Source organism: Mustela nigripes, chromosome 12 (genome assembly GCF_022355385.1).
Source record: "Mustela nigripes isolate SB6536 chromosome 12, MUSNIG.SB6536, whole genome shotgun sequence".
Taxonomy (NCBI): domain Eukaryota; kingdom Metazoa; phylum Chordata; class Mammalia; order Carnivora; family Mustelidae; genus Mustela; species Mustela nigripes.
In genome coordinates this window covers 110,301,386-110,373,474 of record NC_081568.1, presented here as the reverse complement: position 1 = coordinate 110,373,474, position 72,089 = coordinate 110,301,386, and positions in this window count along the sequence as shown.

Sequence of the window (72,089 nt, the reverse complement as noted above, 5' to 3'; positions counted from 1 at the left end):
ACATGCCATGTCATTATAGCTTTCATGGTGGTTATGCTTCCTGGTAAAAAAGATACGGGAATAGGTTTTTTTTAACATGTCCCCAAAGTATACAAAATATCACATTAAAAATTCTTGATCAGATATGTTAACATTTTAGATATCAGAAAACATCTATCCCCAGAACTCAGTGGGAGTTCACTCCCGCTTCATTACCTATCTGTTACTTTAGTTAATCAGGGAGGCAAGAGCTCTGCAGTGGTAGGAAGGATAGAGTCTCTCGTGGTAGGAAGGATGGATGCTAGAGGGAGAGGTCGCAAGGTGATTGGCTTATTGGAGATAGGGGATCAGAGGCACATGAAAAAGTTTATACTCTGTCTCCTAGCCTTCTTTGGTGTTTCTTTCTGCTGATCGAATAAAGACTCAAATGCCTGGAGAAAATCCCAGCCCTTTTCCTCATCAAAACCAAGAGAGAAGTGGTGGTGGCAGAAAGTAATGGAAAAAACAGTGGAGAAGGAGTAGTATTAAACATGATGAAATCAGGGCACCTGGGTGGCTCAGTTGTTAAGTGTCTGTCTTCAGCTTGGGTCATGATCCCAGGGTCTTGGGATCAAGCCCCACATTAGGCTTTCTGCTCAGCGGGAAGCCTGCTTCTCCCTCTCCCACTCTCCCTGCTTGTGTTCCCTTTCTCGCTATGCTTCTCTCTGTGAAATAAATAAAATCTTTTTAAAAAAATTATGAAATCAATTTGGAAAGGTATGTTCTGAGAAATCTCACAATAAAAGCATTCCTGATACTCCCTGAAAACTAAATAGAGCTAAGTATCCCATTTGACCAGACTTTCATGCCTGCTGTTCTCTGTGAAATTTTTAGTCACATGAGCTTCTTTCCTCAAAAAGAGGACATGCAGATTCTACATTTTGAAGTTCTAAGAGTAAGGTAAGATTAATTTGCTATGCACAGACCCAACCAGATCCCTGAACAACTTTTTTTTTTTTTTTTTTTTTTTAACTGAAAGGAGAGGGAAAGAATCTCAAGCAGACTCCCCACTGAGCCCAGAGCCTGATGCAGGGCTTGATCTCATGAAGCATGAGATAATGACCTGAGCTGAAATCAAGAGTCAGAGGCTCACTTGACTGAGCCAGCCAGGTGCCCCTGAAATTCTTTTTTTCCATTCTTTTATCCTCACATGAGGAAGTACCTGGAAGACGTTTCACGTCTGCGGGGTCTGTCAGAAGAGCATGGTTATGAGCATGGTTTTGGAGGCACAAGACCTGCTTCCCACCAGGAATGTGAATCATCCTAAGCAAACTTTCATAAGCCTCGTCCTCCTCATCTGCACTACTTCATAAAGTCATTGTGAAAATGAAGTGTGATAACATATGGAAAGAGCCAAGGGGAGAACCTAGTATAAGATAAAAGCTTAATGTGTAGATCAATACATTGTCTTTACTAGGATCTTCCCCTTCCTTTCCCCTTTTCAGCACCTCTTCTTCCCTCTTCCTCTTTCTTCGACACCACTACTGGTCCTGCAGTCAACACAGACTTTGCTGGTGATGAGCCAGGCTGTGGGGTGAGGAAAGTCTATACATGGGTGATATACCAGGTTTCATAGCAGGGTTTGTGACAATGAATTCCATTCACGAAAACCAGAGCTGCCTTGTGTGTCCAAATAAACAGCCATTAGCAAAGGATGGGTAGGTCCCCTTGCAGCTGTGTTTTTCCATTTCAGCTTTTGATCAACTTCCACTCCAAGTGGACGATTTACCAGAGTGGTTTGTAGTTATAAATAGGAGAGAACTCTTCTAACACTTTTCCTTTTATGAAACTGACTATGGCTTGAATTTGCCTAAAAGAATGAACTGAGCTTGTCAAATAACACATTTTTGTTTTAAATATTTAATTCAAACCCATGTATAGTGGAATGCCTTATTTTCAGGAACTATAGAGCAGCTGTCCCTTTTATTTTTGTGGCTTGTAATATGTAGTTTTTTCCGTCTTGAGGTATAATGGACAAAATGAGAAGATTTTAAAAGAGTACAAAATGATTTATATATGTATACACTGTGAAAGGATTCCTGCCATTATTAACACATCCATTACTTCACATAGCTACCCTTTGTGTGTGTGTGTGTGTGTGTGTGTGTGTGTGAGAGAGAGAGAGAGAGAGAGAGAGAGAGGCAGAGAGAGATGGAGGAAGGGAGTAGAGAGAGAACATTTAAGTTCCATTATCTTATTAAATTTCACTTACACAATCCAGAATTATCAATGATAGTCCCCACATCATATATTAGATCCTCAGACTTTTTTCATTGTATAACTGAATTTTGTATCTTTTAACCAGTTTCTTCCTATTTCTACTACCTCCTAGCCCGTGGCAACCACTTCTCCCTTCCTAGTTTTTTTTAAATTCCACATATCATGATACCATACAGTATTTGCCTTCCTCTGTCTTATTTCATCTAGCGTAATGCCCTTGAGTTCCATCCATGTTGTCATGAATGACAAGATTCCCCCCCCCCCAATTTTTAAGGCCAAATAATATTCCAACGTGTGTGTGTGTGTGTGTGTGTGTGTGTGTACCACATTTCCTCATTCATTCATTTGTTGACAGACAGTTACGTTGTTTCCATACGCTGGCTATTGTGAACAGTGCTACAGTGAACCTGGGACTACAGATAACTCTTCAAGAAATTGGTTTTGTGGGATTGCTGGATCCTATGGTAGTTCTACTATCACCATCTTGAGGAATCTCTCTACTGTAGCTGCACCAATTTACATTCCCCCCAAGATGTGTGAAGGTTCTCCTTTTTCCACATCCACATCCACACCAGCACCTGTCATCTCTTATCTTTTTGATAATGGCCATCCTAAAAGTGGGGAGGTGATGTCTCACTGTGATTTTGAATTGTATTTCCCTTATGATTAGTTTATATATCCATTGCCATCTGTATGTCTTCTTTGGAAAAATGACTATTCAGGTCTTTGCCCACTCATTTTTCGGTGGGGAACTGTTTTGCTTTGTTGTTTTTGCTTCTCAGTTGTAGTTCCTTTTATATGTCTTGTATATTTTGGATGTTAATCCTGGATGTAGCTATCTCTTTTGAGATAAGAAAAGGATTTAAAATTAAATTTAAATTTTTAAATAAAAATGAAAGTTTTGAATTTGTGTTACCTGATAGCTTAAATTTGTGTTACCTGATAGCTTAAACTCAAAATGGAATGCTATTTTGATTCAAAGAATAATTGTTTGGGCTCCTGGGTGGCTCAGTTGGTTAAGCAAATGCCTTTGGCTGAGGTCATGATCCTGGAGTCCCAGGATGGAGTCCCACATCTGGCACCCTGCTCAGCGGGGGGTCTGCTTTTCCCTCTGACCTCTCCCCTCTCTCTCTCTCATTTTCTCTCTCTCTCTCTCTCTCAAATAAATACATAAAATCTTAAAACAAAACCAAAACAAAACATTCTCAGTGGAGCTTAATATTCCCCTATATGGATGTACAATAATTTACCCATTTCTGTAAATGGGGGCACTTACCCTCTTGTTAGTTGGACATTTACTTTGCTTCTAGTCTTACAATAATATAAAGTGATGTTGAAACTTCTTATACCTAAATATTTATCCTTATATGGAAAGGATGACGCCAATGATTTTTAAAGTAATTTTGATTGTATTCTTCAATTTTAATTGTGGGATTCAAAGAAAAAACATGTGTGTTCTGAAATAAAAATGGAAGGATCTGCAGAAGAAAAGATGGCTAATACTGTAGCAACCTCACCATAACTTTAATAAAAATTGGACCAGAGATTTAGCTAGGGCAGAAAGTGAAACAAAGATATAGGAAGAAATGACAGTATTACTATTTGAAAGATGGAAAAGACAAGTAGGAATCAGGCTGTCTTTAAGGTTCTAAGTCAGGATTTCAGAAGCAACGATGTTAAAGGTTTTTACAAGAAGGAAAAACAAGAAACAGTTTTCTTGTAGTTTAAAGAAATGATTAGATATTCAGATACATAGAGTTGTATGAGTGATACCAAATTCTAGTAAGAACTTCTAAGAAAATTAGTGAAAAACCATCATTATGTAAGTGACCGTTAAAATAGTGAGACAAAGAAAGATGCCTTTTAACTTCGTCCACACGGCGCCTACTATATAGAAAGGGATGCTAGGTGCTCAAGGGAATATAAGAAGGAACCCCAAGAGCAAGTGATGAGATGACAGGTCAATGTAAACAGCTCTGCCAGAGAAATGACTATACTTAAACTATACTTTAGACATGGTTATAAAGTAAAATAAACCAGAACAGAAAATCCGGTATTGTCAGTCATCCCTTGTAATAATTAAAGAAACAGAATTACCACGAGGTGGTGCTGTTCAACAAGGAATCAGATGCCACTGAGCTGGAAGAACTTTCCTGTTTCTTTTGGCATGCTGATTCTCTGAAAAGGCACACTGAAACTGTTAAATCGTAAGGAAACAAACGCGAGGCATTTAAAGGGACAAATTACTAACTGCTCCATCTACCTCATTTTCTAAGGCCATTTTATTTTTGAAACATACTACAAATAAATGAATTTGTGGTTTTCTAGAATGGGGGACGCTAGCAAAGCTTGAAGACCCTCATCAGAAGTTTGGGTCAGGGACTGTGGAGCGTCCCTGTGGGCAGGCTGAAAGGCCAGAGCCCTGGGAACTGAAGGACAGGGGCCCTTCTGTTTTCCTGGTTCGACCTGTGTCAGTTTCTCCAGAGGGCAAGGCGCCTCCATGTGTTTGGCAGAGAATGGTTTTGAGCTGAGCAGTATGGAATATTCTGTGAAACAGGCATTGGCTGATTTATAGTAATGTAAAAGCAAGTGTTTCAAAAACCATAAAGTGTGACAGTGACACGGGGGAAAAAAAGAATAGTTCTGCTCTGGTAACTCAAACTCCTTTCAGTTCCTTTGAACCATTTGAAAATAAACACTGAATAGTTATATATTAAAACGCAGACGTTTACATTTTTTCCCGTAAACCACAGTTATAAATAGGATTAATTTTATATCTTTCAGGAGACTTCTAAGACTGTGTGCTAACCTAGTGTTTAAATTCTACCTTCTTTCTCCTCGATAATTCTTACTTTTTTCCCCCCAAATCCATGTAGTCTGTAGAGTTAAACTACCTGGTCCTTTAAAAGGAGATACATTCGGAAAAGGGGATCAGATGAGGAAAGACCAACAAGAAGTTTCTCATCTCAATAAAAAAATGTTTATAACATCATTTGGGATTTTCAAAACATTTAGGAAATACCTCAAAGAAGAAAGAGACAAAGAAAAAGAAAGGCTGAGAAAACCAGTTGACAATAAAGATATCCACAGGCAAAAATAAGTCAAAATAAGAAAAATAAAAGTAGTTTAGATTTTCTGTGTATTTGAGTGAAGGATTCTATAACATGCAGTGGCTCTCTTGAATCAAAGAGGGATACTGGTATTTGGGTGTAATGGGGCAAAAGCACATAATTTCCTTGGCAGCTAGTACATCTATTTCCTCTCCGTCCTTAAACTTACAAATCTGTCCCAACTCCTGGGTATGGCCATTGCTGGTGGCATCTCAATCTTTCTTTTTCTTTCTTTCTTTTTTAAAATTTTAATTTAATTTCTTTTCAGTGTTCCAGAATTCATTGTTTATGCACCACACCGAGTGTTCCATGCAATACGTGCCCTCCATAATACCCACCACCAGGCTCATCCAACCCCCCCCCCCCCCGCTTGTTTTCCAGAGTCCACAGACTCTCATGTTTCGAACCCCCCCCCCACAAGATCTCAATCTTTCTTATCTAGACCAGATGGGAAAGTAAAGGAGCAGGAGATGAAGAACTCTCACAAGCAGGGGTTGAATCTGAAAACCTATAAGGCAGTCAAGAAAGAGGAAAAATGAAAAAGGGAGTTAGCATCAGGGGAGATTTAGGCCCTCTCTGGTCCCTGAGTTGGGACAGAAAACTGAATTTACCCAGAGAGAGAATATTTTCTTCATTTTGTCATCTTCTCAAACACCAAACCCCATCTTGAACTTTCTTTTCACTGTTAAGTGCCAGGAATGCACCAATGTTCTTTTACCATTTTCCCCCCATATTCTATAATCTGTTTTCTCAGTTTGAAACACTATATGATATCACCATATTCTTCCAGATTGTCTAGTGGAATGGATTTTTTTTTTTTTTTTCAGTCATCTTATTTGATACCTGACTTAATTCCCCATTGACATTTGGCTTCCTTTGGCTTCTGTTAGGAGACGTCCTATTGTCTCCCCACCCGATTCCCTAGATACAGTTCTCTCTTTCCTCTTCAACTCTTGTTCCTCAGATATTGACATTCCTGGCATACACTCCAGGCTTCTTTCCTCCAGTGCTATCCACTTGCATGGGGGATCTTCTTCCCCCTGCCTCATCTTCTAATTCTTGGCTGATAAATTGTGAATCCATGCTCGGTACCAGCAACTCCCAGAGCTGAAAGTCTCCTTATTTCACTGTCCAAAGAGTATCTCCATAAAATGTCTACAGGGACCTCAAACTCAGCAGGCCCCTGAACTGATGGCCAGTCTTCCCTGCTGAATCGTTCCTCTCTTGTTTTTCTCCATAAAGACAGCACTCTCTATTCCCTTGCCAGAAACCTTAGAGTCATCCCTGAGACTTCTCTGTCCTATGTCCTCCCCTTATATTCAGCAGTAAGTCATTGTTATGTGTTTTATAGATTTTAATACATTATGTCATATATATGTGGGGTATTTTTGCTTTACATGTTTAAACACAAACATTTGTATCTATTATCCATTTCTTTGTCCAGATTTTTAGGGTTTTTTTTCCCCGATTGTTCCGGTAACTCATAACCTAATTCTCTTGTTTCTTTATTCAAACTAGTGCCAGATCTAACTTTTCCAGAAGATGAATCTGGTCTAACATATTTCCATTCTTACAAACTTTTTCTGGCTTCCCAGGACCCACTGATTAAAATCCAAACTTCCTAACACAACATTCAAAAGTATTCATGATCAGCCCTAACGTATCTTTCCGGCCTCACCTCATCCCTTTTATATTTCAGTCACTCCAAAAGACTTGTCTTCACTAATACGCCTTTGCAAATTCTAATGTCTCTGTCTCAAAGGTCCCTTCCTCACTTTCCACATCATATTGTCAAGACTCAGGTTGAACATCAAATCTTCTATGACACGGATTCATATTTTTCTGCCACCTACGACACAATAAGAATTCTATAAATGTTTTACTTTTCTAAAATTATAAAATGATTTCAAACCATTCATTAAATAAAGCATTTTGCATCAACTTTTCTGAATAATTAATTTGTGTCAACTACCATGCTGGGCCATAGGAAGACAAAAGATGAATTAACTCTTCTCCTTAAAGGACTTACTGTGTCTTAGGTAACAAAGACAGAGAAATGCATCATAATGCAATGAAGCAGCCCTTTGCTTCCATGGATGACTGAGATATTATTTCCTCTCCAATGCCAAATGTGAGGGGTGGGTAACCAAAAGGGTTTCCCTTCTGCTAGACCTCAGGCATGTATCTCAGACTCAGTCAACTCCTAGTGCTCTTTACTATTTCATATCATGATCAGGGCTTACAAGATAAACTTCTCTCTCCTCTAAGGCTGCCTTACCACCATCTGATTTTCTTGGGCTTTCCTACTTTCCTATAAGGAAAAGCAAACAGGCTCACTCTTTTTCTTTCTTCCTTCCTTTCTTTCTTTCTTTCCTTCCTTCCTTCCTTCCTTCCTTCCTTCAAAGATTTTTAAAATTTGTTTGACAGAGAGAGATCACAAGTAGGCAGAGAGAGAAAGAGGGGGAAGCAGGCTCCCCATTGAGCAGAGAGCCTAAATGCGGGGCTCGATCCCAGGACCCTGAGATCATGACCCGAGCCGAAGGCAGAGGCTTAACCCACTGAGCCACCCAGGTGCCCCAAGTTACTTTTATTAGACTGTTTTTACCACTGTATGATCATGACTGGGAAACAGCATAGAAAAGAAATAATACATGGGGAATTCACCAAATTTAAGAGGATCTTTCAAAATTAACTTTATGTGTCCTGGGATATTTTCTGGTTTTCTGCTTTGAGCTTTTATTCCAGAATATAAATTTACTGTTCTCTCTCCTCTTTTCTAGCTCCTGCTCATGGGCTTGCTTATCCCATTTTCTTTGATGATCTCTTTCCCACCAAGGAGGCGATAAATGTCTATCAGAATAGCATAGAGGAATTCAGCCATCAGTGACTTGGGTGCCCCTTTAAATTAAGCGGGGCAATTCACATCCCCGCAGACCTTCAGATCTGAGGATATCTAGGTCAGTTTGACCCCTGCCTCTTACAGGAAGGTTCGTCTTTGGTCTTTACCCTATAGAAATTTATGTTAGTGGTACAATTTACACTATTTCTGCTCTAACTTCTCTTACAGCTTCCCTGGAAATGGACAGCAGCCCCTTTCATTTACTGGTATTCTACTTTACATACCTGAAAGTTTGCTAATAAGTAGTCCTGCATTTTAAGGTCAAAGAAGCACAAGACTCGCTGAACAGTAAACTCTAGAGGACAGTAATTTTTGTGTCTACTTATTTTGTTGACTTGCCATTGGTGCCCAGAATACTGACTGGCAATTGACAAGCAAACATTGTTTTGAAAAAATAAAGACTCTATGCTTTAGTGTACTAATTGTGATAGCCTCAAATTAATCAAAAAGAATAATGCATGTAATTAATTTTTTTAAGTCCCATGAATAATGATGAGTGCTAATACAACTGAGACATTATGACTTTTTTGGATATAGTTAAGAAAACTATCTGGAAATTTAGCTTTTTCAGTGCAGATGATACCATCAGAACAACTTCTTCTATGTTGTCAGTTGTAGTTATTTTGTAGCAATGATTTAACCTAATAATTTCTGTATCAAATTATACATTGTCCATATTAAATTTTGAAATACTTTTAAAAAAAAAATTATTTGACAAAGAGAGACATCACAAGCAAGCAGAGAGGCAGGCAGAGGGTGGGGGGAAGCAGGCTCCCTGCTGAGCACAGAGCCCGATGCAGGGGCTTGATCCCAGGACCTTGAGACCATGACCTGAGCCAAAGGCACAGACTTAACCCACTGAGCACCCAGGCGCCCCTTGAAATAGTTTGATAAGAAAACCTTATCTAGTGAGTTGTTGGGTAGAAGAGAATATTTTTAATTAATTGAGATGAAATTAGCACAACTGTTTTTGAGTACTTCACAGATCACAAAGACAAAACCAAAACAACATAAATCCAATGTCACCAGTTCGTTCTTGCATCTGTCTTCTAGGAAACATATTCTCAAACACTACATGCCCAAGACTCAAGTGGAATTCTTCATAAAGTATGAGGTGGGGCTCTAGAACCTGAGTTTTCATAAATACCCAGGTGAATCTGGTACAGGCTGTGGGCAGGTTATAATTTGAGTACCTTGTTCCCAGAGTCAGACTTGCCACATATATAATGTGAGAATAATATAGTCATTATATTTAGAAAGGAGTTCTGTACTTAAATTTTTGAATACTTATTCAGTTTGTTGTACTATATTATCAAATATGTTATTACATTGAAGATTCAGTTATCAATATTCAGTTAGTTAATTCTAGTTTAATATATGTTGTTATTTAGAGTGTGAGCTCTGTCTGCAAACTGGGTTGATCCAAATCTTCATTCTGTGTTTTATGACTTTCTGACTCTAATGAAGATTGCCTTGGTTTTTTTTTTTTTTTCCACTGTATGGATTTAAAACCATTTTTTGTAACTATTTTTTTTTATTATACACACAGATATGAGTATATACACCCTAAGGTTTGCACAGAATAGTTCTAATTTAGGCCTACTATCCAGTAATTCTTTCTGGTTTGACATTCATCATCTGCAAAATTTTCATGGTTTGACAATATATTATTTGGCCACCTTTAAGTGCGTAAATTCAGTTGTATGTTTTGAGAGCACAGAATTCATACCTAAATGACCAATTATATAATCAAATATTTTTCTTTCTCTCTTTACAAATAAATTTTGGAATTTTTGTAGGTATAGTGTATTGTGGACTGTAAAGTGTGCTAAACTGGACCCATGAACTCTTTTCATTTCTACAAGTATCTGAACTAAGCCAAGCTTCTCAGCAGTGACTCCACTGAGAAGTAGATGAATCTGCCAGTTATCTAATGCCAACACTTGAGCACAAGATTAGTTTTGTGAATCAATGTTCATGACATTATTTGCTGTATCAGTGGGATCTTTGGCATCTCTCACCCAGAGCCAATTCTGTCAAACATGTTTGTTTGAAAAAGTAGGCATCCCTAGCCTTTCATTCTCTCTTTTAATATCCTGGAAACAAGTTAAATATCTCCATCTCCTGTTTACCTCATCTAATTGTATCTGCTTTCTAAAATAAGCATACATTAGAATACATTATCTGAACCTAATCACAGAGCAGATACTGTGACCAAAAATTGGTAATTGGCTCTTAAATTCCTGGTGCAAAGTAGTACTACAAATCCATTCAAATGTAGAAGAGTTTGAAGAAATAGAACTACTCCCATTCTCCTAGCTTTTGGCTAAATTGCATCTCTCTCTGTTTCCTGGGAGACCAAGTTGAAGTTCCAACTGATGGTTACTCCTGGAGTGGATGTCGTAATATCTGTCAGAGAGCAAATACAGGTTTTTCTGCTTGACCCAAAAACATCATAGCATGTCATGAAACATCAAACAGCTTGACTCTGCAAAGACAGTACACAATATTCTTTTGCCCTCAGAACATGTATATACAACCTGAAATATTTCCTTTATAGAAAAAAATAATTGTAGATATTTAGCATATGCCAAGTGAAACTGATCTATAATTATAACAAGCTGTTCAGGGAACTAAGCTATGATTTTAAGAGGGGTTATGTAGATATACCCAAACACAAGCACATATAAGTGGGCCAAAACAAGTTTTGGAAACCCCGTAGTCCTCTTTTTTTGAAGGAAAACTGAATCTAGCATCTCAAATCAGTGAATGTCTATGCTTATGTTTAAGCTCTCAAAAAACTTAGGGTTTTGTAAAGCATAGGGGATATAGTAAATAATATGAAACAACTTTGTATGGTGACAGATGGTAGCTAGATTTATCGTGATGATCACTTTGTAATGTATATAAATGTTTGAATCGCCATGTTGCATACCTGAAACTAACATAATATCATATGTCAACTACAATTAAACAACAGCAGCAAAAAATTCATGATTTTATTTCTTTCCCACACCTTCTTTTGTGGTTGTCATGATGCTTTCCAGACAGTATAAGCTACTTCATGTCTAACTCAAATCTGAGAATGCACCCAAGTTACAGTTGACAGATAAAATATAGGACACCTAGTTAAATTTGAATTTCAGAATAACAAATAATTTTTAGTATATCATGAAGTATTTAGAACATATACTAAAAGTTATTCAATGCAACATAAATTTGTAGATAAACTTTTTTAAGTGTATATATGTGTATATAAACACTAGATATCATATGGGTTATACTAAAAAAAATTGTTATTTTGAAATTCAAATTTAACTTGGCATTCTGTATTTTTATTTGCTAAATCTGACAACCATAACCCAAATCTACCTGTCAATTGGATTCTTAAACTTAGAAAGGAGGTAGCTATGATTTAGCACATGCAGCCCCAATGGATAGAAAAGTATGATATCTGGCTGGTTAAAATAAGGCAGTAGGACTTGTGACTCCTTCATATAAGCAATATGGAACCCAGTGTAACAGATTTCTAATATAATGAGCAAGTGTGAGCACCCCTTTAGAATTCATCATGATGGGATCTAAGAATAATATGCTGACGATTATTAGCAGTTGGACATCAGGTAGGATGTGAGCAGAACAGATGAAAAGAAATCTACACAATCTGGTCTTTCGAGAGTCATTTGATAAGAGAGCTTTTGGTACCTGAATGAAAATTATGATCATTAAATGTACTTTTGTCACCAGTCTGAGTGAGTGGTTGAGAAGAAATAAGAGTATGAACGATAATATCAGAATTTAGAATACAATGGCAAGTTGAAAAATAATGTATATAATAAATAGGGCATAGTTGAAAATAAAGGATGTAAGCTAATTCTGTTAGAAGAATACAACAATTTCTAAATATACAGGATGTATGCAGGCAGGCAAATGTACCTAGAGAAGATCTCAGAACTAGAAATATACTGACCAGTAATGTACATTTATTTAAGGAGCAAAGGAGAGGTTTGCAAAAAAAAAAAAAAAAAAATGGTGAAACATGGATAAAGATAAATCCTATCTTAATCAGCTCTGGTTGGAGTCAGGGTAAGCCTAGATGCTGAAGACCGTAAATTAAGAAAACTTATAGAAAATTTAATAGAGAAACAACAATATAAATGAGATGGAAAACTGACCAGGAGGGGAGCACAAAGAGATGGGGTGGTCTAGATAGCAAAAGGAAAGGTTGCAATGAGATTTATTTACCAAAAAAGATTAAGAAAATAGAGATGACCATCAAATAGCTTTACTTTACTTGTTTTCTCTAAAATATCAGGGGAAAGCTCTATGATACTTGTTCCTGAGGTTATTTGCTGCTAACTTTGTAGGGAAGAGGAACTGAAATTCACATGCCTTGCTGGCTTCTACTTCCTATGAACTACTCAACAGAAAGTAATAGTTACATGATTTTTGGTGGTGGTTGGGGGCTGGCTATCACTACTCACATAGCTGTTCAGCCCTTACCTATTACACAATACATTCATTTTACTAAAGATGTACTGAATATTATGCTGGGCACTGGAAACATACAAATGAGTAAGTCACATAATCTTTGACCTTACAGAGTTTACAGCCCTTTGTTTGTGTTTGTGTGTGTGCATGTGTGCGCATACACACATTTCAGGAGTGATTAAAATTAATCTGACATTTCTGAACTGTAAATTTCACAGTGAGGATACTTAAATAAAATATAGGAATGAAAAAATGCATATTTATTAGAACTTGATATGAAGTCATTAATATTCATACAAAATATATAAGCAGAGAGAACAATATTATGTTAGATGATAGCCCAGAACCTAAAAAATTTGTTGCCCCCATTATCTTAGTAACTTACTTGCACAGAGTACTTCCAAATTCTGTGTTCTATGCATATGTGTGTATGCTGTGTGTGTGTGTGTGTGTGTGTGTGTGTGTGTAGTGGGCAGGGTTGACTGACAAAGTCAGTGCTAAAGAATGGGGAGGGAACTAGGAATGTTCATATGGAAATCTTTAGGCTTTTGGAAGACTGTCCTATTTAGGCACTCATAAATGCATTCTTAGGGATTTTTCATCTTAACTTTTTGTCTGATAATATTTGCCTCTCATTCTACTTATTGGAAATGCACTTCCTGCCTTTAGTTTGTTCTCACTGAGTCTACCATTAGGGTCATAAAATGGTATTTCATTTAAGTCTCAAAGAGAAGTCACTCCCATAAAATCCATGGAGAGAGACAAGGCCAGGCAAAGAGAGATTTCAGTTCCAAATTTCAAGTTCTAGGGAGCAAAGCCCGCACCATGAGACTGCATTAGGGGTTTCTAGTACCCTGCCTCTAGGCTCATCACTTACAGAGATACTGTGAGGTTTAGAATACACAATGCAAAGACAACTAGAACAAGGACAGAAGGATAATGAGTTTTTTTTCCTCAAGCCTGTGTGTCAAGTAGACATGTTCCTCAAGACCATGTGTCCAATAGAGCCTCTCCCCCTGGGAATTATTGCTGCATCTATCTCATGAAAGAAGAAAGAGAAATATAAACATCTTCGAGGAAAGAGGAATCCAAGAAGGGCAGCTATCCCTCTTCATGGCCCTGTAAGTGTCCCTTAGCCTTCACCCATCAATTTTAATTCCCTTCCTCTTTGGAAATGAAATAAGAGGACAGGTAGGAAAGAATATGGATGTTCCTTAATAACAAAATCAAAGGGCTTCTGAGTACTTTATAATTCTTATGCCAAATCATTAGGGCATTTATGCATTATTTTTTATAGAGAACATGCTTCATGTCAGAAATTGTTCTAGTCACTCTCATGGAGCTTATATTCCAGACCCAGCATTGTCTTATGTTCATGTCTTCAGTAATACCAGCCAGCTGAGGAATATTGAAGACCCTATAGGCTCTGATGTTATATATTTAACTTCAGTACCTATACCTACTCATCCTCACCAACACATAGGAAAGGTCCTGGCTAAATCTTTGCTGTGTCCTACTAGAAACTTTGTGTCAGTATTCAGCTCAGTTGTCTAGATTTTCAATAGTAGAATCCCAGTTATTTTTTTCTTGATGAACTCCTACTCATCATTAAAACCTTTACTGAAGTCTTTCCCCAAACCCTCTCCTCCAACAAAATGGAATCTATAAGAAAAAAAAGCCACTTGTTCCATCATGGGTTCAAGTTAACAATGAAAAACAATAAATGGAAAATGAAAGAAGAAATCTCTAGATATTAAAGATATTATAAACAACAAACAACAGTAAAGTATTATATTGCAAAATGGACATATTCCTACATAGAAGGGATATTCATTACTGTCAAAACAATTGTTGAATACAAAAGTCCTGAAGGAATGACCCTTAAGTAGAATGATTTTGTGAGTGAATGAGTGCAGAAGCCTGTTAGGTTATGCTATGGCTACTGTGTGTCTATTGTTGTGAAATAGTGGCAAAATAAGGTCAGCATAGTTCTTTCTAAATGCTGAGTAACTGCATAAAGTATTGACTTGAGGTATTGTTATGCATCGTTAACTGTAGCATATGACAATTTCCAGTCAAAGAAATGCTTAAGTCAGAATCCCAATGAAGTACTCAACAGGACAAGGGCTAATATGAAAGGTTTTAATGTATTTATGAGGATTATAAAATTAGCTTGAATATTGACCAGAATATTTCAAGGAAGAGAAATATTCTGCAAATGTCTTTTAAAATACACATCAAGTATATTGAAAATGGAATATAAAGTTTATAGTTGGCCTACAAAACCCTCAAGTGATTTATAATATGGATTGGTTGGTTGCATATTGTAACAGAATTACTACCCATATAAACGTCTTAATGCCAAATATAGATCTGAATACTTGTAATAAATATGAAACTTTTTAACTTTCTATTATAGAAAATTCGTTCTGCTTGTATATCAGAGTAGTGACACATAAGGAAGTCAATAATGCTTCACACATCTTGGCATCATCACTAGTCCCTATGTCTCCAATCTAACCCTGAAATAACTCTTAGGTCCAGGTGAGATGGGTATCGTATAATATACCAAGTGGAAAGAATTTGGCAGCCCGACCTCCTCATTTTTTCACTCAGTGACCTTGAGAAAATTACTGAACCTTTATGAACCTACATTTTCTCTCCTGTGAAGTAGGGACCATAGCACTGTTGTGGAAAAAATAAATAAGTAAAAGCACACATATACAGTGTTGAGCCCAGTACCAGTTCATAGAATGCATTAGGCAAATGTGAATTCTTTTCTTTTGCTTATTGCTCAAACTTGGATTGGAAGCAGAAGGAAGGACGGGAAAGTAGATGCATGTTACGTAACTGATGCTTGAACGTCTTCACACGGCCTGCCTGTCCTGCAGAGAAACAGTCCAAAGCAAACACCAAAGGATGAAAATGAACAGAGCTGGAAAGTAGGAAATACAGCAATTTTGGCTGGGATTACTGTTAAAAAAGAGAACATCCTCTTTTTGGCTGAACCCTCCAGGGGGACAGCCTGCATAGACCTCATCTGTGGGAAACCCGACCAAGTACTCAAGGAACTACAGTAATGAATTCAGATTTTGAATTCTAAGTACATTTTTATATAAGTTCATTAACTTCATACAAAAATTTAATAGTAAACATGGATGACTGGAAGGCATTATTGTTTTTAAATGCATCCCTTTTCTCCTGGGAAGTGTGCACAAGAGGCCATTTACAGAACAGTTTGTCACTTCGACAGTTAGGATCTGAGGTAGATTTTGACATCAGAAAAGGCAAAACTAAGCACACAGTTGTCCCTGATTTATATAACGCAATTCACTAATTGGGGCCTGTGTTCTGCTGTTAAGAAATTGAAGAGGATATTTTTTTCTCTTTAGGTAAATACTATTTCCTATAACTCTAGCAAGTGCTTGAGTGGTCACTTTATACCACGTTTTACATTTAAAAAATAAATCCTGGCAGTGCTTCAAAAAATTAAAGCAAACATCACAGATTTTATGGCAGCAATGAGAGACAGGGCAGAAGCAAGTAAAAATGATACAGTTTACTAAGTCTCAATTTTGATCAGAAAAAGAAGCAAGGCAGCAAAATGTGTCACTTTATGTAACCCAATTCAATCATTGTCAAACATCTTGAGGTACCTGTCAATTTTATAGCAAAACCTTCTCTCTCAGTCAATATTTTCTTACTTTTTCAACTTATCAAACATCTTCTGACTTTTATCACTTTATAACATTTTGAAAATTCCCTTTTCTTTTGAAAAAGATGTCACTGATAATTTGGTGGCAGAACTCACCCTCTGAAATGTATGTCCCAGTCTGTTCTTCTCCTCTGATTACCTGATGCTCTTTGCAAATACTGATTATAAATATCATGAGCTTTGGTGGCTCACCTTCAGTTTCTAATGCTTAAGGAATGGATCATTAACTCATTTAAAAAATTTCCTAAAAAAGATTGGTTCTACCCACTTGTCCTTCATTTAATTACCAGCCTGCAAAATAGAAGAAACAGAAGCCATACTAAATGACATCTTGGACCAGAAGAAAGAATAAGGTTGCCAGCAGAGCATATTTAAAAGAATGATTAATCTCTCTAAATTTGATAGTCAAAACATTTTGACACTAACTGGAAGTTTTAATGATCACTGTAATTTAGCTGATGGGTTCATTAATAAAACTCCAGCACTACTTTATAACATTTAACACTGAGATCACTACAGTTAAGGTTACAGAGAAAAGGGAGGAATTCCTTAGGACCTCTATAGCGTGATCTCAGTAACCTGGGCAGGAGAGTATGCACAATGATTTTTGGCAAACAAGGAACCATGAAACCTATCTTGTCTGCCAGTAGTCCTTGTCCTGTCCTATTGGTGAAGTGTCCCAGAGTTCTTCCAAATGATTCACCTGCCAAAAGCTCACCTATAGATGTTAGCTCCTGGCAGAGGAAGTAAAAAAACAGAAGCATTATCAAATCAACAAAATATAATAGTTTTTACAACCTCACTAAAAATATGAGGACTTCTTAATGTTGCTTCTGGCACAGTAATTTGGAATAATGTGGTCAGTGATCTGGGGAGTAAAGTTCAAAACCCCTTTTGTGAAACACAAGAGTCCTCCATGAGGCCTTGAGATTTAAGAGGTTATAGCTGAGTTCAGCTCTCACAGGAAAAAGTAAGGTAACAATACTAAATAACTTCAATTGTATCTACTAGTACTTCAGTAACTCTTCCATGATATTGGATGACCCCAACAGTATCGGGGCCATTAGAAATTCAGTCATTATTTTAACAGCTTCGGAGTATATATAGTTCAGGTAGTAGTCAAGGCCCGGTAGAGGCTTTAATATCTAATACTCTAATACTCTTAACATATAAGTGGAGAGTTATTTAGGTAGAAGTATCCATTTTGTCTGGATATGGGAGAACTGACAAAGTGGAGAGTAAAAATAATAAATATTCACGGAGTGATCTTAGTGTACTAATTACCTCATACAATATTTTGGATAAGGCCTGAAACACAAAGAGACAAACCAAAAATCTATCAATCCATATGCATTCTTCCCTCGTGCTATGGCAACAGAATTTTGGCTGGAAATAGACCAAAACAAAGACATCATGTCCTAGTCTTGTGGAAATAGACCAAAACAAAGACATCATGTCCTAGTCTTGTGGCCACAGAATTAAGCTATCAGAGTCAGGCAGAAGTGCTGTATAACATCTGGGAATAGGAAATAATGTGCATATCATCTTCCTTCTATACTTCTTTGCTCCTTCTTCTATTCTTGTTGGAATATACATATGCTGTTTTGGAGCATGAAGCTGAAGCTACATGTAACAGAGCAACAAGATGAAGGGGGACATGTTCTCGGACACTGTGAAGTGTTGTTCAGCCTGGACTTTTATGACAGAAAGGACTAGACTTTAAAATTACTTATACCACAACTAGTATGATTTCCTATCATTGGTGAGGAAATCTAATCCCAAACCTATCAAAAACAGACAGAGGTCAATTCCAAATCTGTGTGATTAATAACCTCTTATCCTGTTTGAAACATCATCAATAAATAGGCAGGTTCTATTTAAAATTTTTACTTTTAACTTCTGTAAAAAATATTTTACTCAATGCTTTCTCTCCTCTTTTCTGGTCTTCTCTCTCCATCCAAAGATTGGAAAGGAAATCTCCAGCCTTCCAAAGGCTACTTTGTTTAAACATCTGAACACCTAAACACATACACACACACCCACACGTGTGCACATGCGCGCGCACGCACACACACACACACACACACACACACACACTCTGCAGAGGCACTCTCTTATTCAATAATATTCAATAAATACTTATTCAACATCTACTATTTTTCCAGCTCTTTTGCTATATACCGAGATTATCAAGATAAATGACACTGCAAACTTATAATGCATTCTGATAGATACTTTAATGTAAGCATATCATTGGGGCAATGGTATAACAAAGAGGTGACTAACTCTGCCCAGAAGTCTTGTGGGTTTCACTTATTATTTGAACTAAATCTTAAATGTTGAGTAAAAGAAGACAGGCTCTTTTAAACAAGATGGCCCATGGGATGAAGTTGCATTATGAAAAGCTACTGACATATTTTTGAAAATGAAGTTTAGCCTGTAGAGAAGTGGCAGAAAATGATCCTAGCTGTGTGTCATAGTAAGGTCCTTAGACTACCTCTTTTAGACACTGTGAGGGACATTTAGATATGAAATGGCATGATCATTTTTGCGCTCCAGAAATATGATTACAGATTAAGTGAAGGGGGGAGTGAAATGAGAAGAAAGGCACAATTAGGTAATATTGGAGTCGTTAGCCAATGAAAGTGAGTTTGAGAAGAGGACAAGGATTCCAAGACTTGGTGAGAGACTTAGTGGTTCTTACAGGATAGGGCCAGGGAATAGAAATCTGCGAAAGAGAAATAATTTTTTTTTTTTTAAATCCTCAGCATAAAGATAAAAGTTGAAGTCATGAGGTGTGTTGACTCCCTCAGGGAGAGGGTATAAAGGGCTGAAGACAAAACCCTAGAAAATAGGCAGAGGAGAAAAAGAGCCCATGAAGGAGTTTTTAGGATAGAAGAGAAATCAAGGGAGAATAATCAGGAAAGCCAAGGAGAGAGAGGAGGTGGGACAGGCTAAAGTGATATTTTTTGATGATTTGATTAATGTCTGTCTTCTCTACCAGACTGAAGGCATCAGAATGTTCTGTTCGTCATCCTATTTTCAACTTATAACTAAAATTCAGTGACTAATGTATTTTAGTTGCTTATTAAGTGTGTGTTGAATGAATAAGTACCCAATCCAGAGATTAACTGAGGCCTAGAAGGGACTCAAAGTTAATTCCAGAGAGATCATACCAAGCACGACCCAGTGTTAAACACAATGTAAACAACCAACAAATCTACCAACCAACCAACCAAAGACTTTAGTCTAACATCCATATCCTACTTCTGGTTTATGAAAAGAGTAGATCAAGTGCAGTAGAGGCTTCCCTCTAGAGGTACTGGGGGCTTTATGTCATTTATCAGAATCTTTATTTGTTAAGTTAAGCATAGTAATTCTTAGGCTGGAAACCATGATAATCTGTTTCATCTATAGGGGCAGATTACTAATAGATTCAGACTTACCTGGCTACTTTACTAAGGGAGAATACCTTGATGAAGAAACTGGAAAGGAGCACCATACTTAATATATAAAACTCTGTTGACTGGCGCCTGGCTCAGGCGTTAAGCGTCTGCCTTCGGCTCAGGTCATGATCCCAGAGTCCTGGGATGGAGTCCTGCATCGGGCTCCTTGTTCAGCGGGAAGCCTGCTTCTCCCTCTCCCATTCCCCTTGCTTGTATTCCCTCTCTTGCTGTGTCTCTCTCTGTGGGACAGCTCAGACTTTGTATTTAAAAGATAAAAAGGACAAACAAAAATTTAAAGCATTAAAAAAAAAAACCCAACTCTGTTGAAACAACAGGAAATTGTAAATATATGAAAAATCAACAAAAAGACAAAATCAAAACATTGTATCTGAGTGGAGAATTGCATTTTAAAAAAGTAGAATTATGCCCTGGAGTCCAGACATACAGCCCCCAGCAAAAAGTACCAAGAACAGATAGAGAACTCAGGAAGGGAATATTAACAGAACCCATACAGAGACAGCACAGAAAACACAAAAAGAATTAAGATTATAAATATCAGATTTAATGTTCCTGGGATCCTTGCTGGAAAACTCATTCTAAACTAAAATATAAAAATAAAAGTTAAGCGATTTTAGGGTTATAAAGGCCTAAAAATTAAATTGCTAGGTATGGAATGCAGAATATTTTCATTTAGTTTTTAATTTCTTTTGCATGGGCGGTACTCAGATCCAGAGAGGTTTTGGAATAAACAAAGCAATGTGTTATTATTAAATAAAGTTAGAGAGATTACTATTTTGTGCAATTTTATTTCTATTCTGATTAGCTTAAACACATGGAAAGAACAAAACTATGTTCAATTTAACCTTTATAGTTAGGTTCATAAAAGTAATGAAATTTCAAAATAAAACTTTTGTAGAAAATCTTTTACTTTTAATGTTTAACAGGGATAGTATACACTACCTTTAAATCCTACCCAGTTATCAATGCTGAGGCTCTCCTTTTTCATGATTACTATCTCTCTGTGTTGAAGGCCCTCATCTCCCAATTCAGGAGGCCCATGAATGTCATTCCAGATGGGGTCTAGCAAATTCTTGGGTCAGTGGTATGACTATTTAAGCTAGACATTCCATGGGCAAAGGGTAGGTGTCTGTACCCACACCACCACGAGAGACATCTTGCTCTGCCCAGGTGACAAGTAGTCTCTATGTATTGACTTGTCTTCCATAAGACTCTCTGCTACTGGCCACTAAAAGGTGATGGACAGTCCATGAGAACACTATTTTACTTCTGTCCCCAAGGTTATTCATATGCGCTGGGTCTACCCCCCCCCCTCCCTGACTTGCTATAAGGGTATGTCCCACATTAGCTCCTCTTTCCCATTTCTCTCTGCCTTCCTCCCTCACCCAGATAAACTTATATTCTCTGGGTGTGTGTATGCATGTGAGGTGGTCTGTTTCTTCACTATTCTTTATTCTGTTCCAATGCTACAACATAAAGTCTACACCCTGCTTTCTCCAGGCATCTCTTCTACATTGACTATTTTTCACCATTTTCATTCTTATTGTAAAAAATCATACCTTTCTTTGAGGAAATGTGGGTACCTCTGACTCACTGGTCAAAAGATCTCATACACAAAAGTGGGAAAAACCAAACACAAAGATCAGTATTTAACAGGACACAATGAAAAATAATAACCTCAATGCTGCTGATATTTCATATAAGACAGGTCCTAATCTGGATTTGGGATCTAAATCAGCATATAAATTTAATGTAAGAAGTAAACATTGTATATAGTAAATATGTCTCTCTCTCTCTCTCTCTCTCTTTCCACACATACCTATCTGTTTCTATCTGCTAAAAGTCTCAGACCATTTTTTCACCATTTCAAACTCTTGAAAGGGAAATCTGGTCTAACTTCTGTTTTTAAGACACACCATAGAAGTCGTATTTACCAGCTAGTTGTGGATGAGTTACCTTGGATCAGATTCCCACCCTGCTTCACTTAAGTTGTGGAGTGACATGGTATAAAATGTGGCCACATCAGGAGGGGCTGTTGGCCTGGTAATAACCAATATCTGTGGTGTAATTCTCTTATGTTTAGCTATATCTTTATATTTTAGCTATCCCCAGACCAACCTAAGACTTGTCTCTGCCCTTCATTATCACCATAGCTTATCAACTGGCCTTCCTGTTTTCCAGTCACAGTCTGCTTCATCAACTATTACATCTCCTTGAGATTTTATCTTCCTAAACTCAATGCCTTTGTTGTCTTTCTCAGCCTAAACAATCAGCTGTGACTCACCATTGCTTATGTTCTCCTAGTACATTTTACAAGACGAAATGACATTTTACTTATACACACATACACACAATATTTTGTCTTTAAGATTGGTCAAAGATTATTTAACAAATTCTCACCCATTGTATTTTCTCAGCATCCCCTAGAGATGTTACTATCCTTATATGTATTCTCAGTGTTTTTGAAGGAGGATAACATATGCGGTATTTCCCCAACTTATTTAAATATACCTTTTTTAAATAGATTGCTAAGTCTCTATGGAATATCTTTCGGCAAAACACTGGCCAACAGCTTAAAATACAAGTTCATTATCTGCTATATTTAGATCTTCTACAATCTATATTCTCAAACTTATGTGCCATAAATGAACTTTGTGGTTAGCTACATAAAAGGACATTTCAGCCTTATTGTTTTGCATTTTTTTTTTTTTTTTTTTTTTTTTTTTTTTTTTTTTAACTCTGTCATACATTTCTGGGCCTAAGGGGCCATAAGACAAAATCACTGTAACCTTTCTGTCTCTCATTACTCTTCTTATGTTTCTCTTTCTAGATCTCCCCTTTTCTGTCTTATTTTCCCACGCCTTTTCCTGCTCTTCTTTCCATCACCATGTCCCTTTGCTTCTCTTCTCTACCTTTCTCACAAAATTGGTCACTTTTTCTGATAAACTGATGAGCAAAAATCATAATGATAAAGCCATAATCTATAAGTTTGGTATAGATAAAAAAATAATTCATCAAAATTTCCCAGAAAACTTAAAAAAAATTAGCAGTTCCAGTTAAAATATTTTTTAAAAAGAAAAAAAAATAACTGTGGTAAGAATAATGACCAAAAAACTTAAAAGACTTAGAAAAGTTCATTGAGGATTTTTTTCATGAGAAGTTTTCAATATTTTCATAATTATGATTAACATGCTTGTATTTAGAATATCTTTTAAACCAAACTATGTTCTGGGCCAGTGGAGCCATCATATGTGTAGGGTGGAAATATCAGGAGTAAGAAAAAAGACTTTCCTACTTACTCACTCTCATTCCTTTTAATTCACTAGCACATGGTTATAACCTATTCACATGGTAGAGATAGTTTCCTTCTGCTTTACACTCCTGAGTCTAAGTGTTCTTCCCCCTCCTTTCTATTGACCTATTTTCTACCCATTCCTTAAGAATCCTTTCTCGTGAAACATTCTGTGACTACCTTAGTCTACGTTAAAATTCTTAAAGAATAATTATGTCAATGGGAGATTTTTGTCTATTACATATAGTAACAGCTTGTCTTGAGAGTAGTTTGGTGTGCATGTGTGTGTGTGTGTGTGTATGTGTGTCAATGGTATTCAATTACTGTTATAGGCTATTAGATGGACAATACAACAAGATTTGACTCTACCAATGAAAAATTGAAAGTAACAGGAAAATAGAACCATTGACATAGATAATTTTTATGTGACTTTTTGAACTAAAAAATTATTGTCTAGTTGAAATAATGGTCAAAATTAATTCTGCTAAAGCAAGGAGAATACTTCAATCAACAGGCAATTCTCACACAATATTTAATAGACTAATTAGAAGAAACAAATGTCACAAAATGTTCATTACCTATTAAAGATATGATATCAAATTCTTAATTTGAATTCCAAGAAGCAAAGGAAGCATGACAACTGAGAGTTTAATTAGCTTAAGCTGATAAGCTGCATCTTAAAAATAAAGATTATATACCACCCAAATGAATCCTTTCATATAAGCTTAAAATTTATTAGTGAGGGAAGCCTTCACAGACTAATTATAAAAGTTATTGGGTTATGAATATAAAAGGAAGGAAAATAGTAAATTCATATATCTTGTCAAAGACATTTTAATTCCTCTTATGCCCCAGTCTCTGGAGCATATGAAAAGGACACAGAACGTCAGGAAAGAGGGTGTTTATTAGCGTTACCTACTTTTGTATTTCTCTAACAGAAGTTGTCACCTCGTCTTCCAAAGAACTTTCTCCCAAATTAGATAGCAGTTTAGTTCCTCCAGAAAAGACTTTCGGTTAACCATGTGTTCCTTTAGCTCTCTCTTTTATTAAGTTCTATGTTGTTTGGATATTGATGATGAAATCTTAGAGAAAGTTAGAAGGAAAAAAATACATAGTGTAATACACTATGTAAAAATACACTATGTATTTTTTTTATATTTATAGATGATTATTATTTAAATGCTGAATGTTTATCCCTAATGATTACAGATTTTCATGACTAAAACAAAAAATATATTTTTATAACTGTTATTTTCTTGAGAAAAATATGTGTTTTTAAAAGTATTACTTTTGTCTTTCAAGTTAATTTAGTTTGAATGACGTTCCAACAAAGAATCATGTTTCATGGTCCTCATTGCATTTTAAGTGTGTACCACTTTTTTAAAAATGGAAATGATCAAATTTAACTCTACTTCTTCAATCTACATTGAACATCTTATCTTGTCTGACATATTTCCATTTCTTTACAGCTTTTCTTTAATAGACCAAAGTCATCATTAATGATGAACCCCTCAGATAGTATAAGGCTCTGTAGCAAGTGCCTTAATTTTCTGTAGGCAGGGAAAGGCTGGGAAATCTATCTAGTTACAAAAAGAGTAATTTCTTATGGAAATATTACTGTGAACTTAGAGTAGAGAACCAAAAACCTTGGAGAATCATTTCTTGGGGACCAGATTATGCCCCATTCAAGTCAGAGATAATACATATCCCACAAGAGTTCAAAATCGCAATGAACTAGTGACTACTCTGTGCTCACCATTCTATATATATAATATATATATATATAATATATATATATATGTATGGTGTTTTTGTTTGTTTTTGGTTTTGTTTTGTTTTTGTTTTTTTGTATGGGAGGGTTTACTGTGGCTATTCTGTTTCTGTTTCTGCATTTTATGTTGGGTATGTATGTGTAGGAGAAGATTCATAGACCTACCCATACCCAAAGATTTAAAGGAACCATAATGGAAACCAACCAAGATGCCATATGTGGACTGAACCTCATTTAGATAATAATGACCTAGATTTATAACTGAACATGATGAGGCAAATCACTTATTTTCTGGACCTTAGTTTCTTAATCAGTAAAATGAGAGGAATTAAATCAGATTATTTCTAAGTTCTCCTCTCATTCTTTTTATGATTATATCATCTTCATTTTTCTATTACTTATATCACTTCACTATTTGGGCTGAATCAACGGTGACTACATGATCCTACTGGATACTGTATGCTTGTATTGGGTCTTTTCAGGCAAGAGATTCCCAGTCAGCAAGAAGTATTCCTCCCTTTATGCTCTAAAATCTCCACAGTGCTTATTTTAGAGCCAAGTATGCATTAGATACTTAATAAATATTAAATGATGACTGGGACCATGTTAATTTGTAGCATCCTAGGCTTATGGCACTATTGCTGCTGACATTTCTTTTGCTTATTAAAACCATTAATGTGAGTATGTGCTTTCTGCTACTATAACATGACAGGTGAAGGAACTTACAGCAGTGACCTATTTCAGGACTTCCTAAGTGACTGGAAATTGATTTCTAACTTCATAATGGAATGAAGACTAATTTACACAGAGTGAACTGTCCTTGGGAGATATATTTTTTTTAATCAGGTCATTGCCACAAAAGAGGTTGTCTTTCATGGGTTATTTGGGATATACTTTGACAAGATGATCTTTGTTTCAAAGGAATACTTTAATAAGGAGCAAAGAGACCACTGATCAGTCAAATGAAATTCTTAAGAGACCTAAAACCCAGGTTTCATACCTGAGGAAGGCTTGGTGAACTATTTGGGGTGAGCCTGTGCTATGATGTATATTTCAGAACCGGGTTTTCACCATTCACAATCCCACCCAATGAAGGCAGAAAGCTTCTAAAGTCACTTTAAATAGAAACGTCTTCTTTTTTTTTTTTAAAGATTTATTTTAGAGAGAGAGGGAGCATGAGGAGGGGGAGGGGCAGAGGGAGAGAATCCTCAAGCCCACTCCCTGCTGAGTGCAGAGCCCAACAGAGGGCACAAGTTTAGGACCCATGAGATCATGGCCTGAGCTGAAACCAGGAGCTGGATGTTTAACCAACTGAGCCACCCTTGCCCCCAGGGTGATTTATGAACTCTCCTGAGACACCTCCACATAGATTATACTTCCACATGAAAGGGCCATTTGGTCTTGAGAGACTGGGAAAGCATCAGGGCCTTGAGAGACCGCTAAAACACCCCGTTACCATCCTCCATTGCCTGTCACCATAAAAACTCACTCCTAACCCTGTCGGGTGCTCAGTCTTTGGGGAACGATCCCACTGAACCCACTGGCGTTAATAAAGCTGTGTTCTCCCATCTCTCCATGTGCCGTTTGGGTTTCCTCAGTCACCTCAGATTTTTCACAACATTCCAACTTGCAGCTTCTATGTGGACTATAGTAAATGATAAAAAGATAGAAAACTCTCAAATTCTTTATTGAAATCCTTTTAACCTCTTCAAGTGTTTTCTAATGGGCATTAGTACCTGCCTCTTGACCCTTTCACCTCTACTTATTATTTGGAGATTTGAGTGTTGAGTTTACTGATCAAAGGAAAACCAACCCTTGAGACTTCTTTCAAAAATATGCCTAGAAAAAGAAAAAAAGATCCACAGGAATATTCACAACTGAAGCAGTTTTTCCTCAGTAGGTGTCACAGAAATAGTGATTATATGGCATAAGAAAGATCAGTCTATTGTCTGGTTAATATAATCAATATAATCAGCTAAAGGGAAGAAATCTGACATTTTTTAGATATAGTTCCTGTTATTGTTGCTTGAGTGAATTGTGCAGACCTAGTCTGCAAAACTAAAGGACTTATTTGCAGTATATAAAGAAGAGTCCAAAGGATCAAAAGCCATTATAATTTCTGTCTCTCTCTTCCTTCATGCACACATAATCATATGTATATATAATTAAGGCATAAGGGGATATTGAGACCCAGAGCCAAGTTATTTCTTACAGAAAGGACTACTTTGCCAGTATTATTACTTCTATCATTATTACCTGTAATTTCGAAATTTTTAGAGGAAAAAGGACTTTTCTTGACATACTTTGATTCTTTACTTTTAGTTTTAGTGTTATCTTTTAGCAAGAATAATTGAAATTCCAAGATCATGCTTAAAGGAAAGACTTGATCTTTTGTGGTCCATTGAATTTGCAAAGCTTACAATGGGAAGGATAGTACACTTATAAAACTGAAACCTCTGCATTTTATCTGACTTAGCAGATTTCTGCTAGATTGCTGAGCCAAGGAAAGCCAGGCTAGTACATTGGTAGCAGTAGGTCAGAGAAGTGCTTCTTGCCCTCAAAAACTGCATATGGTGGTATCCTTGGTGGAATCTGTTCTAAACTCTGTGCCTGTAGGGAAGTGCCCCAGGAAGGAATAAAACTCCAGGGATGGCCCTGACCTCTGGTAGGAATCTGTGTCAGACTGATGAATGAAGTCTCTTTGAGATAATTATTCTGAGGCTTTGAGAATTCCTTCCATTTCCTTTGTAATGTTAAAGAGCTCATAAGGGCCACAGGGCCCATTTGCTTCTGCTATTTTGATCACTTCTAGTCCTGCCTCCCCTGGCTGCTGGGCACAAGTCACACCCAAGTTGTTCTGACTAGGGCTTGGATTTCCTCCTTGCCGATGGGAAAGTTAAAGAAGGGAATCAAGTCAAGCTCGGGACATTTCCATCAGAAGACTGTTTTAAGCAAGGAGATGATTTTCACTTAATACTCATAAGTAACAACAGTAAAATCATCTCTTTCCAAAGTAACATCAAAATGAATAATATATGAATTCTTGGTTGAATTTATAATAATACACTTCCACTAATGTTTCTGGCCCTTAGCCCAAGCAAGTCAAGAAATCAAGCATTTTCCACAGGGCATAGACTTGTTGTTTTCCTGTTTTTTTCTCTAAACCCTCTCATTTACCGATAATGAAATTGGTTTTGAGTGAGTCTTCTTGAGAATGCGCATGTGACATTTCTTAGCTTTTTATCTTCAAAATCTACCCACATCTATTGGCAGGGGGCAAGATACCCAGCATTGCTAGATTAGGAGTGGGAGGAGGATACACATGTGGTGTGGATGCTGTTTAAACCTAGAGAAAAAAAATCATTGTTTCATTTGTACTTATGTTTTCTCAAGTAGTCGTTATTTTTTTAAACCACCTTGGTGTTCTCCTGTCAACACACAATAAATCATGGGTTTGGGAATCACATCAACCTGGGTTAGATACTGGTTCTGTCACATTTTAAATCCTTAAAATTTTAGGTAAATTATACTGCATATCAGGTAGTCCAGAAATGTTGGCTTCTTTTCTTGATTTTTCTTGGTTTGCTTTTCACATCGCTTATTTCCCATTAGAAATACACTTCTTTCTTTTCATTTTGAAGTCCACTTTCTTATGCATGTAAGATAACATGCCTGCTATGCAGCTGCTCCAAATACAGTACATGTGAGTATTACTTTACACACACGTGCGCGCACACGCACACACACACACACACACCCCTGCACACACCATTTCCAGAGCTGTATTTCTCGATCAGTAACAATTGAATCTCTTGGAGACATTTGCAAATATGTGAAAATGTTTGGGGTTACTATGATGAGAGAGGAGCATTTCTGGCATTTAGTAAGGGGGGCCAGAGATGCTAAAATCCTGCAATATATAGGACAGTCCTGTACATTTAAGAACTTTTAATATCAACATTTAAGAACTTTGAATATCAATATTGATAAACATTGCTCTAGATGAAACTCTATTAAAAATTATTAATATATAATTTTTAAAATACCTCTTCCTATCACTAGTTTCTATCAAGGTCTCCTATAAACATGAGGGTTGATCTGGAAAGATGCTCTCTCTCTATTTCTAGCCACGAATTATTTCCCTGATTGGGGTATTTGCTTCTCTTCTTCCACCCCACCCCGCTCAGTTATTCATTATCTGTTTCCACTTAGCCTATCTGTTCTCTTGAATTTCTCTGAATTTTCCCTTTTCCTTCTATGAGACTTCTGGAAATAACTCATCAAGCAAGAACCTTTTGCTTCTAAGAAGCTAGAAGAAGGAATGAGAGAATTTGAGCCCTCGAATGTGACCATTTCCCAGAGCTGACATTGTAACTAGACCCCAAAGTGGTTTAGTGTCATTAGGAATCTGAGCATCTTTCTTCTGAATTGGATCATATATAGATAGTAAATAGATTGTATTTTCTACTTCAGTAATGTCTTTAACTGCAAACGTAAATGTTAACATTTATGCAAAGTTTTGTAAAACTTCAAACTTTAAAGTTTTCAAATTTTACATACAAACATGTATGGAAAATATGTTCTCAAAGTCTAAAATATTTAACAAAATAGGGGCATATAGTTATGAAATAAAATTTATCTTTGAATATGAATAAGCTCATAACAATGTTATAAATTATTAAAGAGTTTTTATTTTATAAAGTCAATGGTTGAAGGAAAGAAGTTCAAGTGAGCATGTAGCATATTCTAATTGATAACAAGAATCTTTGCAATTGCATATCTCAATATGGTACTTAAATTGTTCTCTGAACCTATACACTGACCAAATAAGAACTTTATGTTTCAAGAGAATTGCCAAAGGAAGAAATTATCCTCATGTTGGTCTATCTTGTCTGTCTTTGGCTATGCAGATAAATTATAACTTGAAGGGGGGCATACATCATTTATGTTAAGGCAAGTTCAAAAAGTTAGAAACACCACCCAAACATCCATATCTTTCATTTAAAAACTTCTGTGGCTCAGGGGGTGCCTGGATGTCTCAGTCAGTTAAACATCTGACTCTTGATTTTGGCTCAGGTAATGATCTCAGGGTCTTGGTATCAGCTCATGATCTCAGGGTCATGGGATCAAGCCCCGCATTGCGCTCTGTGCTCCACTCAGAGTCTGCTTGTCTCTCTCCCACCCTCTGCTTGTGCCCACTCTCTTTCTCAAAAATAAATACATAAAATCTAAAAGAAATAAAAAACACTAAAAACTTTTATGGCTCAGAAATTCAACCTTAAAAATCATAGCTTACATTGGAAAGAAAATGAAAATTGTTTTATGGATAGGCATGTTAGAATAACCTAAGAAATATCATAAATATATCACATTCTTATTTTCTTTTTGTTCCCTATGCTTTCTTGTAAGAGTAATTCAAATGAAAAGAGAATAGAAATGACAGTCATACAATAGAAAGAAAAATCTATGAAGAATGAAGAAACTCTATTAAATTTTGGAAAACTATATAGCATCTTGGGTTTTAAATTTACTGTTTCACCAAACAGCATTTCCAAAGTGGGAAAAGATGCCTTTAGTTTGGTAAAAACTAACATTGAATTTTAACTTTAAAGGGAGTGCTTGTGAAAGTCCATTGGAATATAGCTGTACTTGGATAGCTAATGTTCAAAGCCAGTCATTGATTGAAGGATGGTAATGAGAATTCAGTAGTGGCAGGTCAAGAATAACAGTCCATTCAGGTATTATTAAAAGCACAGGTATTTTAAAAAGGTATTTTGATGAAAAGGGATCTTTGCACCACTTACTCTATCTGGTCAGCATGCCTTCACCAAGACTGCATTACTAAATAATACAGTGCTTAAATATTCTGTAATCCTATTTCTTTGCATAAAATTGAAATAAGGCAAACATTCAGTCCATGATGGTGAACTTATTTATAATGTTTTGTTGGCATTATGTGATGATTCAAACATTCAGTCCATGATGGTGAACTTATTTATAATGTTTTGTTAGCATTAAAAGTGATGATTCTATCATCTTCCTTACCACTGAGTCCACTGAGTCCAAGAGTAATATCATATTGCTGCCTCTTGACGTTGCTGGATGGGAAATTATTTTAAAGCCCTAGGTATAAATGGAAAGACTATGGTGCAGATAGATTGGATTGAGTACTTGATCATCCTGGGAAAAGCAAAAGTTTAGGAAATGTTACACTTGATTTTAAGGCCTCATTTAAGCTTTTTTGCAAGTCACTGAACTCTGGTAGTCCTCATTTCTGAAATGGGGATGATGCATTACTTTGTTTCCAGCTTTAAGGGATAGTTGTAAACAGCACTTAGAAATCTTCTGTGCAACATCACCACACTCGGTCTGTAATACCTTGCAAATCATTACATTGTGGCACTTGAACTTTAAAAGGGAATTTTTAAGTTGTATGTCAATTCTTTATTAATCTGTAAGATGAAGGTAAATGGCCCAGGTCTTATTAATCTTTTTGGTCAGAGCACCTATGCAAAAACACTGACACCCAGTGGGCATTCAGAAACTCATTCACTGCATAAATAAAACATTTTCAAACCATAAAGACTATTTATTAGTAGTACTCAAAGTTGAATTTTTTCATCTTCATGTAATCTTTTCTGATTGCATTGTGTTTTTCTCTTTGCCAATGTTATTACCTTGGTTCAAGATTCTTCCCTGAAATGGTTTCATATTAGTATAAATATTTATCTGTCCATGTTGAGTAGAAAAGAAAGTGATCTAATTAGATTAATATCCCTTTTTAACTGATACATTTCACTGATACTGTCAACATATCTAGAACCTCTTACAATTAATTTCTAGTATAAGAATATAAAACATATATATTAGTTAATTTTTTCTCTGGTAACATAAAGTATTTAAGTATCATGGTGTGCCTTTGGGCCATAGGGAGAAAAAAAGACAAAGAAGGGGTCAAAGAGAAAAACTAATTTTTTTTCTAGGCCTCCATGTGCTGAGTGTGTTATCTTTAGTTTTATAGAAGAGAAAACTGAGATTCAGGAAGACTAAGTAACTTGCTTAATAAGGTCACTTATCTGATTGGTAGCAGAGCTAATCATGTGTTTATAAAATCTTGCCATCTTTCCACTAAACTATTTTATAGTAGTCTAAAAATATAGTTACCTGGTGCTAGATAATTTAAACTCTGCTGAAAAATTACTATGAGTTAAGCCAAAAACACATTTTTCTATAACCATATATTTTAATAATAAGTAATAATAAAACCATGTTGCAGCCAAAACTCTTCTACTCTGCCTCTTCTTGGGTAGAGGATCTACCTTCATTCTGAAACTTATGAGACTTTAGTAGTCTTATCTGACTTAATGGATTCTGTTCTGTGGTTTTCTGACACACTTTTTATTGAAAAAAGCACCTGGTATTTGGCTGCCAAATTAAGGTGATAATTCATGCTCTTGGTTTTTTAGCCCAGGGTTTATGAGTCCAGTAATGTTCTGCGATTTAGTCAGTCAAGCTCTTGGGGACATATTTATATATAAAGTTTACAAAATATTCTGTTTATTTGATCTTTCTAACTGAATTAGAGTAGTAGTATTTAAATCAATTTCATTCAAAAGAAAAATTTAGAGCAGACCGATATGGATTCATAGATTGCCCTTTTTTTCCAAAAAATAATTACAAATATTCCTGTTATTCCTTATGAATTGTGTGATGTTTTATTTTTCCACTCAATTCTAATCCTTGATAAATTATTGAAGAGATTTCTTTGGAAAATACTAACATTTGAGAAAACAGCCTCTGAAATGAATTGTCCCAAACATATTGATTTTATTTTAATTAACATAATTTATAAACCCCAACCTGCTACTTTACTAAGGGACTCCTCAGAAACTTGATGTGCACTGTGGTTCTCTAGGAAGAAGATAAGGTGAAACATATTCTGAATTATTTATTGTTGTTACTTGCACTAATGATAGTGACACACTACATGTTCAGAATGTCAGCTTTGGGAATGTGGCTGTTACTATGTAACTTGGAGGGTAAGCTTGTGTGTACACTTATATATACACAACACAAAACAAACAACCTCTCCTGTGAAATAAACTATTATGTATTTATGACAAATGTCAAAGTAAGATTGCATGGTGGGCGGGCATAGTTATAAAAACCTACCAAGTACAGAAAATCATGTTATATCATCATCCTTTACCAAGTGTATCACTGTATATGAAATGTTGTGCTGGTCATTTTAGAAGATACAATGAGTTATAATATCTAGTCTCTGACTTTAGAGGTTTATGCTACATGGAAAGACAGAGCATATACACATTCACAAGTAAGTACAATGAAAAGTCAGTATATATGTAATAAATAGTCAAATAGTAATAAATAGAATCAGAATCAGAGAGGGGGTAGAGAAATCCTTCTGAGTTTGGGTAGTCATTAAAGCTTTATAGAGATGCAAGACACAAACTGGACTTTGAACTATATGTAGGAATTACATAGGTGGAGATGGGAATGGGATGTTCTAAGATGGGGGAGGGCACATGCTTCACGAGAAAGTGAAGGTGTGAAAATCTGTTTGGGAGATGGATGTGGCTAGAGTAGAAGATCTCTGTGCAAAAGTAGACATGAAGTGGGAAAGACAGTTGTGAAAACTGAAAACACCAATTAAGCATTTAGACCTCTTCCTATCTGGGCAATGTTTGAATGATATTTTAGGAAGATTAATCTGCAAGCTGCACACAGTATTATTTGAAATGTGTTGAGATGGGGAGGAAAAAGGGGGACAAAGACAAGTGGAGTGAGGTCAACAAGGCCACCACGTGCATGTATGCTGGTTGTGCCTTGAACATTTCTGGGGTACTACTATATAAACTTACACACCTATGTTCAGGGACTTTGCAGATAAAAGGGAAATAAGGAATAAATGGTATCAAAATGGAGGACAAAGAGAAAAGAAATGTAGGCAAAGAAAGTTTTAAATTAATGCAGCGAGGTAGGGCCCTGATTAGCAAGGTCAAATTATTTTTCAAAAAAAGTGAAAAATCTGTGCCTGTGTGAAGTTCAAAGAAAAGGAGGCAATGGCAGAGTGATTAAAGAGAGATGTACTTAAAAGAACTGGTTTCTGAAAAGGTTGAGATAGAGAGCCCAGATAGAAGATCTGGTCTTTGATAACATTTGGATACTTTTATTTTTGACCCTAGAAGGAAAGAAGCAAAGATAGCTACAGATCATTCCATCATTATTTCCTCAAAGAACTACTACAAACAGATACAGGTGGACTAACACACCTATGGAATAAGTTAGAGAAAAGTCTGATGATTCTGACACACCAAATGTCTCTATTCATGTACCTGGGAAGGTTGAGAAAGGATTTTCTTATGATCCTAGGACTAAATGGTTGTATCTGTTACAATGATGAATTTTAATATATTCTATTTTAGAACCAAAAAATAAGCCCAAGTGTGCCTTCCAGCATATATAGCCATCTAACAATATATTCAGAGGGACAAGGGAGGTGAGATAACTATTTTACTCATTAGTCAATAAATTTGTTCTTAATGTCATATTAACCTTATGTTGCTAGGTCACTTAACTCTATAATCATATAACTTTATCAATTAATTATGTATGTAATCAACCAATGAGTATTTACCAACATTTTATAATGATTAAAATATTGGGCTGGCATTTAGGGGCTACATAGACTTATAATATTTGGTCATTATCCTTAAGAAGTATACTATATAGTTGGAAAGTCTACACACACACACAGGTAGGTACAATAAAAGCCAGTGTAAAATATCCAATGGCTGGGGTGGCTGAGTGACTCATTCAGTTAAACATCTGCCTTTGGTTCAGGTCACAATCTCAGGGTCCTGGGATAGAGCTCTCTCTGCTCAGGGGGAGTCTGCTCTTCCCCTCTCTCTTCATGATCTTGCTCATGTGCTCTCTCTCATCAATCAATGAATCAAGCAATCTTTAAAAAACATACCAAATGGTTGGTAAAGCTAACGAGTATTGTGGGAATTCAGAGGTGAGACTAAGTGATTATTAAGGGACAAAGCTTTGTAGAAAAGTGTGGGTGTCCTGTACCCTGAAAACTAAATAATGTTACCTGTTATACAGAGTAATTAATTTTTTTATTTTTAAAGATTTTATTTATTTATTTCACAGAGAGAGAGAGAGATCACAAGTAGGCAGGGAGGTAGGCAGAGAGAGAGAGGGGGAAGCAGATTCCCTGCTGAGCTGAGAGTTTGACATGGAGCTCAATCCCAGGACCCTGAGACCATGACCTGAGCCAAAGGCAGAGGCTTAACCCACTGAGCCACACAGGCGCCCTTATACAGTTTAATTTAAATGTGTGTTCTTGTTTAAAACCAAAGGGATATAATAATCCCAGATATGATTACTATAATTTGTAGTGCATATTATATTTGCGAGTTCTATTTTATTTATAACTAAATTACCATTTTGGACTATTAGAGTCTTTAATAATAGACATTTACTTTTCCCCTAAAAGTAATACATGGTTATGATGGGAATCCTAGAAAATATAAAGAGGTACATATAATATTACATAATTAAGTGTAGATAAAACATGATCCCACCAGAGATAAATACTATTAGCATACTGCCATGTGTTTTCCTATGGCAGGTTTGAATATTTTAATGTGGCTCTTATCTGAGTCTGTCTTGTACTTCTTTTTTTTTTTTAAGTTTTTTTTAACATTTATTTATTTGACAGAGAAAGAGAGATCACAAGCAGGCAGGCAGAGAGAGAGAGGGGGAAGCAGGCTCCCCACTGAACAGAGAGCCTGATGCGGGGCTCCATCCCAGGACCCTGAGATCACAACCTGAGCCAAAGGCAGAGCCTTAACCCACTGAGCCACCCAGGCACCCCTGTCTTGTACTTCTTGACTCAATTCTTCCATTAGAGTGTCTGCTCCTTGAGTTCAGTAAAAGGAGATTTATCTATGTAGTTCTTTTTTGCATAAATCACAATTTTCCCCATGTGTGTAGCAAGAAGTAGGAACCACTGTTTGCTTTTTACAGTGGATCAGTAAATTCCTCCCTTTTAAATTTAAATTTTCTGTAAATAAGTTTGCCACTCACAACTTGTTTTCAAACCTAAATCTGCAGAACACTCTTACATGTATCTTATCGTAATTGCAAGAGGCCTCTTTGGTATGAATTCCCTGTTTTTATTATAAGTGATGCTTAAAGCGGAAGCCTTTTTTCTCTGTTATAGTTTATAAGATCTAAGTTCCTGTCCCACCCCAGCTCTCTAGGCTATGTATGAGATGTCCTTTTTCAGAATCTTTTAGGTTTCCGAGACACTGATTCATTCTGAAATCATTATGTGCTCTGGAGTGGGATGAAATTCTGAGAAATTTTTGGCCCCTGATTTCTATGGAAGGAAGTTCTTAACCTTGTTAAGCACAGAACAAACTGTTCTAGAACAACTGTCTGTGACTTTTGTCCTACATTATTGCTTCTCTGAAGGTTTATGTGAACTGATAGAGATTGTTTCTTTGATCATGTTGAAGAATTACAAAGAATTTGAATAGAGGTAGACTTCCCAATAAAAGAATATTTGCTCTGTTGCCAAAAGTCAACATATTTTGTTTTTTAAGTTTAGGACAAAGAAACTAAAAAATAAGTAACATACCACAGGAAACTTTGCTCAATGGCTTATACTTAGGGGAGGGAGCTTGCTAGATCTATTAATGGAGGTAGCTCATATCTCCACAAAGCTCATATCTACATATAGTTTTAAATTAACTTAAAAAATATGATTTGCAAATGACATGTCAGGTAAAGGGCTAGTATCCAAAATCTATAAAGAACTTCTCTCAAAAAAAAAAAAAAGAACTTCTCAAACTCAACACCCAAAGAACAAATAATCCAATCAAGAAATGGGCAGAGGACAGGAACAGACATTTCTGCAAAGAAGACATTCAAACGGCCAACAGACACATGAAAAAGTGCTCAACATCACTCACCAAAAGGGAAATCCAAATCAAAACTACAGTGAGATACCACCTCACACCAGTCAGAATGGCTAAAATTAACCAGTCAGGAAATGACAGGTGTTGGCAAGGATATGAAGAAAGGGAACCCTCCTACACCATAGGCCAAATGCAAGCTGGTACAGCCACTCTGGAGAATAGTATGGAGGTTCCTCAAAAGGTTGAAAATAGAACTACCCTATGACTCAGTAATTGCACTACTGGATATTTACCCTAAAGATACAAATGTAGTGATCTGAAGAGGCATGTGCACCCCAGTGTTTATAGCAGTAATGTCCACAATAGCCAAACTATGGAAAGAGCCTAGAGACCATCAACAGATGACTGGATAAAGAAGATGTGGTATAGATATACAATGGAATTTTATGCAGCCACAAAGAAGACAAATGATATCTTGCTATTTATAATGATGTGGATAGAACTACAGGGTATTATGCTAAGTGATGTAAGTCAGTCAGAGAAAGACAATTACCACATGATCTCAGTGATATGGGGAATTTGAGAAACAAGACAGAGGATCTTAGAGAAGGGAGGGGAAAATGAAACAAGATAAAACCAGAGAGGGAGACAAAATATAAGAGATTCTTCATCTCAGGAAACAAACTGAGGGTTGCTGGAGGGTAGGGGCTTGGGAGGGATGCGGTAGTTGAGTGATAGACATTGGGGAGGGTATGTGCTATGGTGGTGCTATAAATTGTGTTAAGACTGGTGAACAGACCTGTACCCCTGAAATAAATACTACATTATATGTTAATAAAAAAAAAATATATATATATATACTTTTAGACAGCATTTTTATTGAAAAGCAACATATAAAGATGGTAAGAAATTCTAACAGTTCCATAGACCTTCTTTCTAAAATAATTACCAGTTGTGTGTAATCTTCTAGGAATACTTTTTGTATATACAAACATATTGTATCTATTTTTTCCATAGGTGGAAATACAGTGCCCTACATTATTTTGCAACATACTTGTCTTTTATGTCTTCCATCTTTAAAAATTATCTTAATAGTATTTCTTGGGAATTATCTTGTATCAGCATATGTCAATGTATTTGCATTTTATTTTTTATTTTTTTAAATAGAGAGACTACAATTTATTGTCCTACAGATGAATATGCAAATTGTTTCTGGCATTTTTATATTTCAAGCAGTCTTCCAAAGAATATTCTTGTATATCCTTGTCTTTTCATGTATGTGAAATAATGCCTAGGATAATTCTGGTACATGCTACACAGAAGACTAAGAGACAAATTCTTGACTCTTTGATTTGATGCCAAAATGTAAAGTCTTGGAAGTTTATTCCAAGACTGTAGAAAACTGAGTTTAGCAAAATCATTATCACTTGAATGATCAGAAAACTTTGCTTGAAGGGAAATGGCAGGTCAGCTCCTTGGGTTGTAGGGTAAAATGCTTAGGGAAAGAAGCCTTGGATGTAGTTCAAATACTTAATAGCCTTTGGGAGCTATCCAGGGTACTGAAGAGCTCCCACAGGAAGCTGTCTGTTCCAATAGACCAGAGACCTCAGTCTTCCCTCCCTTGGATCTTGCCCTTGAGATTCTGAACACGTCTAACTCAGCAATCACCCCTTAGCTTCTTCTTTTTCTGTTTTTAACTCACCCCTTCTCCATCTGCCTCAATCCAAGTCTATTATGCCTGTTTTCCCAACCAACACCAGCCGTGACCCAGTCAGAATTTGATGTCAAGATTCCAAGATAAATAAGCTAACAATGCACCACTAATGTCACTTGAATTTGGCTGATTCCTGATAATTGTCTCAGTTTATATAACTATGCACAAATCAGTTTAAAGCTACATCAGAAGTATTTTCTATTCTTGAGTTTTGTTTTTCTTCCTAATATAATGAACATCATAGTATAACAGAATGACTTATTTATTCATGTAAGTCAAAATTGCTTGTGAATTTATTCTGAAGCAAAGAATTTTTTTTCTTCCTGCTGAAGGAATGACAATGGATAACTCCAAATCCATGTATTCTGTTCTGTTACTTAGTTTTGAGATCCAGACCCCTAAATATATTTGCTATTTGTAAGGGAATATCAGAATTCCTAGAGCATTTCAGCTGGAAAAACATAGGGAACTTATTTTTCTATAATCTTGGCTTACATATTCTTGGAAATGCTCTCTATAAAGGACTCAAACTACAGGGGATAGGACAAAGGCAATGTCTGGTATAGTTCTGTCATCTAGACTATATGAAAGGGGTGGTGGGGAAGAGAATCCTTGATTATAAGTATGAAGACACATAGTCAAAATTGGCTTAAACAAAATAAAGTTATCAGTTAATGTGCCTGAACTGTATAGTAATGCACCTTGATTCACAGGCCTCAGATACCCACAATCACCTAGGTTCTCTATTTTTAGTTTTGCTTCATCTGTGTTGACTTCCATTTCAAATATGTGGTCTCTGGATGGTATTATGGAAAGCTTCAGCCCTACATCCTCCCAGATTCAAGTTCAATGAATCCCTTTCCCTATTCTAGCAAAAGTCTAAGGCAAACTATTACTGTTCTGATTTTATTTGTTTTTAGTCACATTGTCTATCCTCAAATAATCACAGTAGATGGGACATGGAATTTATTACCTATTTATTGATGGATCTCTTCTACCCTGGATCTAGTGAGAAAGTTGATTATCCCACTTATAAAAATTCAGTGATTCTTATCAAAAGAATATTTAATGGCCAATAATAAAAACAAAGATAAAAATAAAATATATACTTCATAATGGTAAGTAGAAAATACACTAAAGGGGAAAACTAAGGAGTAGTAGTTATTTAATAATATATTGAAAACTAGTATTTATTAAAGGTTTTATTTGTATTATACTAATTGTTCCCTGGTAGGTTCTTACTAGGTAGGTAATAGTTTTATGATTTTTAATAATCGTATATAATTATAAAAATGAATAAATTATATTTTAAAAACAAGATATAAATTAGTTTTTTATGAATGAGAAAGGTATATCTCACTCCAATTATCTTTCTCATTTCTTGAATTAAAGGACTCATTTAAATGGTCGAAACCTGTTCACAGAAATTTGTAAAACTTTAGTATGGGGACTGACATTATATTTGCTAAAAAAAGATATGAACACTTTGCTTCCTCCAAAGTTATCCTATGTTTTGAAAGTGCATAGCATATAAACAGTGACCCTTTTTGACCTAGAGTACCTCTTAAACACTCTCTTCCACAAATGGCATGCATGGATATGATATAAGTAAAATTGGCTCATTATATTATCCACATAAATCCATCTACGATGGTACTTGATTTTTAAGGATCAGACCTATATAGGTTGTTTGTGTTGTTGAAAATTGTATTGCTTCCAAAGGCATCTTTTCCTTCAAATTGCCACTGGAACACAGAATTAGTCAGTCCCTGCATTTGGCTCTTTGGATGTCCAGGAAACAGTATTACTTTATACTACTTGTCTGTTGTCCATTTTCATTTATTTGTTCCTACTCTCCCATACTCATTCTGTTTTTCATACAACTGCTAACAATTCTCTTCTTCTTAACTTAGTTTTGTACCATATCCAATACTTAGGTATGATGCTTCAGCAAATTCTTATCCTGGCTTCATATCACAGTGGTAATATTTTTGAGGTTGGTGGTTGTCCACAATTTCCTTAATTTGTTTTTTCCATTTTTTATAGTATAGTAATACTTAACATGTATTTAGCATCTACACTCACCAATTTCTTATTTTATATGGCATCTTTCAAATTAAATAACTATTTTATCACCAAAAAACTCAAACATTGATTTGGGTTCCTTGAAAAAAAAATGAAAAAATAAATCCCAAAACTAGTGATTAATACATAGAATTCTCATCTCTTTTCTTTGAGTTATATTCTTAAACAATAGAATATATATAGAGGACTGCTAGTACATGCATGTACTGCCCTTTAGAAGTATATTTTCGATACATCTCATGCAAAGGAGATCCTCAGAGACTTTTAAAAAATTATAGCTTAAACATAAGTAAAAGGATAATGTGAATTTCTCAGTAATTCAAACTAAAGTAATGTTGGAAATATAAGAATGAATAAGGAATTAATAAGGCTGGAAGAGTAGAAAGGTAATAAATTTTATGGATGAGTAATCAGAGAATTAAGACAAGCTTATATGCATCTTATTGTTCTTTATTTCAAAAATGCCAATCTTTTATCCTCTTCACTACATTGCATTTTCTTATCCTATTCTTGCATATTCTTATTTTCTTTCTGATACATACATGTATCAAGATAATAGAATTTGTCCTTTGAAATCCTACATCTTTCAATGAGGAGATCAAATTTAGTGGGTTTTGAATATTGACACTAGGCAGATAGCCAATCCAATTGAATGGAATATATCTATATATGGCCACCACTGGAAACCACATAACAATCTCATCCACAGCCACTTAAATTATTTATATTACTGGGACAGGATAACATTTATTAACATCCTCCCTTATCTGAATCATCATAGGGAATCCTGTATTTTGTGATGAATCTTCAGAGAGGAGGAATGGGCTAGGGAGGCAGCAGAAAAGACTGGTTATTCACCTGGGCCCTGGTACCAGACTTCCTGACATAGGGTCTGGATCTGCTATGGACTAGATGTGGGAACTTGGACAGTTTACTCAACTTCTCCATATCTTTAACTAGGGATTATAATGGAATTTATCCTATAGTGTTGTTTTAAGAACTAAATGGGTTAATAGAGTCAAGTTAATAGAAAAGAGACTACAGCATACTAAATATTAAATAAGGATAAGTAATGATTATAAGTAAGGAGAAGAATAAAGACTTAGCAAGTAAGTTAACATAATGTACAAAAAAAAAAGAGAGAGAAAGAAAAAGAGGCAGAGGGAGTGGGAACTGGAAAGGACAGGATAAGGAAGGGGAGCATTTGGTGAAACATTTTGGGGAATGATCAAATGTGAAGAAGGTGGGGTTCTGCAGAGCAAGAAAGGAGATAAAAGAAAAAAGAGGTAGAAAGTGTTGCCAGGATTGATCATGAATTGCATTTTCTTTAATATTCTCTGAGAGCCATGAATAAAGAATGGGACTGCTTTTTAGATTTATTGCAGGGAAGGGAGAGGATTTGTGTAAATTGGATACTATTTTAGAACTTAGCCATATAAATCCTCTCTTTTACAGGTTTTATTTATATGTTCCTTGGTTCTCTGTCTTTTCTGTCCAGTCCCTTTAGTTATGGAGTGTAAGCTATAGCCCTAGGAAAATATGAGTGAGAACAGTAATTCAGAGCTTATACTCCTAGGTTCATGGTAGAGAGACAGCATGAAAACAAAGAGCCTCTTAGTCCCCTCATGAGTTCATAGTCGAGCCAAGGAAACTGACAGGCACACTTTACCGTGATAATTTTCATTAGACGAATTCAAGTTTATCTGAATCTGAAGATGCCTCCAGCTGCTTTTTCTTTTATTGTTAAACTTTTCTTCACCCATTTATTCTTTAAAAACATTTTATTTATTTATTTATTTATTTATTTATTTATTTATTTATTATTTTTTAATTTATTTATTTATCTGTCAGAGGCAGAGAGAGAGAGAGAGAGAGAGTGAGCACACAAGCAGGCAGAGTGTCAGGTAGACATGGAGAGAAAAGCAGGCTCCCTGCCAAGCAAGGAGCCTGATGAAGAACTCGATCCCAGTACTCTGGGATCATGACCTGAGCCAAAGGCAGCGCTTAACTGACTGAGCCACCCAGGCATTCCTCCAGCTGCTTTTTCAATTGTTTATGTGTAATACTCAATACCATAGTACAGAAAACCAGTTTGAGAAAGCAGTGTAACTCTGATTCAATGCTTATAAGGAAGTGGGTTTTAATGGCTTTTCGGAAAGTAAAATAATATATACATTAAAATTAAAAATCCAGATAAACTTTGTTCCATTGATTTAATATCTTGACATAGTTCTAGAAAAATAAAAGCATAATATGTAAGAATATGAATATACATACACACAAATAATTTAGAAGTATGTGTGGATGAAGTGAGAAAAGTTAACAGGCACATGTATGATCCCAGTGGGTGTATGAGGGTGGAGAGATAAACTGAAACTTGTATCAAAATATAAGAATATGAGCAGAATAATATTAAAACAAAATATGGAAAATAAAATACAACCTATAAGTTTACTGTTAATTCATTAAAAATGAATATGCAGGGATTACTGTCTAAGTGTCCGGCTTCTGATTTTGACTCAGGTCATAATCTCAGGGTTGTGAAGTGGAGCCCCACCTCAGTCTCTGTGCTGAGTGTGGAGTCTGCTTGACATTCTCTCCCCTTCTCGCTTTGCCCATTCCCCCTGCTCACCCTCACGGGCACATGCACACTCTTTCTCTCTCTCCTTCAAATAAATAAAAATCTTTTAAAAAAGTGACTATGCATTTGAATAAATGATCAAGAAAATGAAAAGGAAACCTTTGGAATTGGGGGGAAACTGTAAAGTACATGTCTGTTAAGATGTTAATATCCAGGGGGGGTAGGTAGTTGGGTGAACCTCATGGTGGGGATTAAGGAGGGCATGTATTGCATGGAGCACTGGGTGTGATGCATAAACAGTGAATCTTGGAACACTGGAAAAATAAAATAAAGTTTAAAGAAAAGAATTATCTGCAATAGCCAAATTATGGAAACAGACTGAGTGTTCATCAACTGATGAATGGATAAGGAAGAAGTGGTATATCTATATCTATATCTATATCTAGAATCTATATCTGTATCTATATATACACTATACACACACACAATCCAAGGTCACTCAGCCATCAAAAAGAATTAAAATTGCCATTTTCAATGACATGATAGAACTAGAGTATTATACTAAGTGAAAGATGTTCATCAGAATATCCGTCAGAAAGATGAACACCATATGATTTCATTCACGTGTAGAATTTAAAAAACAGAACAAACAAGCAGAGAGAAAAAGGCAAACCAAGAAAGAGACTCTTAACTATACAGAACATACTGATGGGTACGAGAGGGGAGGTGAATGAGGGGATGGGTTAAATGAGTGATGGGGATGAAGGATACAGTTGTTGTAAGGGGCACAGGATGATGTATGGAATTGCTGAGTCACTATACCGTACATGATACTAATATTACACTGTATGTTAACTAACTGGAATTTAGATAAAAACTTAGAAAAATGTATTAAAAAAACTTACAGAGTGCTATATCAGATATATACAGAGATATAGCAGTTATATTTCAATAAAACTGGAAAAAGTGACAATAGAAATCAACTTTCAAAATTTAGAGATGTACATTAACATAAGGTGAAAGTTAATGAAGAATAATACAGATAACACAAGCTATAAAACGGAGGTGTTGTTTATAATTATGGAGGGATGTTGCAAGTTGGGACTCTCCTGAGCAAAGAACAGAGAGTTATCCTACTTATAATTCATGAACACTGAACACTGCATGAACACTGAAACCCCAAATGGTTGTCATGATTTTTAGCTTCCTCAGTCTTTCAGATGATTAAAAAATGTGAAAATTCCTAAAGAGCTTGGAAATATCTAGTTGAGCTACCTAAATTTATAGAAGAAAAATTTGAAGGTCACATAAGAAAAATGACTTGTGTTAGGTCACACAATTCTTGGCACTAAAGTCATTTAAAGAACCCAGGATTTTGATACCCAGTGTAATATTCTACTATGACAATTCCATAAATAATACAAATACCATAAAAGTACTAGTATGTTTATTGCCTGCGTGGCTCAGTCGGTTGAGTGGCTCTTGATTTCAGCTCTGGTCATGATCCCGGCATTGTGGGATTGAGCCCCTCATGGGGCTCTGTGCTCAGCGCAGAGTCTGCTAAGATTCTCTCTCTCTCTTCCTCTGCCCCTCCCTCCTCAAATAAATAAAGAAAATCTTTTTAAAAAAAGTATTAGCATGTTCTTATCCAAAGTCAAGATTTCTTGCTTTGGGGTTGATGGTGTTTCCATATCAGGTATCAAAAATGTAATGATTTCATTAGTAAGTTATTAAGATCAACCTAGAACAGAGTTTGTATATCTGAGCATAGGACACCTGATTTTTTTTAAATCATAAGTCACCCATCCTTTTATGAGGTTTACATTACACCATTTGTGCATGAAGATTAACTTCTCGTTCAACAGTCCAAACTAAATAGTGCCACTAACAGATTCACATGGTTCCCAGAGAGACAGATAATACGCTTATAGTCCAAAAGTATCACAAGAATATACAAGCCAGATTTCATGGAGACCTGCAACTCTGCTGAAGACAATGTAACTCACTTAGGATTGGCCCAGAAGTTTTCAATGAGAAGGTTGAGGCTTGAGGTGCCCAGAATGTAAATGATTCACTCAGGGTTCTAAAGGGTCCGAGTAAGCAATCAAAAATTTTGGTGGTCAGGAGGGCAGCAGTTTGAAGTGGGTTAATCAGTGCAGACCTTTTGAGAAAGTGATACTGTGGCAGGATGGGATAAAGCACACACATGAAGGAGAGGATAGTGGATGCAGGGAATCCCCTATGTCCTGTTATTTGATTCTGGGGGTGAGGGTGTGTGTTTCAGACCCAAACTGGCTGGATCAGAACTCTGAACCCACCACTTCGAAAAAGTGACTTAATCTTTGATGCCTGGTTGTCCTAATCCCTGAAGTGGGGGAAATGAATTGGCCTTACAAGTTGTTGTATAAATGAGATAACTACTTATGAGTAGCCTGCTTGGAACAGGACCTAACGTGCAGTCTGCAGAGATTGGATATTAGCCGCACTGCCTGTAGGGACAGCCTCAGGACTAGCAATGTGCCAGGGACCGGCACTGCAAAGGCTGGCATTGGGCTGCTCTCTCAACCTAATGGCCTTCAATGCCATAACACCTTCCTCATTATTTTGCAGCAGGAACACACTGCAGCAAAAAGATCAAAGCCTGTTTTCCCTTCCTTCTAAACTTCTGATGGGTTCCTAAAGTGAGAGAGACAAAAGTCTTTCCTCTGTATTTGCCAACCGTTACCCAAAAGAGAAGAGTATTTGTTTATACCAAGGATATTCTTGCAATGTGACTTTTCTCAGAGTTGCCAAACTCCTTGGTGCTTGAATCCAGACATCTCGGTATTTGTACAGCATCTAGAAGAATTCCTTGCTCAAAGTTGCAGATTAATATATATAAATATGCCACATATAAATATATAAATGTTTGACCATGGAATCCTTGAAAGATTACAAAGATAGGAAGAAGGCTGGAATCGAAAGAATAAACCTGCATAGGGAATAAAGCTTGCAAAGCCTGATTTGGTTAATTTAAAAAATACAGTGAGACAAATGGAAATTATCAGCAAGAGGATGTGGAACCATCTGGAAAAAAGAAACTGAGAGACATTAGCCTAAAACAAGAAGGATGCCTGCGGTGAGAAGGGAATGAAGCAGAGTATATACAGAGAAAAAGAATAGAAAGTGGCAAGAAAGATAGGAAGATGGAAAACAGGTATGAGAAGCAGTCATAGCGTTTTATAGGAAGATAAAAACTCTGGATTGAAACAACTGGGTTTTTGGCAACCAGAAAAAAAAATAGTGGGCGTGACAAGCAGGAAGCTGCACTGAATGTCTGTTCACAGACTATTTGTGACTCACTGATGCAGCTATTTCACAAGAGATTTTCAAAACTATTTGAGAGAAAATTGAGGATATTGTACACACAGGACTTTTTTTAATGGTTTCTCGTGATTATTTACTTTTTTGTTATAACATATAAAACTATTCTAAACTATGGCAATGATCTTCCTTCAAAATTTTTGTAAATTGTTTTATTCTAAAAAGAAGCACATCAGATTGGAAATGTGTGGAAGGGATGCTTCTCAGCATTCAGTTTTATATCCCTGAAGCTAATTCCGCTTCCGTGCCAAGTAGATGTTGGAAATTTTCCGTTGACTATTACACAAATTTCAAAAAGCCAAGCCATTGAGTCAGAGGATAGTTTATGGCCCATTAACAATACATTTGCTTCTCAGAACTGTAAACACGGCCTTATGGATCTTAATGTAATTGTTTAGGACGAGTGTGTTGGCAAGAACTGTTGGAGTCTGTTGACACAGTCTGGAAAGCAATGTGTTTTAAGCAAATCTGCAAAATGTTACCAACTCATTAAGCTAAGAGCTTTATGCCTCAGTGTTCTCAAGCAATTTTGTAAGATACATCCGAACAAGGCTGTATATCCATTTCTGGTTCTGCCATGATGGATGTGTATATAAAAGGGGCTGACTATATTTCTCATTGCATTATGCTGATGGTGTTTCGTCATTATTGTTGCCTTTTTTCCCCCTTAAACATTATTCTTTCATTCTGTTTTATAACTAAAAGAATGCAGAGAAGCATTTACATACATTCTATGGGATAAGTTTTGCTGTATTGAAATATGCCAGAGGGAGTACAAAGGTGTTTCCAAAATTATATTCCATAGATGCAGTATTAATGCAAATAAATTCCTACACTCCTGTATGTTCCTTTAAAATTGAGTTTTCTGTAGATACTTGAAACTAGAAGGGACTTTAGACATCAGACAGTCCAACCTTGTCCTCACTGAAGCAACATTTTCAAGAGCATCTCTGTTGGAGACACTAAAATTCAGCACATTTCAAACTATTGGGACTTCATCAAGATAAAAAAGCTTCTGCACAGCAAAGGAAACAGTCCACAAAACCAAAAGATAGCTGACAGAATGGGAGAAGATATTTGCAAATGACGTATCAGATAAAGGGCTAGTATCCTAAATCTATAAGAACTTATTAAACTCAACACCCAAAGAACAAATAATCCAATCAAGAAATGGGCAGAGGACATGAACAGACATTTCTGCAAAGAATTCATTCATGTGGCCAACAGACACATGAAAAAGTGCTCAACATCACTCAGCATCAGGGAAATCCAAATCAAAACCACAGTGAGATACCACTTCACACCAGTCAGAATGGCTAAAATTAACCAGTCAGGAAATGACAGGTGTTGGCAAGGATACGAAGAAACGGGAATCCTCCTACACAGTTGGTAGGAATGCAAGCTGGTACAGCCACTCTGGAAAACAGTATGGAGATTCCTCAAAAGGTTGAAAATAGAGCTACCCTATGACCAGCAATTGCACTACTGGGTATTTACCTTAAAGATACAAATACAGTGATCCGAAGGGACATGTGCACCCCAGTGTTTATAGCAGTAATGTCCACAATAGCCAAACTATGGAAAGAGCCTAGATGTCCATCAACAGATGACTGGATAAAGAAAATATGATATAGATATACAATGGAATATTATGCAGCCACAAAGAAGACAAATGAAATCTTGCTATTTGTAATGACGTGAATAGAACTAGAGGGTATTATGCTAAGCGACGTAAGTCAGTCAGAGAAGGACAATTACCACATGATCTCAGTGATATGACGAATTTGAGAAACAAGACAGAGGATCCTAGAGAAGGGAGGGAAAAATGAAACAAGATAAAACCAGAGAGGGAGACAAAATATAAGAGATTCTTCATCTCAGGAAACAAAGTGAGGGTTGCTGGAGGGCAGAGGGGTGGGAGGGATGGGGTATCTGGGTGATGGACATTGGGGAGGGTACGTGCTAAATGGTGAGTGTTGTGAATTGTGTAAGACTGATGAATCACAGACCTGTACCCCTGAAACAAATAATATATTATATGTTAATTTTTAAAAATGCAGACACTTCAAATAAGGCAGTCTTGATTCAGTTAAAGTGTTTCCAAGAGCAAATGGAAGAAACATAGCTCAAACAAGGAGAATTGGTTCCTAAAACTGAAAATTTCATCACTGTTTCTCATTTGCAAGCATGGGTAGTGTGAAGGTCTCAAAGTATATTGCCATCTCTCTTCACCTCTTAATCCTGCTTTTTTTCCCACATGAATTTCCTTTCTCTTTGAGGTACCACTCAGGGGTCCAGTATTACATCTTAATATCTCCATGGTCAGCACAAAGGGAAATTCTGTTTCTAACAGCTCAAGTCAAAGTTCTGTATTTGAGTGTAACAGAATGACCTGCACTAGAAACTCACCTCTAAACCAAACACTGGACCAGGGGAAGAATGGTCAATTCAGGTCATGTACTCACATACAGGGTGATTTGTTAATGTATCTGATCTGCCCTAGATTATTTTCAATTGTTTTCTTTCTTCATTCTTACATACGCAGAGAGGCAATTCTTTCTTTTACCTCAATAGTCAATTCCTTCCTTTCTACTGATACTGATACTGCCTGAATTCAAATTGTCATTGAGGCTTTCCCTGGGACTATAGTTAGAGATATCTCTTTGTCTCTAGTCTTCTCCCCTCTCAACTGTTTATATTTTTGCCAGAGTGATTTACTTTAGATTTACATTTCTCTACTGCCCCACACCAATCCACACACCATCCCCTTTAAGATCTATTCTTCTTTTTCTTTCTCAAATTCTACCTTAAGTTGAGATAGGTATTTCTCTCTTCTACTATCCCATAATTTTCTCTAACTTCATTTATGTTGGGTCTTAGATTCTAGTGTTCTCCAGTAGATTATGAGTAGTTAGAAGGCACAAACCATATCTTACTCATTTTTATAGCTACTAAAATACTGAGCCTGAAGTCTTACCCAAAGTCTTTCAGTAAATGCATGCCAAATTTAGTGAAATGCCAAACAGTCCAATTTAACAATAAGTGTTTTAAGAATGCAATCTAGGCTTGGGGCGCCTGGGTGGCTCAGTGGGTTAAAGTCACTGCCTTCAGCTCTGGTCATGATCCCAGGGTCCTGGGATCAAGCCCTGCATCGGGCTCTCTGCTCAGCAGGGAGCCTGCTTCCTCCGCTCTCTCTGCCTGCCTCTCTGCCTACTTGTGATCTCTGTCAAATAAATAAATAAAATCTTAAAAAAAAAAAAAAAGAATGCAATCTGGGCCAAAGTTCTCAAGAAAAGGCACACACATTGGTATGTAAGATTTTACAGCCTTTTTAAAAAGTGAGAGCCAAAGATAGGTTTCAGTGTCTGGCCAACATGAGGAAGTATTTTTCCATGGATCTCTTATATTTTTATAAATCTTGCAAGTGCAATACTGACAGCTTTATTCTTATCTACATTTTCAAAGATGTTTTTATTGAAAAGGTAGAGTCATTGAAAGCAGAGCTAGTATGCTCCTCTACAGCCAAACAAGTGCTTGTGATTCATTATAAAAGGTTCAGGTTTCCTTGGGGTTTCGGTCCTATACACAACCCATTGCATGTGCATGTGGCCCTGAGTTGGTCCTCTTCACAGCATGCTGTGGGCACTGGGATTCAGGAAGCTCATACATGGAAATGGTGATTCTGTGGCTACTGCTGCTGTGGAGAATGACAAAGCCTTTGCCTCAAACTCAGCTTTCTCATATCTTCTGTCGGCATTCACGAATCTCTGGCAGGCTAACTTGTTTATTTGTGAGTATGCAAAATCTCAGGACCTTCACTGTCCTGACCAGTTTGTGCCATAACCATGCTCTAGAAATTCTTATTTACATAGGACACCTTGATTGTGGCAGTGGTATACCAATGATATACCACCAATGGCATGCCACTGCCAGAATGCTAGTTGTGGTCTTGTATGACCTCAATGGATAGTTTAAATATCTAGGATTAGGCCAAAAATTTGCTAATAAAATTTCTAAAGGATGGCAAGAACAAGCAGCAAATGCGAATATTATAGCTACAGTTACTTGATAGACCTACTGTCCTCTTGTTTTCGCTTCCATTTTTTCAGGAACATGGAATCAGTAAAGTGAAATCCATCTACATCAAATTAAAATACATATTATCTGGAGCACCTGGTGGCTTAGTTAAGTGTCTGTCTTCTGCTCAGGTCACAATTTTAGGGTCCTGGGATTGACCCCAAGTAAGGCTCTCCACTCAACAGAAGTCTGCTTTTCCCTCTGCCCCTCTCCCATTCATGCCCCCCCCAATGAATAAACAAAATATTTTTAAAAAAATACATGATCTGTAGCTATATATGTATTCAAAATAGATGTATAAAGCTTGGAGATAAAAGGATAAACTAAATCTTATGTCCTGGAAAAACTTTATTAAATTTTAAAGAAAGTATTTTGCATGAGGGAGGGTGTATATTTACTAAACTTAGGTCAGAGAGAAAACAGTCTTTTTCTTTTTATATATGTTCTTGGAATTGTAAAAATTGCCTCATGGCATAAAATATATTGACTTTGGCAGCTTGCATACACCTAGCCTTGCCAATACAGTTATTTGGAATTAAACTGACTTTCTCTGAAATGTTTAATTAGAATCCTTAAATTGCTCAGCAGACTCATAGCCCAATTGATTGCCTGTCTCCCAAAGGGCACCTCTTGACCACAAACCTCCAAAGTGCTAATTGCTTTACTGCCCAAAGCTCTAAGGACCAAAAGGTTGTGAATTGACTAGATGCCTGACTCAGTTATTCATTTACAATATATTTACATCACACATTATTCCACAACAATCACAGAGGCCCTGGTGTTCAGTTCAGAATGTCTGCCTTAATTAGCCCCAATATTTATTTTAATGTGAAACGACTTGCCCCTTTGCAAAGACCTTGAAATCTGGAAAGCAAGGGTGATGGTGGTCAATAGTGATATATGTTGAGCATAAGCCCTAGAAGCAATGCTGATAAATAAAGTTTTTGAATAAAATTTCAGAGATGTTTGCATTTCTTTCACTTCTAGATTTCCTTCTGTCCTTCTAGATATTGTGGACAGGGCAGGAGTGCAATCCATAAACATTTTTAAACATTGACCAAGCTATCCTGAGTCTTAAAACAAGAAGTTGATTTTTGGGTCATTGAAAAGTTATTTTAAATGTATTTGTTTATTGAAAGTGGATAGAATGAAGGGTATATAACCACTATGACAATTACTAATTAAAAGAAGTATCTCACAGAAGAAAAAAAAATGCAGGAGAAGTAGGCTGGCAGTGGATTTTTCAATTATCTCAATCACAAGTAATTTTTTCTTCTCCTCTTAAAGAAAAAGATTGGTCAAACCCGTCTTTACCTTTATCCTGCCATCTACTAATGCCGAAAGAAGCAAAAGACAATGTAATGATTTATGAGATAAAGACATATACTTGAGACAGGTTCATATGACTGGTTTATCATGTCTTTAAGTACATTTTCTCTGTATAGTTTACATTAATCTATTAATTCACTGGTTAATCACAATCAACAGAAAGTTGCTTCATTCATTTTTCAATGTTGAGCATAAGATAAAATTACCAAACAAGCTCCAAACACCGAACATATCAGAGGCTAGCAGGTGTCAATCCTGAACTTAATATTTACTACTTATTTTATGTGCTCTCTGATACAACCAAATAGAACCACTTACTCTGTAGGTCCCCTCGTACATTTGTTCACTTCCACATCTTTACTATTGCTGGTCTGTTGTTCTGGAAAACATTTTTTTTTTTAATTCCTAAATTTCCACAGCCAAAGTTTTAACTATGTTTTAAGTCCCCTTTAAATGTCTTTTCCTGGGGCACCTGGTGGCTCAGTCAGTTAAACATGTCCTCAGCTCAGGTCATGATCCCAGGTTCCTGAGATGGAGCCCCTCTTCGGGCTCCCTGCTCATCGGGGAGCCTGCTTCTCCCTCTCCGGCTCCCCCTGCTTGTGCTCTTTCTCTCTATCAAATAAATAAATAAAATCTTCTTAAAGAATAAAATAAATGGCTTTTCCTTGTCCACCATTGTTCTGTCTTGGTGGAGGGAAATAATTTAAGGAAGAGTAGAAAAATGCTATTCCTGTTGTGCAAAGGTTCTTAAGAGCAGAAGTAGAGCAGTTATGAGGCTCTTGGAATAATCTAAGGAAGAGACAACGATAACTTGGAACAGAGTAAAATCAATGGAAAAGGATAAAAATGGGCAGACTGTATATAAATATGTGTGTGTGTGTGTACATATATACATTTTGGAAGTAGAATTAATTGTTCTTCCTCATGAATCAGATACAGAAAATTAAGTTTGAAATGTGTATTAGAGACCCAAACTGATGGGACAGAAAGGAACTAGACACAATTCTGGATCTCAGAGGAGAATCAAGGCTGAAATTATGAATACAGTCATTAAAAGTATATTAAAAGTACCTTTAAAAGCCATGAGAATAGAGGCAATCACCTAGGAAGATATGTAGAGAGAAGAGGACTCTGAAATTGCCAGAAAGGCAAAAAGAAAGAAGGGTTTGGTTTTGCAGAAGGAAGGACTATTAACTAGTGCCTTAGATGCTAAGAAAATGTGGGGAAATATTCACTGATTTTGGCAACGTGGAAATCATCTGGAACTTTGACAAGGGCTTTGATCATGAAATGTTTGAAGTATAAGCAAGACTGTTACCAGTAGAATTATGAACTGAAGTTCAGGAAATAGAGCAAACAATTAAGAAGTATAACAACAGACAAAATCTGAAAAATCGGGCAGAACTTATTAGATAATGCAGTGTTGAGGCAGGTTTCCCTTTTTGAATATGGAAGAATATGTCCCATTAATAGGTCTGATCCAGTGGAGAAGAGAAGACTGAAGACACAAGAGGAAGAAGTGGAAGATTTTTTTAGAAAGACTCTAGGGATTTGATCCAAGGGATAAGGAAGAGAGACCCTGGCCTTTGGTCACAGAAATGGCAGTCCTTCATTCTATTATGAAGAAAAGAAGATAGATGCAGGGGTTAGGTAGCGTATGGATTGCGTTGTGGGGTTGTGAGAGCTGGTCATCAGACAGATTCCATTTCGTCCACGAAGGGCTGGTTAATGCCTTCCAGCATGGCAACTGCAGAACGTAGGCCTGACTACGGGAGGAGGAAGGAGAATTTTTAAGCGTTGCCTCTGAAAGAGGGAAAGTGAGTGTATAGCAGAAGCAGATAAAATTTCATGGGGCACTATCGTGTGCCCAATTGAGATCTGAAATGGAAACTTTTCAATTTGATTCTGCAATTTTCTTCATTCACATTCAACTGCATCTGGAAAGACACAGAAGAAATCAGATTGCTTTTTACTTTCTATTATAGTTAAATATTTACATGTCTTGGTTTTCCTCTATATAATAAAGTAATAAAAAGACAATATGGAAAACAATATTAGAAGATACAAGATTCCCAGCTGTATTCCCCACAGCACGGAGCACACTGCAATCTTTTAATAAGTTTATCAATATGTTTTAGAATGAATGAACATTTTCCTTGCTGTCTTTGTAAACCGGGTAAAGGTTTTTTTCTTGGTTTTTGTTTTTTCTCAGAAAAGTTAAATACTATTATTATTCACTGCTAAGGAAATTAATATAAAATAGGAATGTCAGACTTTTTAAAATCAGATTTAAAATAAAATACAATGTTTTTGGGGGGAGGTGGTTTTCATTCCTATATTCTTCATTCTCAAGAAACTTAAAGAATACGTCATATTGAATTTTCCAAAATCATATCCCAAGGTAGAGAAGGACAAGGGCGGCTGAGAGATAAAACAGAGATGCAGAACATTTCCTCAGATTGCCTCATTGAACTGTAAACGGTTCCGAGACAGTAGAGAGTGAATGCCTGGTGATAGCTTGGGTTTCTTGCTGCAAATGCCAAGCTGAATCATAAAATAACTGAAACTGGGATGCCTGCTTGTCAAGCAATGTGATCTGAAGCTAATCTTGATGTGCAAACCTGCTTGCATATTAGCAGAAATCCTAACATTTAAAAATCTTACTATGAAATCTCAAATTGCTATTCAATATTTTGGGTAACTTTGAGTTAAAATATTGACACAAATTCATAATAAGCATAATGGATTTAGAAAACAGGTCTTCAAGACTTATTGTTTTGAAAGTAAAATATGCGTATATATCCACTATATATACCATAATACAACACAGAACCATGACCTGTCACTTTGGGAAACAAAGCCGGCAGTTGTTATTGTTTTCCTTTTAATTGGCCTCAAAATACTCCAAGTGAGTGATAGTATTCTCAAAGACTCATAAAGCTGACAGCTTGTCTTTATCTGAAAAAATAAGTTAAAATAAAAGAGCCAAAATAAAATGATGAGTGGATAAAAAATAACTGCTAAGAAGCATTTGGGGAGTTAGTTGGCTTTTCTTTCTCCTCTCTTCATGTCCGTGGAGAAATAGAATACATTAACTAATTAGCTTTGATTCTGTTAAAGAAAGCTTCAGAAAGAGAGATTTGCTTATGAAAATACAGTCTTACCATCACATGCTGCTTACGTACTTGTCAAGTTCTTGCACATGCACACAAACTAAAATGCCATCGTTCATTCAACTTACATTCACTGAATACCTATTATGTGATTGGCAGTGGCTGTAATCAAGAAAAATGGCTGACAATATTCAGATTGGATGGTCAGTAAAGGCCTTCCTGAGGAGATGAGATTCGAGCTAAGATCTGATACAATGGAGCGATGAAAAGGTCTGCGGGGAGATTTTGTTTTAAACAAAGGCAGTGGAAGATAGCTTCAGAATGTTTATATAGGAAGATCTTAAGGATTTATTCTTTTTTTTACATTGAATTTTATTTTTTCAGTGTTCCAAGGTTCATTGTTTATGTACCACACCCAGTGCTCCATGCAATACGTGCCCTCCTTAATACCCATCACCAGGCTCACCCATCCCCCTCCCGCCTCCCCCCAAAAACCCTCAGTTTGTTTCTCAGAGTTCAGAGTTTCTCATGGTTCATCTCCCCCTCCCCCCCATTTTCCCCAGTTCACTTTTCCTTTCCTTCTCCTTATGTCCTCCACATTATTCCTTATGCTCCACAAGTAAGTGAAACTGTACGATAATTGACTTTCCTTGCTTGACTTACTCTCTAAGAGGAAAACCAAGAGAGTTCCTGGCATCTGTCATCGCATAACAAGCATACTTGTTTTAGTCAGACTGCATATCTATTTATTTTAGCTAGATGGTAGAAATAGATTAATAAAAAAGTACAATGAGGTTAAAGCCCTCATTCAGTGTTGGATGAGTAAGATCCCTTCATGCTGCTCTCTGGAAAAGAAGACATCACAAATGCAGCATTCACAAGGCAGGAATGCACTACTGTAACTGGAGTTTGGAAGAAGAGTGGTGTGAGAAGAGATAAAATGAACTCAAGAAGGAGAGAGGCAGCAGATCATATGGAGGATTGAGATTGGCCAAATTAAGATATAGATATATATATGGGCGCCATATATATATATATATCGATATCCCACTGAGCCACCCAGGCTCAGCCATATATATATAGATAGATAGATCGATATATCTATCTATATATATATGGGCGCCTGGGTGGCTCAGTGGGTTAAAGCCTCTGCCTTCGGCTCAGGTCATGATCTCAGGGTCCTGGGCAGGGAGCCTGTTTCCCCCTCTCCCCTCTCTCTCTGCCTGCCTCTCTGCCTACTTGTGATCTCTCTGTCAAATAAATAAATTCATTTTTAAATAAATTAAAAATATCTGTCAAATAAATTAATTTATAAATTAAATAAATTTAATTCTGAGTGCAGAGAGTTGGAGGGTTTTAAATAGATGGGTAATGTGATTTAACTTATGTTTGTTTATTCTGCTTTATGAGGAAAAGATTGAAGTGTGCCCAAGATAAATTAAAGATATCGGTTGGGGCTGTTACAGTAGTCTGGCTGGGCCATGATGGTGCTGTGAATAGGCTGGAGACAATGGAGACTGAGAGAGAGTAGTTGGGTATGGAAGGTATCTGGAGGCAGAATAGGCGAGACTTATAAAGGACTGGATATTGGGGGGTAATGATGGGGAAAACGGGAGCCTCAGATTGTTAACTGAGAGGAGAAAAAAAGTGTGTGCATGTGTATTTTATTTGCTTTATTTTGTATTTTTTAAGATTTTTATTTATTTATTTGACAGAGAGAGAGAGTACAAGTAAGGGGGAGCAGCAGGGAGAGGGAGAAGCAGGCTCCCCCTGAGCAGAGAGCCCAATGTGGGGCTTGATCCCAGGCTGCTGGGATTGTGACCTGAGCTGAAAGCAGATGCTTAACCAATGAGCCACCTAGGCACCCTGTATGTGTACTTTAATAAAGCTGTGTATCAGTTAGAATATATGATATCAAATTTCATGGTCTCTAAGTTATAATTTTGAGAACAAAATATAATGTTATCATCCTCAACTAAAATACTTCCTTTGATTTGTTAGTGATTCCAGTGGAAAATAATATGGCGATCTGTTAAGGAAAAAAAGTAAATTAAAATTTATTAAAAAGTATAAAGTAATTTCTAATCTCTTCTGTGTTCATTTGTGTCATTAGCTACCATATACTTTAAAAATTTATAATCTCTAGATAATTTGACAATTGTTGAAGGCTTAGAAGATCTTAAATTAAAAACATGAATCAATTAGGATAAGATTTATGTACTATACCAGGGAACATCATATATTTTAAATATCACTTTTATTCATATATGGTGGCAGACTGCAAAGCACTTCTCCACCAGTCATTGTGCTTTCTTTTTACAGCAATTGTGTGAAACGGCAGAACAGCCATTATGATTATTAACCTATTAAGCATACCAAGACTTAGGTTAAATGACTTGCTCAAGATTGCACAGATAATAACAGAAGAGTCTGACTCAAAACTCATGGCCTTCTGCTCTAAATAGAGTTACTTTTCTATTACAGGGAAAACACACACACAAAAATAGAAGTAGGTTTTAATTTAAAAGTATGCTTGTAAATCAGTTAATTTCTCATTCTACTAGGAAATATATGTACCATACATGTTAATGCTATTAGACTACAGTGATATTTTTGGATAAAATATAGATCTAAAGTATTTTGGAAAACTATAGAAAGAATTTGGAGAAATAGGTCTTCTCTAGAAAATTATGTGCTAAAAAACGTAAGTCCTTAATACATTTTGAGTTAAATTTAGTCAGTGGTGTAAGATAGCGGCCCAACTTCATTCTTTGTATGTGAATGCAGTTTCCCAAAGACTATTTATTGAAAGGAATATTCTGTCCCATCTGAGTAATTTTGGCTCTTTGTCAAATATTACTTGACCATGTATGCATGGATTTATTTCTGGGCTTTCAACTCTGTTGTAATGGTCTTTGTGTCTGCTTTTATGCCTTTACCATACAGTTTTGATGTTTTGTAATGCAGTTGGCGATCAAGAAGAATGATGCCTCCAGCTTTGCTCTTTCTCAGGACCGTTTTGGCTATTTGGGGTCTTTTACGGTTTCATGCAAATTTTAGGATTTTTTTTTCTTCTGTGAAAAGTCATTGGAATTTTGATACAGATTGCATTGAATCCATACATGGCTTTGGGTAGATATTTTTGTTTGTTTGGTTGGTTTTGTTTTGTTTTGTTTTTTGGGGGTTTTTCCTCCAAATTTCTATTTACATTCCAGTTAGTTAACATGCAGTATAATATTGGTTTCTCATGTAAAATTCAGTGATTCATCACTTACATACAACATCCAGGTCTCATCACAAGTTCCCTCCTTAATACCCATCACTTATTTTTTTTTCAAAGATTTTTATTTATTTATTGGACAGAGATCACGAGTAGGCAGAGAGGCAGATGGGGGTGGGAGGAGCAGGCTCCCTGCTGAGCAGAGAGCCTGATGCGGGGCTTGATCCCAGGACCCTGGGACCATAACCTGAGCTGAAGGCAGAGGCTTTAACCCACTGAGCCACCCAGGCGCCCCTACCCATCATCTATTTAACCCATCCCCCCATTCACTTCCCCTTCAGTAAGCATCAGTTTGTTCTCTATAGTTAAGAGTCTGTTTCCTGGGGTGCCTGGATGGCTCAGTAGGTTAAGTGTCTGCCTTTGGCTCAGGTCATGATCCCAGGGTCCTAAGATCTGGATCTGCCTGCTTCTCCCTCTCCCTCTACCTGCCAATCCCCCTGCTTGTGTTCTCGCTGTGTCAAATAAATAAACGAACAAACACACAAATGTTTAAAAAAAAAAGAGTTTGTTTCCTTGTTTGCTTCTTTCTTTCCCCCATGTTCATCTATTTGATTGGAAGAATGGCTATTTTAGCAGTATTCATCTTCCAATTTATGGACATGTTGAATCTTTCCATATATTTCTGTCTTCTTCAATTTCTTTCATCAATGTCTTACAGTTTCAGTGTATAGGTCTTTTATCTCCTTGGTAAAATTTATTCTTAAGTAACTTTTTGTTTTTGATGCAGTTGTAAATGGGTTTTAATGTCTCAGATAATTTAGAAATTAATATAGAAATGCAACTGATTTTCACAGGTTGATTTTACATCCTGTAACCTTCCTGAATGGATGTTGAGTTTTGTCAAATGTCAATAAATGCAGAAAAAGCATTTGACAAAGTTCAACATTCACTCATGATAAAAATTCTCCCCATATGGGATTGGTTACAGGAGGTTTATTAGTTTTTGGCAGTGCCGTGTTTGACTGATTACTCACCACCCATGTAGCCTTGCATTGATGATGTCTATGCATATGAGGGGCAAATACTTTTTCTTGTGTTTGCAGACTGTTTTGGCAGGTAAAGTCCTTCTCCTGCCTTGTCTGCAAAGATGGGACTGCTTCCAGGATTTTACTCACGAGGGGCTAGAAGCCGGTCCCATGGCTGTTTCTGGTTCTGTGGTTGGCAGGCCCATTATCATAAATGTGGGCAAGTACAGTTCCTGCCAGATCCTGACATGGACAGGATTGCCTTTGGGATCTTTGTTGAGCATGGTGGGGCCAGGTTTCAAGGTCACTTCTGACTAACAGTGGGCCTATTGCCAGTGGAATAGAAGAGTTCCACTGGGTTCCTGAGGTGGCTCCTTCTGGGTTTCTGTTGGGTGTCTTGGTAGGCAGGACTGTGGTTGAGGGAGCTGGAGCCAAGACACAGGGCTGCTTTAGGATTTGCAGTCAAGACTGAGGTTGGCTGGCCTGTTACTGAGACGGGGAGGGCAGGGTGCAGGTGGAAGGTATGGATAGGTATGTATCCTATTAGGTATCTGTGAGAGTAGGATTGATTCTGGACTGGTGATAGAGCGGGGCTGCAGCCAGGTCACAGGGTTGTATTCGAGTCCACAGTTGGGTTTGTAGCTGGAAAGCCTGTTACTCGGGCCACAGAGACTTATGGCCCCTCTGGGTCTCTTGATGGACAGTACGGGTTGCAGGACCATGACCAAGCAGGGCTAGAGCCAAGTCCGGAAGGAATCAGGGCTGCTGTAAGTCGGCAGGTGGGAGCATGTTTGTTTAGCCTACCAGCAGGGTGCAGTCTGCCTTCCTAAAACAGCACTGTTGATACTGGGCTTCAACCAGGGTTTTACAATCTCGTAACTGGATCCCAAGGCTCCCACAAAAGTGAAATGGGGCTCTCCTCTTCTGTCATCTTGTTGAAATTCTTGTTATCATGTTGGGGTTTTTTTGTGCTGTAATTTAAGATACTGCCTTAATCTCTGATATATGGAATATTAAATAGCAAGCATTGGTACCTTGAAGAACCATACTCCATATACATGAACATATTTTTAAATGATATTAGTCTCAATCTTCTCTCCTCTGCATTAAATAAAACCTAACTTGCTCTAACCATTTCCTTAAATTAATTAAAAAATGGGTTTAGGGAAAATCATTGCTCATGATATGTTTAGTCTATGAAAATTGACTAAAGAATATCGCTAAAGAGTACTCCAGAGGAACAAGTCTCTATCAAGAAAGGCAATGTTTCATCTTTACCAGTTTTTTTTTTTCAAATCAGACAAAAAGTTTAGTCCATCTATGTTCTAAAAAATAATTAACTATGGTACTTTGAGTACTTTAAGGCCTTTTGGATCAAAGCAGTAGTAATTTATATTTACTAAAAGTTACCTAGGTTTATCTTTTTAAAAACCATAGGGGATGATATCAGCTTTTTTTTCTAATTAAATTTTTAAAATTTTTTTATAAACATAAAATGTATTTTTATCCCCAGGGGTACAGGTCTGTGAATCGCCAGGTTTACACACTTCACAGCACTCACCATAGCACATACCTTCCCCAATGTCCATAACCCCACTACCCTCTCCCTACCCCCTCTCCCCAGCAACCCTCAGTTTGTTTTGTGAGATTAAGAGTCTCTTATGGTTTGTCTCCCTCCGATCCCATCTTGTTTCATTTATTCTTTTCCTACCCCCCAAATCCCCCGCATTGCATCTCCACCTCCTCATATCAGGGAGGTCATATGATAGTTGTCTTTCTCTGATTAACTTATTTCGCTAAGCATAATACCCTCTAGTTCCATCCACGTTGTCGCAAATGGCAAGATTTCATTTCTTTTGATGGCTGTATAGTATTCCAGTGTATAGTATACCACATCTTCTTTATCCATTCATCTGTTGATGGACATCTAGGTTCTTTCCATAGTTTGGCTATTGTGGACATTGCTGCTATAAACATTTGGGTACACGTGCCCCTTTGGATCACTACATTTGTGATACCAGATTTTTAAAGCAAATGGTACTAACAAGATTTTTATTTTGTGATAATATCTATTAGGGAAGGAGACATACATTAATTTACATGCTAATTTTCCTTCTCTCTCTGTTACTGTGTTCTCTATGTGCCCTCTTTCATAGATTTTTTTTTTTTTAAGTCTTAAATCTCTCTATACTTTGAAGGAGGTAGCTGAGGTTGAAAGTGAATATTTTCCCTAATAGATAAAATTTTCCCCAGATGTAAACTTTAAACCACTGCATGTACCCTGTTGCTATTGACAGGCACATATGAGCTTCACTTCAGACCAGCAGAACTAACATTTCACGTCTGAAGGAGATGTGATAGGTTACATAGCATGTATACCCACAAGAAGTTTCGTTAACAGCATCTGTTATTTCCACTCAAGAAATCAATAGAGACTATAAAATCTGTGTGACCACCGATCTTTTCTACAGGGTGGAGCATTTATAAAATGCTTTTCCCCCTCTGGGGGAAAAAACATATTACATGTGTGACATTACAAGGCTTTAACAGGCAGCTTTCAGTGGTGGCCACATCGATATTTGGTCTTGCTGTAATGGAATTTTCTAGGATGCTTCTAGGCACAAGTGATATTTAGGCATGGACTTAATCTTCAACCAGTGACTGCTTTCACTAAGGAAATTTCCCATGGGAAATAAAAGATTTGGCCTGGACCCTTTACTTTGTTCTGTCAGAGCACTCATAATTGATGCAATGTTCTGTCAGAGCACTCATAATTGATGCAATTGTAGGGAAGTAGGTAGTTTTATGCAGAGATGCTACTGAGTACCAGAGTTTGGGGTTGAAATTTTACCTAGAACTCTGAGAGACTTCATAGAACTCACGTAACTATCTTGTCATTATAAGAAATCAGTCTTGTAACTAGCACATTGCTCTTTCTCTATTAGAAATACGCCTTTGGTTCTCCAGAGAAATGCCATGTGAGGTCTTTAGCAGCCTAAAGCAGTGCTTCTCAAGCATTTATTTCTTTTTTTTTTTTAAAGACTTGGTTTTGGATTTTATTTAAAACCATAATCTAGATTTATTCCCTTTCTCCCTAAGAGTCAAATATACCTTAATCCTATGTAGAGACCATCGAAGAACAAAGCTTTGATTTTTTAAAAGATATTTTCTTCTTTCTTCCTCTATTTACCCAAAAGATTTAAGAAAGAAACCTCTCTCCTAGTTCTTAGCTTGTTTAGGTTGATAAAGAAATGCAACTTTCCATGGGTGGCAGGAATAGTCAGTGAAACTTCCTTGGCTCATGAGCTGAGCTGTAACAGGCACTCAGGTAACAGCGATACTTCTAAAGGAATACCAAGGTCTATAGAAAGGCTTAACTTCCGGGTGGCTTGTTCAAACTTTATTTTCACTAATTTATTACGCAGTGTTGGCCAGAGCCTGGATTGAAAGAAGTCTCTCCCCAGAGCCCCATCACCTCCACATGCTTTTTACCTTTGCCTCTGTACTCAGGGTACCTTGCCTTGACAATATATTATAAATAAATATATATTATATTAATAATTGCAATATTATAATATTTTATTAACTGTTTTACCATTCAATGTATACTTAACATTTTTAGGTAAGTCCTTTCCCTGTCATTATTTTAAGAAATTTCAATGAAGAACTCATACTTTATATACATTTTGGAATTTGGAAATAACTTCCTATTTTTAAGCAGACCAGTTCTCCATATGCATAAACAATATTTTCACAGCATCCTTGCACTGGAAAGTGAATCATTACAATATATCATGGAAAGGAAAGATGAGGGAGACAGACTTATTCTCTGATATGCTGATAATTAACCCTCCAAACTGTCTCTCTCAAAAGAAAGGCACTTTTTTTTTTTTTTTCAAGTTTAAGGAACTGGTACAGAGAATTGAATATTTTTGAGTCATCAAATCAAGATACATAAGAATGAGTATGAACGAACTATTTATCAAGGGCCATATTTATTCCAGCCATTTTTCTTCTTTCTTTCATTTTCCTTTCCTCCTTTCGATGCTTTCTTCTTGACTTAGCTTATCTTCTCCTTCATCTATAAACTTCACATCTCAAGCCTAATACTGTGCAATTCATTCTTAAAGAATGGAAAACTGTTTTAGTTAAACTCCCTCAAATATTCAGCTGTCCTAAGTTCTCAGAAATTCATACATATGACAGGCTTCCATCATTTAAAAAAAAAAAGTAGTAAATTGGGGTGCCTGGGTGGCTCAGTGGGTTAAAGACTCGGCTTTCAGCTCAGGTCATGTTTCCAGGGTCCTGAGATGAAGCCCCGCATTGGACTCTCTGCTCAGCAGGGAGCCTGCTTCCCCCTCTCCTCTCTCTCTGCCTGCCTCTGTGCCCACTTGTGATCTCTGTCTGTCAAATAAATAAATAAAATCTTTAAAAAAAATGTAGTATAGTTCTAGCAGTCAAATATCCTAGTTCTGTTTGAAATTTAACAACAGTGCTTTCACAACCTAATACCTAGAGTGCAGTTGGGTTTATGTAGTTAAGATAAACACAAACAACAGCAACTCCTCCCTTAAGTGTCTTCTCTACAGTTTGACAGCAAGAGTAATCTTTGTCCAATTTAGTTTCAATATATTTATGGGGCTAACTACATAACGTGATGTCATCAAAGAGTTCCTTTTCCCTGAGAGAATTTGCTAAATTTACTGCATCTTTTCCATGACGTTTATCTCATCATTCTAGGGTATTTTGAATTAGGAATATTTAGGTTTTAACATTCAGAACGTATAGTGAATGAAATACTTATATGAAAAGTTACAGTTACATTTCTTGCAAATAGAGCCTAAAGTATATAAAGCAATACATCATTCAGACAACAAGCATGTATCAAGTCTCTTTTATGCTTGTTTAATGTTTGGATTTTAATATAAACTTATTTGGAATTCCTTTAGTGATCCAGTGGAACTCATTTAAAATGTAACTTGATTTCCACATTAATTGAATGGTGACATAAGTGGGTAAAGTTAGAAACATCCATATCAAACTTCTAAATATAACAATCCAGTGATCTCTCTCCTTTGAACTTCCACTAGAATTATGTCTATCTATATCCAATGACATTTAAAAATGAAGACCTATACTATTCTTTAACAATTTTATTTGTTCTCAAGTTTCAGTCCCAACTTGATCCACAATTCCAAATATACTTCTGGGAAGTTAGTAGATACTTTCCCACTGTATACACAGTGATTACATTCCTTTAAAAGACACATATTTAAAGTTTATATTAGGCCTCCTAAAATAAATCTCCTGGATTTTCAATGTGGTTGTCTATCTTGATCAAAGTAACCAGGTAAATACCAAATATTATTCTAGTCTTCTGTAAATACAGCTTTTTAGACATTTTTTTACTAAGTGTTCATAAAAGACAAAGTCTTAAAGATAACGAAAACAAACACTTTGCATTTGTGTAGCTCTCTAGAGATTCAATATGCTGTTAAATTATAGTTATAAATTGAGAAAATAATGTGTGCTAGGAAATTTGACAACTTTTTTATATTCTCATCTTTTTCTTCTTTTTTTATTAAAGAGAAAGAGATGGGGGAGAGTGAGAGAGAGAATCTTAAGCAGGCACCATGCCCAGCACGCAGCCTATCAGGGAGCCCAGTGCAGAGCCCGATGCAGAGCGCCATGCAAGATCAATCCCATAATCCTGAAATTATGACCTAAGCTGAAATCAAGAGTTGGTCCCTTTACTGTCTGAACCATCCAGGTACCCCATATATACCTTATCTTTTTCAAAAACAACTAGTTTTTGAGACAAATTGCTTAGGTTTGGATTCTAAGTCCTAACTCTGCTACTTGCTACCTGCATCAGCTTAGGCAAGTTAAATATTCTTTATGCAGCTCAGTTTCTTAATCTGTAAAATGGACATAGTAACAGAACATGCCTTAAAAGGCTGTTGCAAGAATTATACAAGACATTTATATACCAAGAACTTAGCTAGCATTCTGAGTGGCACATGTAAGTGTTCAATAAATATTATCTTTAGTTTACATTAACTCTGACAAATATTCTGAAAAGTAAGGGTTACTTTTCCAAACATGTAGTTGAAGAAATGGGCTGGAGGGGATATATATATATATATATATATATATATATATATATATAATCATACTTATGCAAAGCAATTTGATAAAGAGGTAAAGATAGCTCTTTTATTTATCAGGATAGCCTGGATTGTGCTATGTAACATAAAAGCCCAGTATCTCAATGACTAAAAACAACAAACAGTTATTTCTTGCTTATGGTATCTGTCCATTGTAAGTTGGCTGGAAGCTCTATTCCTATGTCATCATTGTCCTCACTGCAGGACAGGCTGATAAATTTCCCAAATACTCACATGCCAGAAAGAAAGGGAACTCTGTAGGTTCTTGCAGTGACATTAAATGTTCAGACCCAGAAGTGACACAAATCACTTCTGCTCACAACTTTTTGGCCAAAACTAGTTATATGGCCATACCAATATACAAAGATCTAAGACTTTTAATTCATCAGGGTCACTAATGACTACCAGAGATCTCATTATTCATTCACTTCAATTATTGAATTCTTATAAGCTATCAAATCACTTTTCTGGCCAATATAGATATATCAGAAACAAGCCAGCTATGGAATAAATTTCCATGATGGCTGTATTCTAATGTGATAGATAATGGAAAAAAAAAACCCAGAAAGAATGAATAAATGGATAAATTACTAATAAGAAAAATCAAATATTCTGCTTGGCGGGAAGCCTACTTCTTCCTCTCCCACTCCCCCTGCTTGTGTTCTCTCTCTTGCTATGTCTCTTTCTGTCAAATAAATAAATAAAATCTTAAAAAAGAAGAAAAATCAAATGTTAACTATGTTAAAATTTGTAGAAGGGCAATCTCATAAGATGTAACTTATGAGTACTTTGGACTGATAAACAGAAAAAAAAAAATCTGAGAAGGTGACATTCAAAACAAGACCTGACTAGCCATTAAGAACTGGTCCCATGTCAGGAGGGAGTCAAATCATGAGAGACTCTTAATCTTGAAAAACAAACTGAGGGTTGCTGGGGGCATGGGGGTAAGGAGAAGGTGGTGGGGTTATGGACATGGGGGAGAGTATGTGCTATGGTGAGTGCTGTGAAATGTGTAAGCCTGATGATTCACAGACCTGTACCCCTGGGGCAAATAATATATTATATGTTAATAAAAATAATTAATAAAAACAAATAGAGAAAAAAAAAGAAGAACTAGTCCCAAGAAGATTGGGAGGGAGCACTCAAAGCAGAGAGTGCAGCAGTGCAATAATTCCAAGGTAGAAACACATCTCTTGGGCTTGAGAAGAAAGAAGATAACTGTAGAGGAATCATGATGACAGAGGGAAAGAGTGTTATAGGACAAATGGTAAGGGTGAGCCAGGGAAAACTTAGGCATTTTGTTCTATTTGGTGCGAAGGTGAAGGGTGGAACATAGAAATGGTACAAGCTGGTTTGTAGTTTTATGAGCTCCTACTGGGTACTGTGTAGAAATGGAGTATGAAGGGGCAAGAGAGGAAGCAGAAACTAGACAGATATGGAATATGTTTTCAGGAAGGTCTACAGATCCTACTAATGGATTAAATGGAGGATATAGAAATAAAGATGAATCAGGAATAGAAATAAAGATGAATCTTAGTATTTTTGGCTTGACCACTTATTTAGATAGGAAATTAGCACTAAGATGGGGAAAACTGGGGAGAAAAGCAAGTTTGTGAGGGTGGATGGGAGAGCAATAAGGAGTTCTGCGGTGGTGATGTCAGCTTTTAGATGCATAGTAGACATCCAAATAGAGATGTGAAAAAATGCAATTAGATACAAAAGTTTGGAGACTAGATTCAGATTAGACATATAAATATGGAACAACTTGTTAATGAGATGATATTTAAAATCATAGTACTAAATAGGCTAATATATCTAAAGTGTGTAGAAAAAGAAGAAAAAGTTACCCATCAGGGAGTCCTACACCACTCCAAAATTTAGTGATCTGAAGAGGAACAAGCAGGACACTGAGAAAGAGTGACCTGTAGTATGGAAGTAATCTTTCACTGAAACTAGAAAGTCTTTCGAGAAGCAATCAGTTTGGGGTGCCTGGGTGGCTCAGTCAGTTAGGCCTCTGACTTCAGCTCAGGTCACGATCTGAGGGTCGGGGGGTGTGGGACTCCTCCCTCAATGTGGAGGCTGCTTCTCTCTCTCCCCAGCTCCCTTCCCCCCACCCCTCTTGTGTTCTCTCTCCCTCGCTTTCTCTTAAATAAATTAATTAGCTTTTTTTAAAAAAGAGAGAAAAGCAAACAATTATATGGAACGTTCGTGAGAGATCAAGTAAAATAAGAACAGAGAAGCATCTGTTGGGGTTGGTAGTATGGAGGTCGGTGTTTGCCTAAAGCGTAGTCTCTGTGGAAGGGTATAAGGAGAAGCCTAATTGGAGGGAGTTGAGAAGAGACTGAGGTGAAAAAGTGGAAGCGAGACTTTCACAATGAAGAGGATAAAAATGGGGTGTTCATTGGAGGAGGATCTAGAGTCAATGAAAGTACTTTTTTAAAAAAAAGAGAGATGATAGATATAATCCAGCACAGGAGAGGGTGGGGAAGGAAATGAGATTGGGAGATGAGAAAAGAGAAAAATAATGATGCAGAAAAAGTTCAGGAACAAAGATCCTGAGAAGAAAAGGGTATCTGGAATCCAGAATACAAGTGGACTCCAGCAAGGACGGTTCATGCACACTTGCAGGAAGGAGGCAGAAGTCTCTATTCAAATGGAGGTTTATTGGCAGATGTGTGGAGGGTAGGGGAGAGACTACCGGTCGGTGGCTTCTATTAAAAATTTTAAGTCTGAAAAAAAAATTTTTTTAAGTCTGAAGTAAAATCATCAGCTGAATAGGAAGTGGGGGAATAAGGTGGTGCCAGGAGAGAATTCAGGGCTAGTCAATTTAGAGAGTGGTAAAGCAAAAATAAGAAGTATGGAAATACTGCCTTGTTGTGTTGAGTGATCGTTTTATATTTGTGTTCATGCATTTATAGTGAGATCCGTTAGCCTGATTCTCTATTACTCTCCAGCAGAGTTCAGTCGTTTGGATGCAGGCATGGAAGGACAAGACAGGTGAATTTAATCAGACATGGCACTTTGCCAAGAAAGATGGAGGAAAAGACATGAGAAATAATTGTCTGTTACAGTGATTATAATAACAATCAGCTCTAAATTTGCTACACAGAAGTGAAGATATGACAGGTTAGAGGGTAGGGCTTAATGGTGAAAAAGTGGTATGGTGCTGGATTAAAAATCTTACTCTTTGGAGGTAGACAGGCATATAAATAATTAACTATAAAACAGTGTGATATATCCCATCTTTAGCCAAGTTTAGAGTCCTATGGGAATAATTAATTCTGCCTGGGGGCAGGGGTTGGGGAATATATCTAACACACTCACCTCTCTCTAAGAATTATGCCAAATCTTTCGAGCAGAGGTAGCCTTTTTACTACCCAAGCTGTAAATAACGCTTAAAATTTGGAGAGCCAGTCACTGTGCTGAGAACATAAGCATATTTTTCTACAGCCCTTCTTTATGCTAGAAACAGAGACATTCTTTAGGAAGCTATTCTTGTAATCTGGGCACATGGAGATGCTTTAAATCTTAACAGGCTCTCAAGTGACAATTGAAATGAAGAAATGATGACCTGTGAATATTAGATCTAGGGGACAAAAAGAAGGAAACATAAAAGATGTAGTTTGGAAGACTGGAAGAAATAGCAATACCATTGTTTTAAAAAAGAGCCTCTCTGGGAGAAAAATAGTTGACATTGGGAATGAGAGATTTGAGGTGGTTATAAAACGTGTTTTGGGATCAGGTGGAAATACAGGGTTGGTGTGCCAGGACTGGAAATGAAGACTGGGAACCACTAGAATAGAAATAATAGCTGACCTCCCTATTCATGAAGATGCTTCTCAGCCCAAGAACTTGTAATGGTTACCTATGTTATCAATTTTAACATTGCCATCATCTGTCCCAGTCTAGACATCAAATTTCTTCTCTACTTTCCTAGTCGACCCAGATACCTAACCAGCCTCCACATATTCATGCATATATCCACACTGTGCATTTGTTTCGTTCTGTTTCCTTTATCTGGAATGTTTTCTTTCTTTCCTTAACATATACACAAATCTTACCCACCTTAAAATCCACTGTTTCCTTAAAATTCTACTCCAGATCCAAATTGTAGATATATAACAGACACATAACATCTTTTTATGTTTTGGGTTAGTACTTGTTCATTTATTAGCTCTTAATTTTTCCTTGTGGTTAGTTTCATCTTTGTAAATGGATTTATTGGCAATAAAAGTGTAATCAAACTGGTTTTGGGATCTTGAGTTCTGGCTTCAAAACATCTTCAGCTTTTAAACTTCATAGAACAGTGCAAAACGTTTTCCTAAACTGGTTTCTTTATCTATAAAGTAAGGATTGCAATTCTTAACCTTTAAGTTTATTGTGCGGATTATGTGAAATGATATGATATTAGAGTTTTTCACCATGGACCACAAAATCCACTCTAATGAGCTGTGATAGGTAGTTTTATGTGTCAATTTGGCTAGGCAAGGTAGCTAGATACTAGGTCAAGCATTCTAGGTCTTCCTGTGAAGGCTTTTTTAAAAGGTGAGATTAACATTTAAATTAACAAACTTTGAATGAAATGAATTACTTTCCATAATGTGGATGGACCACATCCAGTCAGTAGAAAGCCTTAATAGAAAAAGACTGACCTCCCTGAAGAGGGGATTTTGCCAGCAGAAGATCTTGGGACTGGAACTACAAATGTCTCCATTCTGCTGGCCTACAATGCACATTTTGGTTTTGTCAAGCCTGCACAATTGCATGAGCCAGTTTCTTAAAGTAAATCTCTCTGTATTTATCCTCTTAGAACTATTTCTCTGGAGAACCCTAACACACTAGTTTAACCAGAAAGCTATGCATTACAGAGTATTAGATAAGATAAAGAAGCTCCAGGAAGTCAAGGGGAAAATATGGAATGTTACACAGCCAGGAACAATGGAGATACAGAAAATACTGTATCAATGTAACAATGTAACAGAAATGTAACAATGTAACAATGGAACAGAAAATACTCCCAACTATACATCTACAAATTCTTAACTGTAAGGGAGCGTGAAAATGTAGTCTTTAGTGTTCCAGTCTTTATTATAAGAAGATATGCTCAAAGGGAATTGCAATGGGGTTGAGTGAACCAACTTAAAGTATTTGTGACAGATACCACATGGGAAAGTAACTGATAATATGCCTATCACTAATAGAAATCCACATGTAACTATAGAATTACAAGCTTCATGAGAATATAAGTCACCCGTTATTTCCCTTTCTCTCCCTCTAAAGTCTCAAACTTCTGATGTTCATGTCACATATTCTCTGATCAGCTATACCTTTATCTTTGTTCCACATTCCTCCTATCTCCCTGCAGTGCACCCATGGTGTCATCATTTTAAAATTTAATTTCTTTCAAGATTAATTTTCCATGTGATCCTGAAATCATGTTTTAGTCACAATTTCAATAGTAGACCCATTGTTCTTATAACAATGTATGGCAATTGGTTCATTGTTTGACTTTACTTTGGGTCAGTTGATTTAAAAGGTGGAAGAGAGGAATGTAGTAATTCTGTAGCAAAGAGACTAACTGCTAAGCTTGATAAGTACAAAAAGATAAAAGGGAGTAAACATGTATTTTGATTACCACCAAGGTGAACCAAGTTTCAGGGCAGAAAATATGAGTACTATTTTAAAAATTTAAGTCAATTAAAAAAAAATTTTTTTTTCATGAAGAAATGGGATTTGTTAACTTCCCTGATTCTTTCTGTTGATCTGATGAAAATATTAGGGCTGGACCACAAAGAACTGAAGATAGGCATGCTTGTAGCTAACAGCTAATATAACTGAGTCCTATACATCATGCTAGAAACTGAGCTAAATGTTGTATAAGTGCAGTTGACTTAATTCTCGAGGTAGACTTATTAAAATGTAGGTAAAACTTCCCCATTTTACAAATGAATAAACTGAAGAATTTGGAGTTTAAGAAATTTTCCAAAGTTATAACAAGGGCAGAACAGGCTTAGAACAGGATTAGATATCAGACTCCAGGTTGGATCTCCTAACTATTACATTTCTTTCTCTATTTCTGACTGAACAGCACTATGATTGGAGGGCATTTATTTTTGGTTCTTATATGCATGCTTTTGCTTTGATATTGTGGCAAGAGAAAGGATTAGTGGAACATGGCTTCCAAGATTTCACTATCTATACATGAAAGTTGCTCACTGGATCATTTTCTTTTTCTCTTTTTTGTCATCCATCTTATTTTAGCTTTTCTCCCTTGATTCTATAAAAATATGAACATAAAATTTGTGGCTCTAGACCGGAAATACCCTCTGACTCCATTTATCACTAACATGAGAAACTGGGTGCAACACTCAGATGCACAAAGTCGAGGGGTCTCCTCGTAGAGATTTGAAGTAACTCCTGAAGACTTGGCTCAGAAGGCGGAGGAGTATATGGCATATCTGGGGATATTCATAAGTTTATC